The 72089-nt window shown below is 37.6% G+C and overlaps 3 protein-coding genes and 2 pseudogenes across 3 annotated transcripts; 4 read left to right on the top strand and 1 right to left on the bottom strand.

Moving 5' to 3' along the window:
• Positions 1-2562: 2562 nt before the first annotated feature.
• Positions 2563-3501, bottom strand: LOC118912109 (olfactory receptor 52B4-like; annotated as a pseudogene).
• A 9749-nt stretch (positions 3502-13250) lies between these two features.
• Positions 13251-14195, top strand: LOC118912055 (olfactory receptor 52B4-like). The gene has a single exon (XM_036884849.2). The coding sequence runs from the start codon at positions 13251-13253 to the stop codon at positions 14193-14195; it is 945 nt and encodes a 314-aa protein (XP_036740744.2).
• A 23841-nt stretch (positions 14196-38036) lies between these two features.
• On the top strand, positions 38037-43625 carry LOC118912054 (olfactory receptor 52B4-like). The gene is made up of 2 exons (XM_057507271.1): positions 38037-38536; positions 43184-43625. Exons 1-2 carry the CDS (start codon positions 38037-38039, stop codon positions 43623-43625), a joined length of 942 nt encoding a protein of 313 aa, XP_057363254.1.
• A 4991-nt stretch (positions 43626-48616) lies between these two features.
• On the top strand, positions 48617-49137 carry LOC118912140 (RNA polymerase II subunit A C-terminal domain phosphatase SSU72 like protein 3-like; annotated as a pseudogene).
• Positions 49138-55832: 6695 nt separating this feature from the next.
• On the top strand, positions 55833-56777 carry LOC118912053 (olfactory receptor 52B4-like). Its single transcript, XM_036884847.2, has one exon. The coding sequence runs from the start codon at positions 55833-55835 to the stop codon at positions 56775-56777; it is 945 nt and encodes a 314-aa protein (XP_036740742.2).
• The last annotated feature ends 15312 nt before the right edge of the window (positions 56778-72089 follow it).

Raw genomic sequence — 72089 nt, 5'->3', positions numbered from 1 at the left:
TCTTCAATACTAACAAACCCCTTCCTTACCTGGCTTTGGCCCATTGCAGGCCCTATAATAATCATTCTCCTCGCCTGTCTCTTCTTGCCTTGTAAAGTTTATCAAATCCCAAGTTGGTAAAATCTCTAATCAAACTTTCAACCAGCTTTTACTCAGGAACTACCAGCTTTTAGCCACAGAAGATCCCTCACCCTCACGTAACCTCCTCACCACACGCCGAGATGGACCCCTCTCTCCACTGGAAACTGTTCCTGGAAACAATGGCCGCAGATGCCTGGTTCTGGCACCCGTATCCTCTTGGCACCATTAGAATCAACAAGTCCTCGACCTATGGTTACAGGGAACCTTCATTGATTTCCAACCTGAAGAAGTCCACATCTACTCGTCCTTACTGTGGGGAGTCCTATCAACCCTTTCCTCCCGGTCCTCAAGCCCTCACTCCCTTCTCTGCCCCCGTTCAGCAGGAAGCAGTCAGAGAGAAAGCAACGTCCACAACCCCATAGAGGAGAAAGGGGGGAATGAAGGGCCCCCACCCATAAGATGGCGAACTTCCTGCTTCTCTTCCGGGTCCTTGGTTCCTGCCGGCACCACCTGAAGCCCAATCACCCCTCGCCCCCCTAATCCCAGCACCTAGCCAATAGCCACCAGCCCCGTAGAAGTGACACCTCAATCAGCTCATGCCCCTTCCTATATAACCCAGCACCTTTCCCTAATAAAGCGGAATTCTCCGGTGAATTGCTGCTATGTGTCGCTCCCTGCCTTTCAACCAGGACTATATTTTGCCACTTCCATGGTGTATGTACTACCATCATGGCCCATTTCAAACTACTAGCATGATGTCACTGAATATCAAGTTTGAAATATGCATAACTGCACAATCATATTTTCTGCATCTGTATAAATGGCTCCAGCACACAACTGCTCTATTCTCTCTCCAGCTGGGTCTATGGCACTCCAAAAAATTTAAAGGTCAAAATATTTTCAGCCTATTTATGCCCCCTAAGATCTAGCTATGAGCAAGTTTTCCCCCCTTGAAATTTCACCCCACAGCAATAAAGTTTTACTCACTTACTTCAAATGGATTAATCAGATTAGTGGCAGCAGGGCTTACAGAGTGACTGGAGCCAGGGAGCTGAGGTTTTATGATTTGCTTGAAGCCCTCAGGGATGACTGTACTGCAGGGGATGCAGACAGAGCGCTGCCTTTCAGCAACACCCTCTCTCCCAACATCTGGATCACATCATTGTGGCTCCCAACCCCATCCACACATCATTCCTGGACTGTGGGCACATGTGCATTTTTGCAGTTAATAAACTGACAGCATTACTGAACAAAAATTCCTCTTCCCATTTCATGGGAATTTGCATTCATTCTTTCTGTATTTGAAGTTATTTGAAATTAACATATAAATTATTTATAAACACTATGACAAATATATTCCTTCACAGGTAAACAAACTTGAAATTAAATATATGCCATATGCTTAAAGTCATTAAACTTTGGGATTTATAATAGTGATGTTTTGAATATTTTCATGATATACTTAGTGTATTCTTTGTTCTAAAGTGTATGTTGTCTGATATAAGTATTGCAACTCCATGTTTCTATTCAAACTCTATTTTCATGGTCTTTTACCAACATATCAATTTCAGTCTGTGTGTTTCTATAGAAGTGAGTCTCTTGTAGGCAGCATATAGATGGGTCTTGTTTTTTAACCTTTTAAGTTACCCCCTGTCTTTTGAATGGAGCATTTAAGCCATTTTCAATTAAAGTAATTATTGATAGGTAATAATTGCCATTTTGTTAAATGTTTCCCAGTTGTTTATGATGTTCTTCTCTGATAGTTTCTTCCACTCTTGCTGTATTCTCTTATATTTTATGACTTTTTTAGTGTTATGGTTGAGTTCCATTCTCTTTCCTTTTTTTGTACCTAATAAAAGTTTTGGTGTGTGATTACCATAGAGTTCTTACATGACATCCTATGAATATGACAATCTATAATAAACTAATAAATTTTGCTGTTTCTTGTTTCAAGAAAGACAAGTAAAAAATATACATACATATAATTTATGCTAAATTATAAGAAACAGGTGATTTGTATTAATTTGTTGAGAAGCAATAATGTGAATATTCAGAGAGCACTGGAGAGAATGGCAGATGAAATGTTCATAAAGGGAATAACACAGATACAGCTCTTTAAAGCTTAAAACACATTGGAGAAGATGATTTCAAAAACTATCCATGAGGAACTACTGTCTCCAGGTCATATTACTCCAATAGCCAATCTTAGGATAAGCAACTAAAAGAGGCAAACTTCTCTAGTCCTTAACTCTCTGATTAGAAACCTAAGTACAAAAAGACACTGCTATCTAATGACTGGTTAGAGGGTTTGAGAGAAACAAGAACCAAAATTGTCCCGACACCACTGCTTTAGAGACAACACCACCTGGAGTCTTTTAACTGGTTTCTCAGCTGTACATTCTCACATCCTGATGCTAAAGCTCACCTCACACATGGAGAGAATTATTGAGAAATATACAATTTTAGTTTCTATCATTACTTTCATTTTTGCTTTGAAAAGAACACATGAACCACCTGGTTCCAGAGATGTCTGATCTTGATCCCATATCATGGGGTTCAGTATAGGAGGGGTGAGAATGTAGACATTGGTCAGTAGGGCAAGCATATGGGATGATATGTGGTCTCCATACCACTGAGTGAGGACTGAGGAGACCCCAGGCCCATAAAAGAGGCTAATGACACAGACATGGGAGCCACATGTGTTGAGAGCTTTGTGCCGAGCATTGTGGGAAGGAATGCGGAAGACAGCACAGAAAATCAGCACATAAGAAATAAATATTAGCACAACATTTATGATCAAGGTTGGCAATAGGACAAAAAAGCCACACAAGGTACTTACTCATACATTATTACAGGAAACCTGGGCCAGGAAAATGTGCTTACAAGCAGTGCTTGGTAGGATGTTATTTCTGCAGAAAGTCAATCTTTTCAGAAGAAATATTGTGAGAATTATTGTACCATAACTTCTTAGAATAGTCAGTCCAATTTTTCCAGTTTATGTGTAAGGACAGTGGTGTGTCTTAGTGGGTAGCATATGGCAATGTAACAGCAGTCAAACACTATCACCACCAAGAGCCCAGATTCAAAGAAGATAATGGAATGGATGAAGAAGAGCTGAATGATGCAGCGACCCAGGGAGATCTCCCCAGCACGGAACCAGAAGATGGCCAGGGCCTGAGGCACTGTGCACGTGGAGAGGACAATGTCTGCTCCGACCAGCATGCAGAGGAAGAGGTACATGGGCTCATGGAGGCTGCACTTTGTAAGGATGATGCAGATGAGCAGGCTGTCCCCAAGGAGGGCGATGGCATAAGAAATGAGGAAGGGGATGGAAATCCACATGTGCTGGTCCTCAAGGCCAGGAATGCCCAGCAAGCGGAAGACTGTGTGGTTAACACCAGTGTGGTTTAAGAAAGTCATGCCTACAGCAGATGACCTTGGACCTTGCTTCCTGCTTACCTACCAGTTGAGATTTCAGGCTTACCTGGGTCTTTCCCATAGTTGGTGTGTCAGGAGCAGTATAGGGTGATAAAATGAATAAGATGTCATCTGTTTTTTCAGTGGGGTAACAGTTTTATAGAGGAGATGGACATTTGTGTAGTAACTAAAATAATATATTAAGTGAACATATTAGCACTATAAAAAAACTGTGAGAACCTAATAAAATGAGTAATTATTTCTATTTTGCTATAGGATGTCTTTGGATGGAAGTGAATTATGTGGAGAATGGGATGAAGTCATTTGGGAGGTTAAGGATAGATGCTTGTCATACAAATACTTATTGCATTTAAAAGTTTGCAATCCACTGTGGTGGTATGATTGCATTATTAAATGGCAGAAAGATAGAAGCAAAATTATTTGGCTCTGATTAGAAATTAAGCAGCTCGGATGCTATCCTGGAAAGAGACATAGTCAACCACCATGAAGTTTTTAATTTGAGAGCATTAGATATCATCTACTTTTTTAAAACCAGACAAAGTTCCTCATGTTCTCAAACACATACCTTATGCTAATTACCCTCTGGTTGGGTGATTTACTTTTATTTCTCCCCACTAAAATATACCCTACATCAATAACTTACTCAGCTGCTTCATATGCAGTCTTCATAGCCTAGAAGGTGGACGATCAAGGAAGACTGAGCGCTGGGCACCAGCGAACAGAGATTTTATGCATTTGTCTGAAGACTCCATGGGAGGCTACCCACTTCCCCTTGGGAACCCAGACTTAGAGCTGTATTTTCAACAACATGTCCTTATTACATGGGTCAAATAATTATGGTTCTCTATGTCTGGCAACACCACCCCCTTTTCCACAACTTTATCCCGGGACTGGGTGTGCACATATATTTTTTCTAATGAATATTAATGTCATTGCATTAAATATTCCTGGTTCCATATTAATGAGGAATAGGATATCTTAATCCTATTTTAAATCAGCACAAAGTAATTGTCTCTCATTTGTCTAGATTATTTTTAGAACACTTATTCTCTCAATGTTTTTTGTAATTTTGACAATTACAAAACGAAATTTGCCCTTATTTTTATATCATTTTTTTGTAAGCTGAAATCATGAACTTAATTCTTAATATAAGAAAATTTTAAAGTCTTCATTAAAATTTTAATATATTTGATGTATTTATATGATTCAAGGTATAATGAAGAAATAATCTCGATGGTTCTCTCCTTTGGCAACAAATCCACAATTAATGATCAATTATCACACTTCCCTATATCTTCTAGCTGGCAAATTATGTCCACCCTTTAAAATATTCTGTTTGATCTTCATGAACTTAGCCAAAGTTAAGTAGCGTGTACAATTTGTAAAGAAGAGAGTGCTGTGTATGTGTGTATATGTAATGGTACATTGAGATTTGTATTTAAAATGGAGGATTGAACTAACTCAGAAAGACTTCATGTCTATTTAGCTTCCTAATGTATGTATGTAGTATCAAACATATTTATCAAAAATATTTGATAAAATATTATTTTTCCATTAAATACTATTTTAAGATTATTAAAGCACAGAAAAACTAAATAAATATTGCCATAATTCCAATGGAAATTGCATGTAAATTCAGCCATTGTTAACATTTGGCCACCTCTGCCCCCATCATCTTCCCTGCCATCATTCCTAGTCTAAATGTTACTATACCATGGGAGTAAAATATGAAGAGATCATGACCCTTCATTTCTAAATATTTAGCATGTAACTTCTAAGTACAGTTTCTTACATACAGCAGTGCAATGATTAAATTAATGGTATTTAACATTGGCACAATGCTGTAATCTAATTTAACAGTTCTCCCAAAATTCTTTTTCATAGCAATTATCTTTTTTTTTTTTAGTTTAAAACTACATATCCTATTAAGTTGCCATACATTTACTCTCCTTTAATCTGGACCAGTTCTTCAAGCAGCTTTTATTTTCTTTCATGGAATAGCAGTGATAATGACATTTTTACAAAAAAATACAAGACCATGTTTTGTATAATCCTCCTGAATTTGGGTGTATTCCTCATAATTACATTCCAATTATGCATTTTGGGCCAGAATACTACATAAGTGATGCTGGATCCTTCTTGTATCACATCAGAAAGTAACCAATTGAAGTTTGGTCCTGTTATTGGTGATATTAGAGTTAATTAGAAAAAGTGGATACTTTTAGAATATGTTCACACCCAAGTAACCATTAATTTAGAATATATTGGTATATGAATCTTATGGTAACTTCAAACCAAAAATATATCATTGATACACAAAAAAAATACAGAAAAGGAATCAAAGCATAATACTAAAGAAAGTCATCAACGACAAGAGATGATAGAAGCAAAGAAGAAAGGAACAGAGAACTACAGAAAAACAACCAGAAAACAATTAACAAAATGGCAATAAGTACATACCTATCAATAATTACTCTAAATTATTGATTTAGAGTATTAAATTAAGACATGTAAATGGCCTAAATGCTGAAATCAAAACACATAGGGTGATTAAATGGATAAAAAGCAAGATCCATCAATATGCTGCCTACAAGAGACTCACTTTAGACATAAGGATACACACATATTGAAAGTGAAGGCATGAAAAAATATATTCCATGCAAATGGAAGTAAAATAAAAGTTGAGATAGCAGTATTAACATCAGATAAACTAGACTTTAAAATAAAGATTGTAATAAGAGATAAAAAGGGCATTATATAAAGATAAAAGAATCAGTTCAACAAGAGGATGTAAAACCTATAAATGTCTATGTACCCAACATAGTAGCACTTAATATATAGAGCAAAAATTAACAGACCTAAAGGGATAAATAGACAGCAATACTATAATAGTAGGGGACTTTATTCCCCATTTTTTTCAATGGATAGAACATCCAGACAGAAAATCCATAAAGAAACATTGGCCTTAAACAGCATGTTAAATTAGATGGATTTAACAAACAAACATACTTAACATTCTATCCAAAAAAAAAAGCATCAGAACACACATTTAAGTGTACATGGAACATTTTCCAGGCTAAATCATATCTTAGGGCACAAAATAAGTCTTAATCAACCTGAGAAGACTAAAATGATGTCAAGCATTTTTTTTTCTGACTATAATGTCATAAAACTAGAAATCAATTACAAGGAGAAAACTTTAAATCTGTAAATATGTGCAGATTAAGCAGCATGCTACTGAATAACCAATATATCAAAGAAGAAATAAAAAGAAATAAAAAGTACTCTTAGGCAAATACAGAAAAACAACTTAACAAAATGTAAGGGACGCAGTAGGGAAGTCCATAGGGGTAAATGCATGCATCAAGAAACAAACATGATCTGAAGTAAACCAAGTTTATACCTCAAGGAACTATAAAACAAACAAAGCCCAAAGTTAGTAGAAGGATCAGACAGCAAATAAGTGAAATGGAAACTGAAAAGACAACAGATCAATGAAATTAAGAGTTGGGTTTTTGAAAATGATAAAAATGATGAATTACCAATAACAAGAGAGAACTCAGATACACAAAATCCAAAATGAGAGAGATATAACAGATATACAAAGAATCATAAAATAATACTATGAACAATTATACTCCAACAAATTGGACAACCTAGCAGAAATGCATAAATTCCTAGAAACATAAAATCTACCAATATGGAATTATGAATATATAGAAAACATGAACAGACTGATGACTTGTAAGGAGAGTGAATCAATAATCACAAACCTCCCAGGAAACAAAATTCCAGGAACAGACAGCTTCACTGATGAATTCTAAGAAATATTTAAAGAATTAATATCAATCTTGTTCAAACTCTTCCAGAAAATAGAAGTGGAGTAAACACTTCAAAAGTCATTTTATGAAGCCAGCATTACCCTGATTATCTAACTAGAGAAGAACACCACAAGAAAAGAAAATTATGGGCTAATATCCCTGATTAACATAGATGCAAAAATCCTCAAGAAAATATTGGAAAACTGAATTTGAAAATACATTAAAAGGATGATTCACCATGAACAATTGGGATTTATTCCAGGGATAAAAGGAGGGTTTAATATATTAAAATCAATTAATGTGATACACATTAACAAAAGGAAATAAGCCATGTGTCATTTTAAAAGATGCAGAAAAAAACATTTGACAAAATACATCATTTCATGATAAAACATCTCAATAAAGTGGGTATAGGGGGAACATACCTCAACATAATAAAGGCTGTATATGACATACCCATAGCTAACATCATACTAACTGGTGAAGAGCTGGAAGCTTTTCCTGGAAGGTCACGAAAAAGACAAGGATGCTCAGTGTCACCACTTTTATTCAACATAGTACTGGAAGTCCTAGCTACAACAATCAATAAATAAAATCAGATAAAAGGCATCAAAATTAGTAAAGAAAAAGTAAAATCATCACTATGTGCAGATGACATGATAGAAATAAAATTGTCACTGTTTGCAGATGACATGACACTGTATATGGAAAACCCTACAGACTCCAACACAAAACTATTAGAACTAATGAATTAATTCAATAAAGGTACAGGATACAAAAATCATACACAGAATTCTGCTGTTTCTATATATTGAGTGAGGTAGCAGAAAGAGAAATTAAGAAAAGAATTCCATTTACAATGGCATCAAAAAGAATGAAATACCTAGGAATAAATTTAACCAAAGATGGGAAAGATTTGTATTCCAAAAACTGTAAGATAATGGTAAAAGAAATTGGAGATGAAACAAATAATGGAAATAAAGACCATGTTCATGGATTAGAGGAATTAATATTGTTAAAATGTTCATACTACCCAAAGAAATCTACTGATTTAATGCAATCCCTATCAAAATACCCAGTGACATTTTTCACAGAACTAGAACAAAGAATTCTAAAATATATGGGGCCGCAAAAGACTAAATAGCTAAAGCAGTCTTGAGAGAGAAGAACAAAGCTGATGTTATCACACTCCCTGATTTCAAACTATACTACAGAGCTACAGTAATCAATATAGCATGGTACTGGCACAAATATAGATACATAGGCAGGTGAAACAGAATAGAGAGCCCAAAAATAACTCCATGCATGTATGGTCAATTTATCAGTTAAAAAGGAGGCAAGATATACAATGAGGAAAAGATGGGCTCTCCAATAAATGTTGGGGAAACTGGACAGCTGTATTCAAAAGAATAAAACTGGGACACTGTGTATGTGGGATACACATACACAACTTCAAAATGACTAAAGACTTGAACATAAGCCTGGAAACCACAGAACTCATAGAAGAAAACATAAGCAGTAAACTCTGGGGCCTCAGCCTTGCAAATTTCTTTTTAGATGTGTCCCTCCAGCCAGGGGAAGCAAACCAAAAACAAACAAGTGAGAGTACATTAAATGAAAAAGCTTCTGTGCATTGAAGGAAACCATCAACAAAATGAAAGGGCAACCTGCTGAATGAAAGCATTTGCAAATGATACCTAACTAATAAAGGGTTAATATCCAAAATATATAAAGAACTCATACAACTCACCAAAACACCAAATGGTCCAATTTAAAAATGGGCAGAGGATCTGAAGAGACATTTTTCTAAAGAAGACTTATAGTTGGCCACCAGGCATATGAAAAGGTGCTCATCATCATTAAACATCAAGAAATGAAAATCAAAACCTCAGTGAGATATTACTTCATAGTTGTTAAAATGACAATTATAAAAAAGACACGAAGCAACACTTGTTCGTTGTTTGTGAGAATTTGGAGAAAAGGGAATGCTTGTACACTGTTTGTGGAATGTAAATTTGTATAAATCACTGTGGAAAACAGAACAGAGGTTCCTCAAAAAATTCAAAATAGAACTACTCTATAATCCAATGATTCCAATTCTGGGTATTTACCTGAAGAAAACAGAACACTAATTTGAAGAGATGAATGTGTCCTTTACTTGTTCATTGCAGCATTATTTACAACACCCAAGATATGGAAACAATCTAAGTGTCTACCTGTGAATGAAAGGATAAAGAAAATATATACATACAATGGAATATTATTTGGCCATAAAAAAGAATGCTATCTTGCCATTTGCAGCAACATGGATCAACCTTGAGAGCCTACTCTCTAAGTGAAATGAGTCAGAGAAAGATAAATACCTTATGATCTCATTTACACATGGAACAACAACAAAAAATCACCCAAAAAACCCAGGTTGTAGATACAGAGAACAATTTAGTGGTTGTCAGAGGTGTTGGGGGAGGGTGGGTAAAATGGGTGAAGGGGATCAAAAGGTACAAAATTCCAGTTATGAAATGAAGTGTTGGGATATAATTATAGCATTGTTAGTGTTGTTTATAATAATGTATTGCATATTTGAAAGTTGCGAAGAGAATAGCTCTTAAAAGTCCTCATCACACAAAACATTTTTTGTAATTATGAATGGTGTCAAAAGTTAACTATACCTATTTTGTTGATCATTTTCCAATATATACAAATATTGAATCATTATGTTGTACACCTGAAATTATTATTATGAAAAAAAAATTTTAAGTTCAATTTACCTGTATAGTCTTCCCACCCAAATTCTAAAATCTCACTATAATAACAAAAAGAATAAAAGACAAATCTCAACTGAGAGACATGTTAACAAGATATTTAGACAATATTGATTAAAACTGAAGAATATCAAAAACAAGAAAGGTCAGAGATATGGTCATAGCCAAGAGTAGCCTAAAGAGAAATATCTACTAAATGTAACATAGTATCTTAAATAGGATCTTGGAAGAGAAACAGGACATCAGGTAAAATCTAAGGAAGTCTGAATAAAGGATGGATAAGTTAGTTTATAATAACTTATCAATATTGTTTCATTAATCATACCAAACATAATAAAGGTAAGAAAATAGGAGAAACTGTTTTGTTAACAACTGCCTACTATTTAATATTTCTTAACATATGAAATTGTTCTAGAAAGTAAATTTATAAAAAAAATACTTTGTATATTAATATTCAAGTTATATGTTTGGATTGATAATGGTATTAAAAATCCTCCAAGAACTTCTAATAGAATTAGCACAGAACCTCACACCAGGTAGGATGGCCACTTTCCAAAAGACAGAAACAACAAATGCTGGTGAGGATGTGAAGAAAATGGAACTCTCCTACACTGTTAGTGGGAATGTCAATTGGTGAAACTGTCATGGGAAGCAATATGGAGGGTCCTCAAAAAACTAAAAATAGAAATACCATTTGACCCAGTAATTCCACTCCTAGAAATTTGCCCAAAGAAAACAAGATCCCTGATTCAAAAAGACATATGCACCTCTATATTTATTGCTGCATTATTTACAATAGCCAACATATGGAAGCAACCTAAATGCCCATCCGTAGATGAATGAATAAAGAAGATGTGGTACATATACACAATTGAATATTATTCAGCCATAAAAAGGAAAGAAATCCTGTCATTTGCAACAAAATGGATGGATCTAGAGGATATTCTGCTCAGTGAAATAAATCAGGCAGAGAAAGCCAAATACCAAATGATTTCACTCATTTGGTGGAGTATAAAAACTAAGTGAGATAGAAGGAACAAAAAACACAGTAGACTCATAGACACGGAGAAGGGACTAGGGGTTACCACAGGGGGAGGGGGCGTTGCTTGGGGCTGGGGTGGGAGAAGGGGGTTAAGGGGCACTATAATTCTCAATCATAACGAAGTAGGTCACTGGGATGGTAGTAAAGCATGGAGGATACAATTAATGACTTCATAACATCTTACTATGTTGATAGTCACTACAGTAGAAGGGGTGAGGACTTGATAAACATGGGTGAATGCTGAACCACTGTTTTGATATGTGAAACCATCATAAGATTGTATATCAATGATACTTTAAAAAAAGAATTACCATAGATTCCTTTTCATGTAGAATAAATCTTTAAAAACCATGAATCCATATTAACTGTAAGCATTTATATTCTCATTGCAATAAAATAGGCCTGTAACAAGGCTTGCTTGGTGGTAGATGGTTTTTGTATCTGAGCATCTTGAGAGAAGCAAGAGAGAAATGGAGCAGGAAGAAGTGTGGGGGTGGTAAGCAGTCTTACAGCCCCAGCCCATAATAGGAAGAAAGCAGGGCGGGTGGAGAGAGCGCTGTCCCTGGAGTCCTGGTGTAAGTGCTTCCCTCAGGGGGGAACTTGACAGAGGATAAACAGCCCTGGCATGCAACAAGCTGAATTACAGCTCCAGTCTCATGTCTGTTCCTGAAGACACAGTCTAAGTCTGGTGAGTGAATTGGACATGTGGGGCTGGGGTGGTTCCAGGATCACTGTAAGGACGAATTAGTGTTATGTCCTAGATAGGCCAGAGGTGACAGGACTCTTGGAGGTTATTGATATATATGGACAAAGAACGCTAAATACCAGGGAAGCAATTTGATTGGTTACAGAAGTGGAGGATATGGGCTATCTAATGTTACTGAAAGCTAGTAAATAAAGATACACCATCCAAAAACTAACTGGTACCCTAATAATTAGAAGGGACATGGGAGAACAGAAAGATACTGACTTAGGCTGAAGACCTGTCTTGTCATCCCTGAGAATGACTGGGATCTGTGGCAGGTCTCTCACAGCTGGACTGGGAAGGGCTTTGAGGAGCCTGCCAGGCCATCTCAGGCAGATGAGAGAAGATACTACAGGGAGGAGGCATTGAGTGGGGATGTGTAGGGTGAACATGCCTTGGAGCGGAGCCGTTCTAGCAGAAGAACAGCCAAGCAGGCAGATCCCAAGCTCTAAGCTCCCTGGCTTTGGTCTTCAGCTGAAGTGAATAAAACTTCTCTTTGACTCCCCTTCTCCAAACGCATGATGATCATCAGTTTCTGTAATCTCCCATCATCGCAAGCCCTGCCTTATTGAACCATGTCCCTGGCCTCTTCCTTCTCCCAGTGCCTCCAATGTACTATAGAGACAGATGTCTGTTTCAAGGCCCATGACTGGACTCCCCCAGCATGTAACTCCAATGGAAGAGCAATCTTTCTTACCAAAGAGGGGATTGTGACAGGGGCTGATTTCCTCCCCAGTAGTTAAAATACAGGGACACCAAAAAACTGAACCTGGAGTGGAACAAATAATGTATAACTTAGCTATTTAATAGATGTTTTGAGATACCACTTAGGATGGAGGTAACCCTTAGGATGGAGACAAAATATCAAGTTTGATAAGGCCCTTCACCATCAGGAAAATTACCTCTTCTTTCCTCTCTCCAGCACTCCCAATGCATCAGCCACTCTGAGCTAAGAATATTTCAAGAATGCAAACATTTCTTATAGTGATTCCCACTTTTCATTCTTCTTATCTTATGTGAAAATACTCAAGCTCAAGTTCATATATCATCTGTATACTGCCTTCCAGACATACACACTGGTTTGCAGTATATATTCATAACCTTCTGTAGAAGTACATAACAATGGCATGACTTTGATTAGTCGGAATCATGTATATCTTTTACTTGGACTATTACTCACTGAGGAAAGACAACATATCCTTTTCACCTTTGTATGTGTCTTATTATTTGCATGTTCACAGGTATTGGAAGTATAGAATATGGCAGTAGCTCCTGGTACCTTCACAGAGCATATCACAGGAAAATCTGTGTTTTCCTCTGTCTGTGGATAAGTAGTAATGTCTCTGGTGGGTGCCCCAGGCATGACTTCCTTAAACCACACTGGTGTTAGCCACACAGTCTTCCACTTGCTGGGCATCCCTGGCCTTGAGGACAAGCACATGTGGATTTCCATCCCCTTCATCATTTCCTATGTCATCGCCCTCTTTGGGAACAGCCTGCTCATCTGCATCATCCTCACAAAGCGCAGCCTCCGTGAGCCCATGTACCTCTTCCTCTGCATGCTGGCCGGAGCAGACATTGTCCTCTCCACATGCACAGTGCCTCAGGCCCTGGCCATCTTCTGGTTCCGTGCTGGGGAGATCTCCCTGGGTCGCTGCATTGCTCAGGTCTTTGTCCTGACTTCCACATTCATGTCTGAGTCAGGGATCCTGCTGGTGATGGCGTTTGACCGCTACATTGCCATATGCTACCCACTGAGATACACCACTATGCTTACACATGCATTAATTGGGAAAATTGGTTTGACTGTCTTTCTGAGAAGTTACATTACAGTATTTCCCATAATATTTCTTTTGAAAAGACTGACTTTCTGCAGAACTAACATCCTTCCAACAACTGGTTGTGAGCACATTGGCTTGGCCAAGTTTTCCTGTGATGACATACGAGTAAACATCTGGTATGGGTTTTTCCTGCTAATGTTAACAGTGATTTTAGATGTCGTGCTAATTTTTGTTTCATATATGTTTATACTTCATGCTGTCTTCCGCATCCCTTCTCTAGATGCTCGCCACAAAGCCCTCAACACATGTGGCTCCCATGTGTGTGTCATCCTCCTCTTTTATGGGCCTGGGATCTTCTCAGTGCTCACTCAGCGGTTTGGACGCCACATCCCACCCCATATCCATGTCCTGCTGGCCAATGTCTGCACTCTGGCTCCTCCTATGCTGAACCCCATCATTTATGGGATCAAGACCAAACAGATCCAGGACCGGGTTACTCATGTCTTATGTCCAAAAAATATGTGATTTTGGAAATGGATCCCAAACTACAGATTTTCTCCACATTCCTTGCCATATGTGAGTTGAGCTTCAGCAGCCCTAGTAGATGAGGGATAGCTGAGGCTAGATGAATATATCAATGAGCATAATTTTCCAGAGCAAGTCCATAGGGGAGCTTTTTTCAAGGACTCTGATTAATATGAGGTCAATTTCTTTATCAATGAGCTTTTTTGTTGCAGAGTATGAGAAACAAACCACTCTTGGTTTATAACCCTAGATAGACATTTAGACAGAGATGAATTGTAGATAATTGCTGGACTATTCTTCCCTGGTTTGTTCCATGTGAAGTAGTCCTCATTCCTCCTCTGCCTTGGGAGGTTGCAGATTCTTTGCTCTGTCCTCTCTACCACAAATTTTTATTCTTCACAGGCTCTCCTCTAACTGTACACATTCTGTTATTTGTCCTTTGCAAAGGAAGGAACGGAGGGAGGGAAGAAGAGAGGGAAGCAGGTAAAAACCCATGGCCCCTGAATTCCCTGGTAGCCTTTCCTCCACCTCTCTCCCTCCTTCTTCTTCATCCCCATCCTTCTCCTTTTCTGTCTCCAACATGGTAAAACACCTTGAAAGAGTTGTGTATATATTCAGGATTCAATATGTGTCTCTATTTTTTTTAACTCATTCCAGTCAGATACTTTTCCTATGCCATTGTACAGCATGTCACAGCACCCCCCACACTGCTGAATCCACTGGTCAGTACTCAGTGTACATCCCACAGGACACATCGGCTGCATTTAGTATAGTCAAGCATTCTCTCATTCTGGAACCTTCTCACTACCCTACCTTAGACAGTATATTAGAAATAAATATATTCAAAATCATCCATTTTTTAAAACATAGATATATTCACTTCTAATATAATTTTACAGAAGACTTTTATATTTTTTCTAATGTGTATATGAGTGCAGGTAGATAAATAGTTTTAACTTGACCATAATCCACCTACTTTTCTGGAATGCACCTTTCTCACTTAACTAAGAAATATGGCTATATTCCCATGCCAAAAACACACACTCTGCTAGCATATTATTACCTCTTATTGTGTTTGTACAAGATGTGCCAATATATAATTTAGTCAAGCATACTAGTTAAAGAGCATTTATATCATATCATTGTGCTAATTATACTGTTCCTTTCCCAATTGAGTGCAGGCTCAGCATTCTGTATAAATTACTTCCCTAGTGTCCATTATATCATCTGAAGAACAGGCTCTAAATAAAGTTGTGTAAAATACCATTCTTTGTAAATTATAAAAGTATGAATTTTCTCTTTAAAATAGAGTTAATGAAATGCAATAAGATGTTGTATTTATTACTTCTATTCACGTATTTTACCTTTAGTCTTTGCTTTTAAATATATTTTTATATATCTGAAACTATTCGTACCTAAATTACATACACATTCTGTGAATTCTATATTTTTTTAATGTATCTTAAACTACATTTTCCACATAGGTCTACAAGTATTTATTGCATTTTAAACATATTTTTAGCTGGGTGTAAAATATACCAGTTTATCAGAATAACCCTGTTATACCTAACCATTTCATTATTAATAACTGTGGTATAGTTCAAAATTTTCAGTTGTCCAAGAAAGGAATGTTTCTTAAAACATTTCATCATTCCACCTGTTCATTAATTTCAGTCATGCAAGAGGAACACGTCTTTCCCTTTGTTTCTTTTGTGTTCCATAGAAGTTTTTGAAAATCAAACAATTATATTATTTTAATGTAATTAAATCATTTTGCAACTACTTAATTTAGCACTGAATAATTACAGTCATAATTTCAAAAATACCTGTTGATCAAAAAATACAGAATAACAAAGTGGTCATATTAATAACCACTAATCATATCCATTAGCAAAACAGTTTGCCATCACAAATATTTTTGTCATGTAAACATATTTTTAAATATTTCACATGTGTAAGTATATTATGCCTTTCTCTTTTTACTTTATGTTATATAATAATTTTTTTCTTTGGCATTAAGAACATCATAGAAATATTGTTTAATAAGTATGTAGCATACCATTATGTGGTTACTGTATCTTAGTTAACTACTGGAATTTCATGGAATATTTACATCCAACTTATTGCCCACATAGAAAAATTGTGAACATAAGCATTAATAAACATTTCCTGTATTTTGTGTCCTTAAAGGTGTATTAAAGGAAAGATTCTTGAAAAATTTTACATTATGTATATGTGACTGGGTTGTGGCTTAAATTGTGTTTAAATGGTTGAATGTGCATTCACATGTGCAAAAAATTTTTAAATGCACTTTTTATTAGTTCTAGGATAATTCCTGTTTTCCCTAAATTGAATGGAATCCAATGGTAATGTGCAACATTAAGATACCACTTTCAATTATATTTTTGTTTTAAAGATATCACTTAATAGAGTGAAATTTACTTTTTTAGTTTAGATTTCTGTGAGTTTCAATAAGCACTTAACTACTATCACAATAAAGATACAGAACAGTTTCATCTCACTTCTGAACCACACCCAGGTGCCTCTTTTTAGTCAGCTACTCCCAGAACCCTGGTAGCCAAGGCATTTATCTCTTTTCTGCATGTGAATTTCTGTTTCTCTAAAATGTCCTAATAAGGGAATCAAGCAGTATGTACCTTTCTGGGTCTAGATTATCTCACTTAGCACAAAGCATTTGAAATCCATCCATGTTGTATAGGTAGCAGTATCTCATTCCTATTCATTACTAGCAGTATTCCATTGTATGGATGTGACAGGGTTTCCTAGGACATTGGGATTGTTTTTCAAGTTTTGCTGGACAAAAACTATTAAAAGTATCATGCATGTTTGATATACAAAAAACATTAACTGACATTCCTTTTGGCTAAAAATCTAAGAGTAAGATTGCCACCACAGGCAAGATATGTGTTTAACTTTACAAAATATTTAGAGAATATAAACTACTCTCTAAAGTAGCTTTTCCATTATGCATTTCCATTAGCAATGGATTGGATGGGCTGTGATTTCCCCACAGACTCATCAGCACCTGGTACCATGATTTTAAATTATTTTTAGCCTTCTAATAGGTAGTTATTGGTACATTAGTGTAGCTTAATTTACATTTCCCTAATGATTAGTGGCATTGAACATATTTTTAAGTAGTTATATGCCATATGTACATCTTTGGTGAAATATATGTTCAAGTATTTAAACCATTTGTATTATGTTGTTTTTTTTATGGAGTTTGTGAGGCCTTTATTCTGGATCTGATCTGTGACTGGTACATATTTTCTTTCACTCTATGACTTGTGTTTCCATTTTTAAAAAGTGTCATTAAAAGAGGATAAATTCTTAATTTTGATGGCATTTCACTTATTTTTTTCTTTTAAGTGTCATGTTTTTGAAGTGGTAGCTAAGACACTTTTGCATAATTCTACATCAAAACTTTTTCTTTTACATCTTTTAGAAGTTTCATAAGTTTAGCTTTTACATTTAGGTCTGTGATCCATTTTAAGTTAATGTATGGATGGAGTGTGAAATAGGCATTGAGGTTCACTATTTTGCATATGGATATCTAAATGTTCAAGTACTATTTGTTGAAAAGACTGTCCTTTCTCCATTGATTTGCTTTTGTACCTTTGCTAAACAAATTTATCACATGTATGGGTTTGTTTCTGAATGTTCTATTCTGTTCCGTTGATTGATATGCCATGCATTCTCCAATGCTACCCACACATTCATGAAACAAAGTAGTGTTAGCTCTCCAACTTTGTTCTTTAAATTATTTAACTATTATCATTTGTTTGGTTTTCTATATAAATATTTAAATTAGCTTATAAATGTGTACAGAAAATCATGGTGGGATTTTTTTATTGGTATTGTATTGAATATACAGATCAGATGTGGAACAATTTGTATTTTATCATGTTGTGTCTTCCAAATCCACAAACATGATTTATCTCTATATCTGTGTAGGTATTCTTTGGTTTATGTTAACAGTGTTTTGTAGTTTTAAGCACCAGAGACCTTTTCTTTCATTTTTTTTATGTCTACTTTTCATGTTCCAAACCTTCATTCTTTGAGTACAAATAAGTGGAAATTTTAAAATGTGTATTTTCAATTCTTCTTTTCTCATATATAGAAATACCATTGATATTTTCATATTGATCTGTATTCTGTAACATTAACAAATCCAACATTATGCTTTACCAGATTTTGTAGGTTTATTTTGTGTGAGAGGATTTTGTAAGTGAATAAAGATAAGTTTATTTCTTTATTTCCAGTGTGTTTGCCTTTTTGTATTTTACTTTCCTTACTGCATTAAAATCTCCACGATGACATTGAATAGGAGTGGCAAATATTGACATCCTCGGCTTCTTCCTCATAGAGGGAAAGCATTCAGTGTTTCAACATGTAGTGTACTGTTAGCTATGGGATTTTTGTAGAATAATGGTGCTATGAACACTGAAATATACATTTTTGAATGGACATACATTTTCATATCACTTAGGTACATACCTAGGAGTAGAATTGTGGTAAAATATGGATAGTGGATAGGTAACTCTGTCTTTAACTTTTTGAGAAACTCTCAAAATCCAAAGTTGCTGTGCCATTTTACATTCCCACCAACAAAGTTGAAAGTTTCAATGTCTCCACATCCTCAACCCTTATTATTTATCTTTTTATTATACTCATCCTAGTATATGTGAAGTGGTATCTCACTGTATTTTTAATTTTTTATTATTTACTTTAATTAAAAATAGACACATACATAAAAGAATAAAAAGGTTCTATCAGACTTACATAGTCCCCTAACAATTTCATCTCTTTTAGCAATTTCTTTTATTAATGGCCTCCATAACTCTTTTTATTTAAATGGAAGTATAGTTGATATATATTATGTATTGGTTTCAAGCATACATCCATGATTCAGCAGTTACACACATTATTAAATCCTCACCCCAACTAGTGCAGGTACTATCTGTCCCAATAGAAAAGTGTTACAGAACCATTGACTATATTCTCCATGCTGCACTTCCATCCCTGTGACCATCTTATATTATGACTGAGATTTTGTGCCTCTATATCTTCCTCCCTCATGTCCTTCATCCACCTGAACACCCCCACTCCCCCGTGATAACCACCAGTCACTTCTCCATGTCTGTGAGTCTACCGCTATTTTATTCATTTTGCTTTGTTTTGTTTGGTTTTTAGATCCCACAAGTGAAATCATATGGTATTTGCCTCTCTCCACCTGGCTTATTTTACTTAGAATAATGCCTGCTAGGTCCTTCTGCATTGTTGTCAATGACAGGGTATGTTTTTTATGGCTGAATAATATTCCATTGTGTATATGTACCATCTCTTCTTTATCCATTCATCTACTTTTTACTGAATTATCATTTACATACAATCATACTGGTTTCAAGTATATAAGCCATGGTTTAACAGTTACCCATATTAATTCCTTACCCCTACTAGTGTGGTTATTATCTGCCAACATAGATATTATAGAATCACTGGCTATATTCTCCATGATATACTACTTTCTCTGTGATCAACATATTATGATTGAGAATTTTTGTGCCCCTTTACTCCCTCACCCTTCCTATCCATCCACCCCAAGCCTCTCCCCATGGCAATCCTAGTCACCTCTCAGTGTCTTGAGTCTGCTGCTGTTTTTGTTCATTTTGTTTTGTTTTATTTTTATATTCCAAAAATTAGTGAAATTATAGAATATTTCTTGTTCTCTGCCTGGTTTATTTCACTGAGAATAACAACTTCTAGATCCATCCGTGATGTGGCAAATGACAGGATTTCTCTTTTCATGGCTGAATAATATTTCATTGTATATACATACCACTTCTTTATTCATTCATCTACTGATGGACACTTAAGTAGCTTCCATATTTTGGCTATTGTAAATAATGTGGTGATAAACTTGGGGATGCCTATATCTTTTCAAATCTAGGATTTTGTTTTCTTTGTGTAAATTCCTAAAAGTGTAATTACTGTGTTGCATGGTATTTCTAGTCTGAGGAATCTCCATACTCCTTTCCACAGTGGTTGCACCAATTGACATTCTCACCAACAGGGTTCCACTTCTCCACATCCTTGCCAACACTTGTTATTTCTTATCTTTTGGATAATGGTCATTCTAAGTGGTGTGAGGTGATATTACACTGGGTTATGATTTACATTTCCCTGATGATTAGCTATGTGGAGCATCTTTTCATGTGCCCATTGGCCATCTGTGTTTCTTCTTTGGAGAAACGTCTATTCAGAAATGTCTTAATACATTTTTTAATCAGTTTATTTTTTTTTAGTGTTGAGGCATATGAGTTCTTCATATATTTTGGAAATTGACTCCTTGTTGGATGAATTCTTCATGAATGTATTATCCCATACTGTAGTTTGCCTTTTTGTTCTGTTGATGATGTGGTTTGCTGTACAGAAGCTTTTTAGTTTGATGTAGTCCTGTATGTTCATTTTTTATTTTGTTTCCCTTTTCTGAGGAGGTGTGTCCAGGAAAAACTTGATCATAGTTATGTTTAAGAGATTTTTGCCTATGTTTTCTCCCAAGAGTTTTATTGTGTCATATCTTACATTCAGGTCTTTGATCCATTTTAAGCTTACTTTTGGGTATGGAGTTACACAGTAATCCAGTTTCATTCTCTTGCATATAGTTGTCCAGTGTCCCCAACATCAGTATAGAAGAGGCTGTCCTTTCCCTATTGTATATTCATGGGTCCTTTATCATATATTAATTGACTATATATTGTACAGGTTTATGTCTGGGCTCTCTAGCCTGTCCCACTGACCTATGGATCTGTCCTTGTGCTAGTACCATACTTTTCTGATTACTGTAGCTTTGTAGTACAGCTTAAAGTCAGATAACATAATACCCACAGCTTTCTTTCTCAGGATTGCTTTGCCTATTCATGATACCTTATAAATTTTAGGATTTTTTGCATTGAAAAATGCTGTTGGTATTTTAATAGGGATTGCATTGAATTTGAAAATTGCTTTGGGTAGGATGGCCATTTTGACAATATTAATTCTTCCTATCTATGAGTGTGGAATAGATTTCCATTTAGTTGTGTTTTCTTTAATTTCTCTCATGAGTATCTTGCATTTTTCAGAGTATGGGTCTTTCACCTCCTTGGTTAGGTTTATTCCTACATATTTTATTTTTTTGATTCATTTGTGAATGGAATTGTTTCCTGATTTCTCCTTCTGCTAGGTGCTGTTAGTATATAGGAATGCCACAGATTTCTGTATATTAATTTTGTATCCTGCAACTTTTCTGAATCCAGTCATTCTAATAGTTTTTGGTGGGGTCTTTAGTGTTTTCTATGTATAATATCATGTCATCTGTAAATAGTGATGACTCTTCATTACCAGATTGGATGCCTTTCATCTCTTTATCTTGTCTGATTGCCATGACTAGGATTTCCAGTACTACGTTGAATAAAAGTGGTGAGACTAGGCATCCTTGTTTTGTTCCTGATCTTAAAGGAAAAGAAAAGCTTTAAACTCTTTGCCATTAAGTATGATGATAGTTGTGGGTTGGTTATATATGGCTTTCATTATGTTGAGGTACTTGCCCTCTATACCCATTTTGTTGAGAGTTTTTATCATGAATGGATGTTGAATTTTGTCAAATGCTTTTTCAGCATCTATTGAAATGGTCGTATGGTTTTTTATCCTTCCTTTTGTTAATGTGGTGTATGATATTGATTGATTTATGAATACTGTACCATCCTTCCATTCCTGGAATAAACCCACTTGCTTGTGATAGATGATCCTTTTGACGTATTTTTTAATTCAGTTTGCTAATGGTTTGTTGAGAATTTTTGCATCTACGTTCATTAGGGATATTGGTCTGTAGTTTTTTTTTTGTAGTGTCTTTGTTTGGTTTTTGTATTAGAGTGATGCTTGCCTCATAGAATGAGGTGGAAGTATTCCCTCTTCTTCTGATTTTTGGAAAACTTTAAGAAGGATAAGTATTAGCTCTTCTTTAAATGTTTGGTATAATTCACCCATGAAGGGATCTGGTAGTGGAACATTGTTTGTTGGGAGCTTTTTGATTACTAGTCTAATTTTGTTACTGGTAATTGATCTGTTCAAATTTTCTGTTTCTTCCTGGGTCTTAGAATGTGTACTTTTCTAGGACTTGGTCCATTTCTTCTAGGTTGTCCTATTTATTGGTATAGAATTCTCTAATAATTCTTTGTATTTCTGTGGTGTCAGTTATAACTTCTTTTTCATTTCTTATTCTGTTTATATGTGTCCTTTCTCTTTTTTTATTAATAAGGCTTGCTGGGGGTTTGTCTATTTTGTTTATGTTCTCAAAGAACCAGCTCTTGATTTCATTGCTTTTTTCTCTATTGCTTTATTCTTCTCTATTTATGTCTGCTCTGATCTCTATTATGTCCCTCCTTCTTCTAACTTTGGGTTTCATTTCTTCTTCTTTTCCTAGCTCCTTTATTTGTGAGTTTAAACTGTTTATTTTGGATTATTCTTGTTTGTTGAAGCAGGCCTGTATTACTGTGTACTTCCGACTTAGAACTGCTCTTGTGGCATTCTACATATTTTGAACAGTTTTATTTCTGTTTCCATTTCTCTCCATGTATTGCTTGATTTCTTCTGTGATTTGTTCATTGATTCATTGATTATTTAGAAGTATGTTGTGTAGCTCCTATGTGTTTGTGTTTTTTTCTTCATGAATTTGTTTTCTAGTTTCATACTCTTCTGATGTAGAAAGATGTTTGATATGATATCAATCTTTTTAAATTTATTGAGGCTCTTTTTGTGCTCTAATATGTGACTTGGTCTAGAGAATATTCCATGTGCATTTGATAAAAAATGTGTATCCTGTTCCTTTTGGGTGGGATGTTCTGTATATATCTGTTAAGTCGATCTGGTCTAAAGTGTCATTCAACACCTTTGTTTCCTTACTTATTTTCTGTCAGTGTGATCTGTCCATTGATGTAAGTGGATTGTTAAAAGTCTCATAATATGATTGTGTTGCTGTCTATTTTCCCCCTTAGGTCTATTAGTATTTGTTTTATATATTTAGGTACCCTATGTTGGTTGCATAGATGTTTACAATTGTTCAATTCCCTTGTTGGACTTACTCTTTTACCATTATGTAATGTCTTTGTCTCTTATTACTTTGTTTTGTCTATTTTGTCTGATATAAATGCTGTTACTCCTGCCTTTTTCTCCTTATTATTTGCACAAATATTTTTCTGCATTCCTTCACTTTTAGTCTGTGTATGTCTTTAGATCTGAAATGAGTCTCTTGTAGGCAGCACACAAATGGGTCTTGTTTCTTTATCCATTCTGCCACCTTGTGTCTTTTCATTGGTTCATTCAGTCCATTTACATTTAAGATAATTATTACACAAGTATTACTGCCATTTTGTTCATTATTTTATGGTGGTTTTTGTAGTTCCTCTCTGTTTCTTTTTTTCCTCTCTTATTCTTTTCCCTTGTTATTTGATGGTTATGCTTGGGTTTCTTTTTTAAATTTTTTGTGTATCTCTTACATGCATTAGGTTTTTGGTTACCATGAGATTAATAGATAGTTTTCTAAATGTATAACAGTCTATATTAAGTGATTCACTGTTTTTTGAGCACAGTCTAAAAGTTTCCTAAATTTATAACAGCCTATATTAAGTTGTTGTTCACTCTATTTTGAATACAGTCTAAAAGTACTACTTTTTTATTCTTCCTCCTACATTTTATGCATAACATGCCACAATCTCCATCTTTTGTGTATCCCTTTACTGATTTTTCATATAGTTGATTTTACTATTTTTTTATGTAACTTCCTACTTGTTTAGCAAGTAATTGGTCTACTACCTTTACTGTAGGTTTATTTTCACTGAATAAAAATATTTAGGCTCAAGAACTTTTCCATCTACAGAAGTTACTACAAGGCTGATTTAGTGGTGGTGAATTCTTTAAACTTTCATTTAAGTGGGAACCTGTTACACTCTCCTTCCATTCTGATATTCACAGAATATAACCTTTTGAATAGAAGATTTTTGGTTGTCGGTTATTTCAATACATTCAGTATTTCATACCACTCTCTTCTGGCCTATACAGTTTCCACTGAGAAATATGCTCATAAACTTATGGAGTTTCCCCTTGTTTGTAACTGTCTGCCTCTCTCTTGTTGCTTTTCAGATTCTCTTTTTATCCTTAAACTTTTCCCTTTTAATTACAATATGTCTTGGTGTGTTGTCTTCCTGAGGCTCCTTTTGTTAGGTGCTCTTTGTGCTTTCAGGATGTGGGTTTCTATTTCTTTCCCCTGATTACAGATGTTTTCAGTAATTGTTTCTTCAAATAGACTTTCTACGCCTTTCTCCCCTCTCCTTCTTGTATCCCTATTATGTGAATAGTGGTTCATTTGGAGTTGTCACAAAGCTCTCAACATCTTCTCATTTTTAGAGATTCTATTTTTCTCAATTCTTCAGCTTTATTTTCCTGTTTACTAATTTCCATCTCATTGATTGCCTCCTCTACTTGCCACAATTTACTATTCATTACCCCCATTGTACTTTTCACTATAGCTATTGTATTATTCAGCTCTTAGTGGCTCTTTCTCAAATCTTCTCTCTCTTTGTTGATGTTTTCACTGAGATCAGCAATTCTTTTCCCCAGGTGAGTGAGTATCTATATGACTGTTACTTTGAAATCCTTATTAGGAAAATTAGTGATCTTCATTTAATTTAGTCCTCTTTCTTGTGTTTTATTTTGTTCTTTTGTTTGGAACATATTCCTTTGCCTCCTCATTTTTCTAGGTTTCTGTCTTTCTTTCTTTGTATTAGATAGATTGAATTATGCCAAATTATGTTATGCCTCCTGGTCTAAAAAGTAATAGCTTTATGAAGAAGACAGCCTTTTCTGCTCACCAGTGCCTTGTTCCCCTTTTGGTGGGCTGTGGATGGGGCCATCTTTCTGCCTGTCTAGGGCAGTGTCTGAGATCTATCGGCAGAGGGTGACAGTTCACGTCGTTTTGCCCTTTGTTTGTCTGGAGGTGCTTCTGCTGGATCTTTGTGGGTGGGGCTGCCTTCTACCTGCTGGGAAACAATGGCAGCTGCTGCTAGGCCAGTTACAGTGGTTGGGAAGGTTGCACAGGGGAGCACTGCTGCGGGGCTGAGCTGCGGGGCTGAGCTGCCAGTGAGGGAGATGGAGTGTTTGGAGCTGTCTCCTGAAGGCATTCCACCAGCTGAACTAGGGAGTGCTGGGGAAGTATTATCACCTGCCCTTTCGGTTCTAGGAGGAACTCCCTCCCACTCTTACCACTTTGTCACACTTCCTGCTGCTGGCAAATCTTTTAAACTGTGGCCCCTTTGTTAGGGATCAGTGTAGACATTCCTGACCTCCACAGGTGACAGGAGTCTCAGCCTCCCAGAATGTTCCAACTCTCCCTAGTGTCCAGCCCCATAAATCATCAATGCCCAGTGCATTGTGGGCTCGTGTTTCCAGAGCACATATCCAGGGCCAAGTGTGCAGGATTTCTGAACACTTATACCCTCCTTGCTTCATTCCTCTCCCTCCTGTTTGTGGGCTGGTATGGGGAAAGACCTTGTCTCCCGATTCACTGTGGCTCTGCCACTTTACTTTTCTCAAAGTGGTCTTCTCTTCCTCAGCAGGTGTAGACAGCCTGTTTTGCAGTCTTCAGGTCATTTTCAGGGTTGGTTGTATTTGCTGTAGATGCTTCCTTGGGTGTACATGGGAGGTGGTTTCTGCTTTCCCTACCTACTCTTCCATCTATTCCTCATTGTACTTTTTTTTTTTTTTTGTAGATAATTATTTTTTATTGAAGGGTAGTTGACACACAGTATTACATTAGTTTCAGGTGTACAACACAGTGATTCAACATTTATATACATGATAATTCTAGCTACCAGCTATCACCATACAAAGTTGTTACAATATTTTGACTATATTCCTTATGCTATACATTACATCCAGGTTACTTATTTATTTTACAATTGGAAGTGTGTACTTTTTATTTTTTGAGAGGGCATCTCTCATATTTATTGATCAAATGGTTGTTAACAACAATAAAATTCTGTATAGGGGAGTCAATGCTCAATGCACAATCATTAATCCATCCCAAGCCTAATTTTCATCAGTCTTCAATCTTCTGAAGCATAATGAACAATTTCTTACATGGAGAACAAATTCTTACATAGTGAATAAGTTACATGGTGAACAGTACAAGGGCAGTCATCACACGAACTTTCGGTGTTGCTCATGCATTATGAACTATAAACAATCAGTTCAAATATGAATATTAGTTTGATTTTTATACTTGATTTATATGTGGATACCACATTTCTCTCTTTATTATTATCATTTTTAATAAAATGCTGAAGTGGTAGGTAGATGCAAGATAAAGATAGAAAACATAGTTTAGTGTTGTAAGAGAGCAAATGTAGATGATCAGGTGTGTGCCTGTAGACTATGTGTTAATCCAAGCTAGACAAGGGCAATAAAACATCCACTTATGCAGAAGATTTCTCTCAGAACAGGGGGGTGAGGTCCTAAGCCTCACCTATGTTGATCCCCAATTTCTCACCTGATGGCCCCCTGCGACTGTGCCTGTCTTAGGTTGTTCCTCCCTTGAGGAATCTTACCTGTCTCTGGCTAACCAGTCATCTTCAGGGGCCATACAGGTAAATGTAAAGTTGGTAAGTGAGAGAGAAGCAATATTGTTTGAAAAGGTTAGCATTTTACTTCTTTGCATATTTATGCCCTGTGGCTTCTATGCCCAGCATTTGTCTTGAGATATCTTTACCACTTTGAAGAATTATGATACTCGGTAAATTCAATATGAGGCACAAATTCTATTTAAGGGTTGTAATTAGGAAGGAAGAAGAAAAGCTATAGAAGTAGCAGGCGGAAGAAAACATGGGAAGATTAATTATTTCTTTGGCATATCTTCTTGTAGAGTAACTTCAGCATGTAAACGTTTTAAACTACTAATTAAATTGCACACACACATTAACATAATAGGAGTACAGTTACATAACCAAAACAGACCTATAATTACCAGCCATCTCCAGTGAAACCAAAAAAACCAGTTAGGCACCTTAGGCATTTGTGAAAACTTATCTATGATATGGTGGATATTGTCCAACTGAAGTTGAACAGTCTGAGAGAAATCAGACAAATTAAAACAACCCATTCCTGGGGACTGGTCACATCCCATATGTTCTTTTAACAGTAGATAGTCTGTAGTTGTAAGATTTCGGAGTGCTACAATTTGCACTTCTCCTAATTCTTGGTTGAGTTCCAACAGTATAGATCCAGTCAAATTTGTTGTTTTACTGTATGCACAGGCCAGCTTAGATATCTCCTTCTTCATTCCCATGGCAAGTCCAGGAACCGGTGGGATGAGTGCATCTACAGCTGTAGCAGCACGTGGATCTTTGTTGGGTATTTTTGATGATCATCTTCTGGCACGAGTCTTCCAGAGAGTGCAGATGTTGGTAGTTCTTTTTCATATCGTATCTTAGTTCATTTTCGGGGTAGCAAAATTAGGCTTTGATCTTCTGTATAAACACAAACAGACCCTTTGCCTACACTTTTATATGCCCTTTATACCATTGTGTAGTACTCATTGGAGGTCACCACACAGGAGCGGCTTTTTTTTTTATTTGTTATCATTAATCTAGACTTACATGACAAATATTATGTTTACTAGGCTCTCCCCTATACCAGGTCCCCCCTATAAACCCCTTTACAGTCACTGTCCATCAGCATAGCAAAATGTTGTAGAATCACTACTTGTCTTCTCTGTGTTGTACAGCCCTCCCCTTTCTCCCACCCCCCCATGCATGCTAATCTTAATACCCCCCTTCTTCTTCACCCCCCTTATCCCTCCCTACCCACCCATCCTCCCCAGTCCCTTTCCCTTTGGTACCTGTTAGTCCATTCTTGAGTTCTGCGATTCTGCTGCTGTTTTGTTTCTTCAGTTTTTCCTTTGTTCTTATACTCCACAGATGAGTGAAATCATTTGGTATTTCTCTTTCTCTGCTTGGCTTATTTCTCTGAGCATAATACCCTCCAGCTCCACCCATGTTGCTGCAAATGGTAGGATTTGCCCTTTTCTTATGGCTGAGTAGTATTTCATTGTGTATATGTACCACATCTTCTTTACCCATTCATCTATCGATGGACATTTAGGTTGCTACCAATTCTTGGCTATTGTAAATAGTGCTGCAATAAACATAGGGGTGCGTCTGTCTTTCTCAAACTTGATTGCTGCATTCTTAGGGTAAATTCCTAGGACTGGAATTCCTGAATCAAATGGTAAGTCTGTTTTGAGCAATTTGATGTACCTCCATACTGCTTTCCACAATGGTTGAACTAATTTACATTCCCACCAGCAGTGTAGGAGGGTTCCCCTTTCTCCACAGCCTTGCCAACATTTGTTGTTGTTTGTCTTTTGGATGGCAGCCATCCTTACTGGTGTGAGGTGATACCTCATTGTAGTTTTAATTTGCATTTCTCTGATAATTAGCGATGTGGAGCATCTTTTCATGTGTCTGTTGGCCATCTGTATTTCTTTTTTGGAGAACTGTCTGTTCAGTTCCTCTACCCATTTTTTAATTGGGTTATTTGTTTTTTGTTTGTTGAGGCGTATGAGCTCTTTATATATTCTGGATATCAAGCCTTTATCGGATCTGTCATTTTCAAATATATTCTCCCATACTGTAGGGTTCCTTTTTGTTCTATTGATGGTGTCTTTTGCTGTACAGAAGCTTTTCAGCTTAATATAGTCCCACTTGTTCATTTTTGCTGTTGTTTTACCTGCCCAGGGAGATATGTTCAAGAAGAGGTCACTCATGTTTATGTCTAAGAGGTCTTTGCCTATGTTTTCTTCCAAGAGTTTAATGGTTTCATGACTTACATTCAGGTCTTTGATCCATTTTGAGTTTACTTTTGTATATGGGGTTAGACAATGGTCCAGTTTCATTCTCCTACATGTAGCTGTCCAGTGTTGCCAGCACCATCTGTTGAAGAGACTGTCATTTCGCCATTGTATGTCCATGGCTCCTTTATCAAATATTAATTGACCATATATGTCTGGGTTAATGTCTGGATTCTCTAGTCTGTTCCATTGGTCTGTGGCTCTGCTCTTGTGCCAGTACCAAATAGTCTTGATTACTATGGCTTTATAGTAGATCTTGAAGTTGGGGAGTGAGATCCCCCCTACTTTATTCTTCTTTCTCAGGATTGCTTTGGCTATTCGGGGTCTTTGGTGTTTCCATATGAATTTTTGAATTATTTGTTCCAGTTCATTGAAGAATGTTGCTGGTAGTTTCATAGGGATTGCATCAAATCTGTATATTGCTTTGGGCAGGATGGCCATTTTGACGATATTCATTCTTCCTAGCCACGAGCATGGGATGAGTTTCCATCTGTTAGTGTCCCCTTTAATTTCTCTTAAGAGTGACTTGTAGTTTTCAGAATATAAGTCTTTCACTTTTTGGTTATGTTTATTCCTAGGTATTTTATTTTTTTTGATGCAGTTGTGAATGTAATTGTTTTCCTGATTTCTCTTTCTGTTGGTTCATTGTTAGTGTATAGGAAAGCCACAGATTTCTGTGTGTTGATTTTGTATCCTGCAACTTTGCTGTATTCCAATATCAGTTCTAGTAGTTCTGGGGTGGAGTCTTTAGGGTTTTTATGTACAGTATCATGTCATCTGCAAATAGTGACAGTTTAACTTCTTCTTTACCAATCTGGATTCCTTGTATTTTTTTGTTTTGTCTGATTGTCATGGCTAGGACCTCCAGTACTATGTTAAATAACAGTGGGGAGAGTGGGCATCCCTGTCTGGTTCCCGATATCAGAGGAAATGCTTTCAGCTTCTCGCTGTTCAATATAATGTTGGCTGTGGGTTTATCATAAATGGCCTTTATTTTGTTGAGGTACTTGCCCTCTATTCCTATTTTGCTGAGAGTTTTTATCATGAATGGATGTTAAACTTTGTCAAATGCTTTTCCAGCATCTATGGAGATGATCATGTGGTTTCTGTCTCTCTTTTTGTTGATGTGGTGGATGATGTTGATGGACTTTCGAATGTTGTACCATCCTTGCATCCCTGGGTTGAATCCCACTTGGTCAAGGTGTACGATCCTTTTGATGTATTTTTGAATTTGGTTTGCTAATATTTTGTTGAGTATTTTTGCATCTACGTTCATCAGGGATGTTGGTCTGTAGTTTTCTTTTTTGGTGGGGTCTTTGCCTGGTTTTGGTATTAGGGTGATGTTGGCTTCATAGAATGAGTTTGGGAGTATCCCCTCCTCCTCTATTTTTTGGAAAACTTTAAGGAGAATGAGTATTATGTCTTCCCTATATGTCTGATAAAATTCTGAGTTGAATCCATCTGGCCCGGGGGTTTTGTTCTTTGGTAGTCTTTTGATTACCACTTCAATTTCGTTGCTGGTAATTGGTCTGTTTGGATTTTCTGTTTCTTTCTGGGTCAGTCTTGGAAGGTTGTATTTTTCTAGGAAGTTGTCCATTTCTCCTAGGTTTTCCAGCTTGTTAGCATATAGGTTTTCATAGTAGTCTCTAATAATTCTTTGTATTTCTGTGGGGTCCGTCGTGATTTTTCCTTTCTCGTTTCTGATACTGTTGATTTGTGTTGACTCTCTTTTCCTCTCAATAAGTCTGGCTAGAGGCTTATCTATTTTGTTTATTTTCTCGAAGAAACAGTTCTTGGTTTCATTGATTTTTGCTATTGTTTTATCTTCTCAATTTTATTTATTTCTTCTCTGATCTTTATTATATCCCTCCTTCTGCTGACCTTAGGCCTCATTTGTTCTTCTTTTTCCAATTTCGATAATTGTCACATTAGACCATTCATTTGGGATTGTTCTTCCTTTTTTATATATGCCTGGATTGCTATATATTTTCCTCTTAAGACTGCTTTGGCTGTGTCCCACAGTAGTTGGGGCTTTGTGTTGTTGTTGTCGTTTGTTTCCATATATTGCTGGATCTCCATTTTGATTTGGTCATTGATCCATTGCTTATTTAGGAGCGTGTGGTTAAGCCTCCATGTGTTTGTGAGCCTCTTTGCTTTCTTTGTACAGTTTATTTCTAGTTTTATGCCTTTGTGGTCTGAAAAGTTGGTTGGTAGGATTTCAATCTTTTGGAATTTACTGAGGCTCTTTTTGTGGCCTAGTATGTGGTCTATTCTGGAGAATGTTCCATATGCACTTGAGAAGAATGTGTATCCTGTTTCTTTGGGATGTAGAATTCTGTAGATGTCTATTAGGTCCATCTGTTCTAGTATGTTGTTCAGTGCCTCTGTGTCCTTACTTATTTTCTGTCTGGTGGATCTGTTCTTTGGAGTGAGTGGTGTGTTGAAGTCTCTTAGAATGTATGCATTGCATTCTATTTCCTCCTTTAGTTCTGTTAGTATTTGTTTCAGGTATGTTGGTGCTCCTGTATTGGGTGCATATATATTTATAATGGTTATATCCTCTTGTTGGACTGAACCCTTTATCATTATGTAATGTCCTTCTTTGTCTTTTGTTACTTTCTTTATTTTGAAGTCTGTTTTGTCTGATACCAGAATTTCAATACCTGCTTTCTTCTCTCTGTTGTTTGCATGAAATATCTTTTTCCATTGCTTGACTTTAAGTCTGTGCATGTCTTTGGGTTTGAGGTGAGTCTCTTGTAGGCAGCGTATGGATGGATCTTGCTTTTTTATCCATTCTATTTCTCTGTGTCTTTTGATTGGTGCATTCAGTCCATTTACATTTAGGGTGATTATTGAAAGGTATGAATTTATTGCCATTGCAGGCTTTAAGTTTGTGGTTACCAAAGGTTCAGGGTGAGCTTCTTGACTATCTTACTATCTAATTTAACTCGCTTGTTGAGCTATTATAAACACAGTCTGATGATTCTTTATTTCTCTCCTTTCTTATTCCTCCTCCTCCCTTCTTCATATGTTGGGTATTTTGTTCTGTGCTCTTTTTAGGAGTGCTCCCATCTAGAGAAGTCCCTGTAGGATGCCCTATAGAGGTGGTTTGTGGGAGGCAAATTCCCTCAACTTTTGCTTGTCTGGGAATTCTTTAATCCCTCCTTCATATTTTAATGTTATTCTTGCTGGATACAGTAGTCTTGGTTCGAGGCCCTTCTGTTTCATTGCATTAAGTATATCATGCCATTCTCTTCTGGCCTGTAGGGTTTCTGTTGAGAAGTCTGATGATAGCCTGATGGGTTTTCCTTTGTAGGTAACCTTTTTTTTTCTCTCTGGCTGCCTTTAATACTTTGTCCTTGTCTTTGATCTTTGCCATTTTAATTTTTATGTGTCTTGGTGTTGCCCTCCTTCGATCCCTTGTCATGGGAGTTGTGTACCTCTGTAGTCTGAGAGGCCATTTCTTCCCCTAGTTTGGGGAAGTTTTCAGCAATTATTTCTTCAAAGACACTTTCTATCCCTTTTTCTCTCTCTTCCTCTTCTGGTACCTCTATAATGCGTATATTGTTCTGTTGCGATTGGTCACTCAGCTCTCTTAGAATTCTTTCATTCCTGGAGATCCTTTTATCTCTCTCTGCATCAGCTTCTCTGCGTTCCTGTTCTCTGTTTTCTAGACCATTAATGGTCTCTTGCATCTCGTCCATTCTGTTTTGAAGTCCTTCCAGAGCTTGTTTTATTTCAGTATTCTCCTTCCTTAGTTCTTGCCTATTTCTCTGCAAGTCCATCAGTATGGTTATGACTTTTGTTTTGAATTCTTTTTCATATAGACTGGTTAAATCTATCTCCCCAGGTTCCTTCTCAGGGGAAGATGTAGCAGATGCCGAAGCTGTCTGGGTTAGTCTTGTCTGGATCATATTTTTTTGCCTTTTAATGTTGACAGGTGCTATTGACTGTCAGCTGGGAGGGCCAATCTTTTCACTTGCTACTGGCCTTTCTTTACTGGGACAACTGCGACCCCTAGTGGCTTGTGTTGGGTAATTGCGTGTAGACTGGGTCTTTGTGTCTTGCCTGGCTGGTATGGAGGAATCTCCCTTTCTGTGGGCATGGTCTGCCTTAGGCTGCTTCTCTACTTTCGCAGCACCCAGAGGGGTAATGGACGGGGGTGCTGTTTGGCTGTTTACCTCTGTGAGGGGTCTCAGAGCTGTTGCCCAGGGGGTTAGTGTGCCCGGTTTTCCCTGTAATTTCCAGCCACTGGGCTGTGACCTGTGTTGTTTCCACCCAGCTGTTACTTCCCTGTCCCTTTAAGACTTTCAAAAAGCACTCGCTTTTCTTTGTCACAGGGGCATTAGCTTCGGAACCCACTCAGAGGTCTTGCTGCCCTGTTTCCCTAGTTTCCAGCCCTCCACACATGCACTGTGTCTGCACTCTGGTGCGGGTGGCTGGGGCTGGGTGTTTAGCAGTCCTGGGATCCCTCTCCCTCCCGCTGGGAGCTGGGGGGAAGCGTGCTCGGGTCCCGCCGGGCCGGGGGTTGTATCTTACCACTTTCACCAGGCGCTGGGCTCTCGCACGTGTGGATGTAGTGTGGCTGTTTTCCTGTGTCTTCTGATCTCTCTTTTAGGATTAGCTGTATCTGTTGTATTTTCAAAAATATATATGTTTTTGGGAGGAGATTCCCACTGTCCTCCTCATGCCACCATGTTGGCTCTGCCTTCCCTCATTGTACTTTTGATTTGCATTTTCCTAAGGAAGAATAAAATTGAGCATCTTTCCATACTTATTATCTATTTTTTCATCCTCTTTGATGATTATACAAATCCTTTGTCCAGTTTTCAATTGGGTTATTTGTCTTTGAATTCTTCCTGGAGTAACAGCAGACTGGCCCTCAAGTATTATGATAGTAAACCAAAATGTCTGGGAGGTAAGAGCATCTTATGGGAAAGTTTTGTTTTTATCTTTATGACCCCAGTGCATGTACCTCTCATAGTTCTATGTATTGACTGCTCGTTAACTCCCACAGGGAAGTCCGGGTGAAAGTCTGGTCTACTAGAGCAGGATGAGATCCTATTCCTGCCACTGTCCTATCATAGGACCACTCTCTTGCATGCATCCTACCTGATAGATATGATTGGAGTATGCTGGTGTCATTAAAACATGTATCTTATCACCCTTAAGGTTATTTTCTTCTACAGTTCCTGTGGCCTGGACCCACCTCCTGGCTGCAGCTGCCATGTGATGATTTCTCTTAACTCCCTACCTGTTCAGCTACTGAGTGACTGTGGAATGGGTGAGGTTTGGACTTAATCTGCACAGGACTTTGAACCTAGCTGAATCTTATGGCTTGAGGATTATCATTTTATTGCTGTTGTTATGGTATATTATTAGTCTGTTTATAGTGCTCCGGTTTTCTTGCACAGGGGCCATTGCAGAAGATGGGGAGTGAGTAGACTGTGAGGCTAGATTTCTGAGGGGTGGGCTGTGATAAAAGTACAATATTTCCAGAATCTCTCACCTGGCCTTTGTTCATCTCCATATCAATAGGTGTTTCCATGGGTTGGAGAGAAGTAGTCCATCTCCATCTCAATAGGTGATTACATGGGGGAGCAATGGCCCATTTGGACTGGAGAGGTTGTGTTGAGTCCCTTTTTTTGCAGATGAGTCATGGGAGAGTCGGGAGAGCATAAGTGGGCAACTACTTGTAGGCAATAAATGGGCTTCTCTCACTTTGTTTCTCCCTTTGACTGGTTTTGGTTTCAAAGGTAATTTGCCCCTGGCTGGGAAAATATTTTCCCCCTGAGTTACAGACAGGCAAAGAAAATAAAAATGTTTCAGAAATGTCAAGAATCACATGTATTTTACCAATTGTACAGGGACATTTATATTCCCTTAGGAAATAATTAAAACTCATTATTAATGACTGCAAAATATGAGTATAACAAGCACTTCAGGGATGAGTATAGCTTTAACATCATCTTTAGATGAAGAGCAAAACTTTGTGTGTTATCTACATTTTAATTGCATACATTGATATTGTAGAGTGCAAATAACTTTAATGTTAATTAATTTAATTCAATATTTAATACCAGTTTAGGTATTAAAACAGGCCTATATTACAAGGCTGGTTTATCTGGGACAGATTTTCTTGTGTTTAAACATAAATGTGAATACTTGGTGGCAGGGTGCAGATTAGAGCATACAGGAGAAGCAGGAGAGAAGATAGGGAGGAGGGGAAATGGACTTAAGTTTCTGGGATGCAGGCCATTTGGGACGAGGACAAAGCTGGTGGAGAAAGCTTTACCCCTGGGTCCCTGAGACAAGTGCTTCTCTCAACGCCTTTCATGAAAGACAATACACCGCACAACTGTCTGGCTTCCAAAAAGCTGAATTTCATCACCAATCTCATGTCTGTTCCTGAAGACTTCATAAAGGTTAGTGGGTGAATTAGACATCTGGAGTGAAGTAGTTTAAGGATCAAGGTAAGGACTGGGCTGGTGATGTGTCCAGACAGGCCAGATTCTTGGAGGCTATTGATATGTGTACACAAAGAATAATAAAGACCAGAGTCATAAAGCCATTGTTTATAGCAGAAGTGGAAGGTGAGTTCTGGGGAGGGAGGATGAGATTGTATGGGCAGTTGAAGTTAATCAAAAAAATAAAGAGAAGTAATCCATTATATGACAAGTGTCCTAACAATTTGACAGAACATGAGAAAATAGAAATGATACTGACTGAGATTTCAGACTTCTGTTTGAAAATATGAGAAGTTCCCTGAGAATTACTGGGATCTGTGCTGGGCTACCCAAAGCAGGGTGTAGGAAGCAGACCAGGACATCTTGGGCAGGTGAGAGAAGAGACCTGTGTGACAGGAGCATTGAGTGTGGCATTTAGGATGAACTGTGTCAGACGAAAGTCATTCTAACTTGGTCAGGAGACCAACTGAGTGGGCAAATACTCAACCTCTGAAGTCCCCTGATTCTCCCTCTGGCTTCAATTAATAAAATTTCTTCTGCTGCTCCCTTTCCCCAAACATGTGGCCATCACCATCTTCCATAATCTGCCCTCCTCTACAGCCTTGCCTTTGTTGATTGTGTCTCCCATGCCCTTTTCCTTCTTGCTGTCTTTCTCCTTTCCTTTCCTGATCAGTTGTGGAGCACATCTGCCTTACGTCCCTCCAGTGCCATCCCACTTGTTATCCTGCAGAAGGTCAGCCACCGTCTCTGGAGAGAACTTCCATGTGCTCTACGGAATGCAGTGCCCTGACCTAGACCAGTTGACTGGCTTCCTTTGATTGGCGACTCTGATGGCAAAACACTTCCTCAGAGTACTTGGAAGATGGTTGTTGGAGCTGATTTTTCTCTGCAGAAAGGAAAATCAGAGGCTGTAAGGAGGTAACTGGAGTGGAAGAAAAAATGTTAATGAGGATAAATATAACTCAGCTACTGAAGTAGAGCTTTTCTTTTTTTTTTATTTTGGTATCATTAATCTACAATTACATGAAGAACATTATGTTTACTAGGCTCCCCCCTTCACCAAGTCCCCCCCACATACCCCTTCACAGTCACTGTCCACCAGCGTAGTTAAGATGCTGTAAAATCACTACTTGTCTTCTCTGTGTTGCACAGCCCTCCCTATGCTCCCCCCCACATTATACATGGTAATCGTAAGGCCCCCTTTCTTCCCCCCCTCCTTGTCCCTCCCTTCCCACCCCTCCTGCCCAGTCCCTTTCCCTTTGGTAACTCTTAGTCCATTCTTGGGTTCTGTGATTCTGCTGCTGTTTTGTTCCTTCAGTTTTCTTTTGTTCTTATTCTCCACATATGAGTGAAATCATTTGGTACTTGTCTTTCCCCACCTGGGAAGATGTGGTACATATACACAATGGATCTTTTCTTTTTTTATATCTTTTTAAATACCTCTTCAATAGGGGGAATTAACATTTGTCTCCAATTCTTCGACCTGTCTGGCTACAAATTTGGTTTTCTCTCAAATCATAAGCCCTCAGGACTCAGGCAAATTCTCCTTTCCCCCTATATTCCTGGTTTGTAATATGGTGCTTAAAAAATAGTTACTGCTTCCTGAATGACTGAGATAATGAATAAACAAATGTACATCAAGTGAGAAATGATAAAATTTTCACCTGCAGAAAAATCTTCCAAATTTCATGCACTTTCATTACAGCAATATGCCTTATTTTCCCAATTTAGCCATTTCTAAACTTAATTCCCTAAGGTGTGAGCATGAGCAGTGCCTCAATTCAGGCACACAGGTGCGATCAATGTCTTTAAAGTTCTCTTGACTCTCTTAATAAATGAGAAATTGTATGCAGTGAAGTCAGAAAGATTTCAAACTCATTTCCATGACCTGGGCCAAATGTCGATCCAACCACCTGGCCTGCTTTCTTCAGTACTCCCCACGCACAGCCACCTGGAGCTGAACATTGTTTCATAAACATGCTATACTTTTATTTGAATACCCACATTTTCTTCTGCTGCTTCTCTCTCTTTTCATTATTCTCCTTATGATAAACTGCTCATCACAAGGTCAAGAAACATCTTGTTACAGCCTTCCTTCAAGGAACATATATATATGTTACAGATAATGATTTCATTTGTATATTCATAATCCTCTGTTTGTAGGAGAAATACATACAGTAATATGTTTAATTTTATTAGCTGGAGATATATATGTCTTTTAATTAGACTATTACTGGTTGAGGTTGAGAAAATAACCTGTTGACTTTTTAAATTTCTTATCTGCATGTTCAAAGAAAATGGAGAGTGTGAGATATGTCAAAGACTCTTTGTGACTTCACACAGAACATTTTGAGAAAATCTGTATTTTCTCCTCACTGTGAATAGGGGGTGATGTCTCTGGTGGTATCCAAAAGTATGACTACCTTAAACCACACTGGTGTCAGCCACACAGTCTTCTGCTTGCTGGGCATCCCTGGCCTTGAGGACCAGCACATATGGATTTCCAACCCCTTCCTCATTTCCTATGTCATCGCCCTGCTTGGGAACAGCCTGCTCATCTGCATCATCCTCACAAAGCGCAGCCTCCATGAGCCTATGTACCTCTTCCTCTGCGTGCTGGCCGGAGCAGACATTGTCCTCTCCACGTGCACAGTGCCTCAGGCCCTGGCCATCTTCTGGTTCCATGCTGGGGAGATCTCCCTGGGTCGCTGCATTGCCCAGTTCTTCATAATCCACTGCACTTTCATCTATGAGTCAGGGATCTTGCTAGTGATGGCGTTTGACCGCTACATTGCCACATGCTACCCACTGAGGTACACCACTATTCTTATGCATGCACTGATTCAGAAAATAGGTGTGACAGTCTTTCTCAGAAGTTATTGTACAATTTTCCCCATCATATTTCTTTTAAAAAGGTTGACTTTTTGGCCAGATGGATTTACCTCGGAATTTTATCAGACATACAGGGAAGACATAATACCCATTCTCCTTAAAGTTTTCCAAAAAATAGAGGAGGAGGGGATACTCCCAAACTCATTCTATGAAGCTAACATCACCCTAATACCAAAACCAGGCAAAGACCCCACCAAAAAAGAAAACTACAGACCAATATCCCTGATGAACGTAGATGCAAAAATACTCAACAAAATATTAGCAAACCGAATTCAAAAATACATCAAAAGGATCATACACCATGACCAAGTGGGATTCATCCCAGGGATGCAAGGATGGTACAACATTCGAAAGTCCATCAACATCATCCACCACATCAACAAAAAGAAAGACAAAAACCACATGATCATCTCCATAGATGCTGAAAAAGCATTTGACAAAGTTCAACATCCATTCATGTTAAAAACTCTCAGCAAAATGGGAATAGAGGGCAAGTACCTCAACATAATAAAGGCCATCTATGATAAACCCACAGCCAACATTATATTGAACAGCGAGAAGCTGAAAGCATTTCCTCTGAGATCGGGAACTAGACAGGGATGCCCACTCTCTCCACTGTTATTTAACATAGTACTGGAGGTCCTAGCCACGGCAATCAGACAAAATAAAGAAATACAAGGAATCCAGATTGGTAAAGAAGAAGTTAAACTGTCACTATTTGCAGATGACATGATACTGTACATAAAAAACCCTAAAGACTCCACCCCAAAACTACTAGAACTGATATCGGAATACAGCAAAGTTGCAGGATACAAAATCAACACACAGAAATCTGTGGCTTTCCTATATACTAACAATGAACCAACAGAGAGAGAAATCAGGAAAACAACTCCATTCACAATTGCATCAAAAAAAATAAAATACCTAGGAATAAACCTAACCAAAGAAGTGAAAGACTTATACTCTGAAAACTACAAGTCACTCTTAAAAGAAATTAAAGGGGACACTAACAGATGGAAACTCATCCCATGCTCGTGGCTAGGAAGAATTAATATCGTTAAAATGGCCATCCTGCCCAAAGCAATATACAGATTTGATGCAATCCCTATGAAACTACCAGCAACATTCTTCAATGAACTGGAACAAATAATTCAAAAATTCATATGGAAACACCAAAGACCCCGAATAGCCAAAGCAATCCTGAGAAAGAAGAATAAAGTAGGGGGGATCTCACTCCCCAACTTCAAGCTCTACTATAAAGCCATAGTAATCAAGACAATTTGGTACTGGCACAAGAGCAGAGCCACAGACCAATGGAACAGACTAGAGAATCCAGACATTAACCCAGACATATATGGTCAATTAATATTTGATAAAGGAGCCATGGACATACAATGGCGAAATGACAGTCTCTTCAACAGGTGGTGCTGGCAAAACTGGACAGCTACATGTAGGAGAATGAAACTGGACCATTGTCTAACCCCATATACAAAAGTAAACTCAAAATGGATCAAAGACCTGAATGTAAGCCATGAAACCATTAAACTCCTGGAAGAAAACATAGGCGAAAACCTCTTAGACATAAACATGAGTGACCTCTTCTTGAACATATCTCCCCAGGCAAGGAAAACAACAGCAAAAATGAGTAAGTGGGACTATATTAAGCTGAAAAGCTTCTGTACAGCAAAAGACACCATCAATAGAACAAAAAGGAACCCTACAGTATGGGAGAATATATTTGAAAATGACACATCCGATAAAGGCTTGACGTCCAGAATATATAAGGAGCTCTCACGCCTCAACAAACAAAAAACAAATAACCCAATTAAAAAATGGGCAGAGGAACTGAACAGACAGTTCTCCAAAAAAGAAATACAGATGGCCAACAGACACATGAAAAGATGCTCCACATCGCTAATTATCAGAGAAATGCAAATTAAAACTACAATGAGGTATCACCTCACACCAGTAAGGATGGCTGCCATCCAAAAGACAAACAACAACAAATGTTGGCGAGGCTGTGGAGAAAGGGGAACCCTCCTACATTGCTGGTGGGAATGTAAGTTAGTTCAACCATTGTGGAAAGCAGTATGGAGGTACATCAAAATGCTCAAAACAGACTTACCATTTGACCCAGGAATTCCACTCCTAGGAATTTACCCTAAGAATGCAGCAATCAAGTTTGAGAAAGACAGATGCACCCCTATGTTTATTGCAGCACTATTTACAATAGCCAAGAATTGGAAGCAACCTAAATGTCCATCAATAGATGAATGGATAAAGAAGATGTGGTACATATACACAATGGAATACTACTCAGCTATAAGAAAAGGGCAAATCCAATCATTTGCAGCAACATGGATGGAGCTGGAGGGTATTATGCTCAGTGAAACAAGCCAAGCGGAGAAAGAGAAATACCAAATGATTTCACTTATCTGTGGAATATAAGAACAAAGGAAAAACTGAAGGAACAAAACAGCAGCAGAATCACAGAACTCAAGAATGGACTAACAGGTACCAAAGGGAAAGGGACTGGGGAGGATGGGTGGGTAGGGAGGGATAAGGGGGGGAGAAGTAGGGGGGTATTAAGATTAACATGCATGGGGGGGTAGGAGAAAAGGGAGGGCTGTACAACACAGAGAAGGCAAGTAGTGATTCTACAACATTTTGCTATGCTGATGGACAGTGACTGTAAAGGGGTTTATAGGGGAGACCTGGTATAGGGGAGAGCCTAGTAAACATAATATTCTTCATGTAAGTGTAGATTAGTGATAGAAAAAAAAAAAAAAAAAGGGCAGTTCCTGTGTGGTAACCTCCAACGAGTTCTACACAAGGGTATAAAGGGCATATAAAAGTGTAGGCAAAGGGTCTGTTTGTGTTTATACAGAGGATCAAAGCCTAATTGGGCTACCCCGAAAATGAACTAAGATACGATATGAAAAAGAACTTCCAACATCTGCACCCTCTGGAAGACTCATGCCAGAAGATGATCATCAAAAAACCCCAACAAAGATCCACGCACTGCTACAGCTGTAGATGCACTCATCCCACCAGTTCCTGGACCTGCCATGGGAATGAGGAAGGAGATATCTAAGCTGGCCTGTGCATACAGTAAAACAACAAAATTGGACTGGATCTATACTGTTGGAACTCAACCAAGAATTTGGAGAAGTGCAAATTGTAGCGCTCCAAAGTCTTACAACTACAAACTATTTATTGTTAAAAGTACATATGGCATGTGAACAGTCCCCAGGAATGGGTTGTTTTAATTTGTCTGATTTCTCTCAGACTGTTCAAGTTCATTTGGACAATATCCACCATATCATAGATAAGTTTTCACAAATGCCTAAGGTGCCTAACTGGTTTTCTTGGTTTCACTGCAGAGGGCTGGTAATTACAGATATGCTTTGGTTATGTATCTATACTCCTATTATGTTAATGTGTGTGTGCAATTTAAGTAGTAGCTTAAAACCTATACATGCTGAAGTTACTCTACAAGAAGATATATCAAAGAAATAATCAATCTTCCCATGTTTTCTTCCGCCTGCTACTTCTATAGCTTTTCTTCTTCCTTCCTAATTACAACCCTTAAATAGAATTCGTGCCTCATATCAAATTTACCGAGTATCATAATTCTTCCAAGTGGTAAAGATACCTCAATACAAATGCTGGGCATAGAAGCCACAGGGCATAAATATGCAAAGAAGTAAAAAGCTAACTTTTTCAAACAATAAGGCTTCTCTCTCACTTACCAACTTCACATTTCCCTGTATGGCCCCGGAAGATGACTGGTTAGCCAGAGACGGGTAAGATTCCTCAAGGGAGGAACAACCTAAGACAGGCACAGTCGCAGGGGGGCCATCAGGTGAGAAATTGGGGATCAACAGAGGTGAGGCTTAGAACCTCACCCCCCCGTTCTGAGAGAAATCTTCTGCATATGTGGATGTTTCATTGCCCTGGTCTAGCTGGGATTAACACATAGTCTACAGGCACACACCTGATCATCTACATTTGCTCTCTTACAACACTAAACTATGTTTTCTACCTTTATCTTGTATCTACCTACCACTTCAGCATTTTATTAAAAATAATAATAATAAAGAGAGAAATGTGGTATCCACATATAAATCAAGTATAAAAACCAAATCAGTATTCATATTTGAACTGACTGTTTATAGTTCATAATGCATGAGCAAAACCGAAAGTTTCTGTGATGACTGCCCTTGTACTGTTCACTATGTAACTTATTCATTATGTAAGAATTTGTTCTACATGTAAAAACTTGTTTGTTATGCCTCAGAAGATTGGAGACTGACAAAAATTAGGCTTGGGGTGGAATAATGAATGTGCATTGAGCATTGACTCCCCTATACAGAATTTTATTGTCGTTAACAACCATTTGATCAATAAATATGAGAGATGCCCTCACAAAAAAAAAAAAAAAAGGACAGACTTCCAATGGTAAAATAAATTAGTAACCGGGATGTAATGTATAGCATAAGGAATATAGTCAAGATATTGTAACAGCCTGGTAGGGTGATAGCTGGAACCTAGAATTATGTATATAAATGTTCTACCACTGTGTTGTACACTTGAAACTCATGTAATGTAATACTGTGTGTCAACTACCCTTCAATAAAAAATAATTATTATAAAAAAAAAAAAAAAAGGTTGACTTTTTGCCAAAATAATATCATTCCACATACCTTCTGTCAACACATTGGTTTGGCCAAATATGCTTGTAATGACATTCGAGTGAACATCTGGTATGGACTTTTCATCATAATGTCAACAGTGGTCTTAGATGTCCTGCTAATTTTTGTTTCCTATGTAGTGATTCTCCATGCTGTCTTCCACATGCCTTCCCAAGATACTCATCACAAAGCTCTCAACACATGTGGCTCACATGGCATCATCATCCTTTTTTATGGGCCTGCTATCTTCACAATCCTTACTCAGTGGTTTGGAAGCCACATTCCACCTCATATCCATGTCTTGTTGGCTAATGTCTGCATTCTGGTTCCACCGATACTGAATCCCATCGTTTATGGGATCAAGACCAAGCAAATCCAAGAGCAGGTGGCTCACATATTTTTTCCAAAGCAGAAGTAACTTTGGAAGAGAAACAGAGTTTTCAGCATCTCTAGCCATCCATGATGTTTTCTTTAGAAGTGATAGGTGGGAATAGCACTAGTAAGCTGAAACACTAGGAAATAGCTCAGTGAATTCTATTTCTGGAGCAAGTTCACCAGGGAGGTTATAGGACTTGCATCTTCTACTGCCAAAGCAATAGAGAGAGCAGTGCCATGCTTGACTGAGCAAGCTAGTTCCTGCACAGAACCTGTGGCCAGACAATTGAGTTTCCAAAATCGTGTAGCCTCCATGTTATCAACCTGATCTTTGGTAATAGATCAAATGAGAACAGTGCCCTGGTCTTGGAATTTGTTCAGTTATTCCTCACTGAATTTTCACCCTCTGAGACATTCTGTGACATCCCTGGACAACCACTTACAAATCACATACATACAGTGTTTCAGTTATGCAAGATGAATAATTTCTGGTGATCTAGTGGACAAAATAGTAATCATAGTTAATAATACTGTATCTTACATTTGAAATTTGCTGAGAGATTTGATCTTAAGTGTTCTTATCACCTATACACTAATGTTAACTATGAATGTGATGAATAGGTAATTAGCTTACTTGTGATTGTCATTTCATATTTGATATATGTATACAATATCAAAACATCATGATGTACACCTTAAATAAATGCAAGTTTTATTTGTTAATTACACTTTAGTAAATCAGGGGAAAGAAGAACTCACTAAAAATAACCATTAGATTGGTTACTAATTTGGTGTGTATCCTTCCATATTTTTCTCTATGTGTCTTTATGTATCCTTGTGAAGCTACCTGAAAATTACATGAATATATCCATAAATATAGACAGACACTAATGTGATCTGTCTATATTTATAAAAAAAGGATATTAATCAGCAGTTTGTCATGTACCATCACCTAATATGTCCATGACTTACATCACTAACTGTGAGAGGAGCATATGAGTAAGTGTCAGTCCCTGAAAAGGGGATTGTCTGCACAACACTTGTCATGGACACTGGAGGTTGGGTTCCTATTCTTGACCAAAGATAATTCTTCTGGTATGACACTGAGTCTTAGGCAAGGGAAAGCAGCTGTTGGGGAGGGAGAATTTTCCTTTAGCCATCATGGTTCTTCTGGCAGGTCTAAGAATCAAATTGACTTGAGACAGATAAAGAGGGGAAATAACCAAAGTTTAAGTATGTGTACACAGAGGCCCAATCATGAAATTGTGACCCAAAGTAATGACCAAGTCAGGCAGTTTTTATACATTTTAGACAAAGAGACAATAAATCTGTGAGGACTTGAAAGGACAAAGAAAACCTATGTTTGGGATCTTCCCCTAGTAAGGAATCCAGTGAGCATTAGTAAATTAGTAAAAAAATAACAATATTTGATTATGCAGCCTTCTGGGGTTCTAAATTCCATTATCTCCTGTCAATGATGTCTCTTTAATTCCCAGTACAGGGAAAGTAACTTCCACCTAGGAGACTTATTTCCTGATTTCAGTGGGGTAACAGACAAGAATATCCCTCCTGCACTGGCTGGGTCTCCAGTCACTTTAATTCAAAGTCAGTATGCCCCAGTGGCACGTTTTTGGGAGACCTGCCTTGGTCACTACAGGGGAATCTGTGATGCTCTAGAGTGCTGCCTTATTACAGCCAGTTCCTGAGTGGTGAAACTGTTAAGCAAAAATAATAGATGTAAACAGGGTGAAGAGAGAATAAAGCCAGAAAAGCCCACTAAAAGAACTCAAAAAATTAACCAGGTAAAGCCAGAGAGCCAGAAAAGATTCACAGAGTTAATGAGTTAATGAGTTTCAAAGGCCAGCAGTAACTTAGAATGCCCGGATATTTCCAAGATAAAGAAAAATATCGGAGCACAGCCTCTGTCTTCATTGTATCAATTAGATCAGGCCTTGTGAAATATATTTAGGCTGCAAAAAAGCCCAGCTTATTCTTATAATTAAACTGTATGCTGTTTTTTTCCTCTTCTTCCTGCCCCTTAATCAAGTAACTTTGTAACCAGGGCTGATGACAGACCTCGAAGTGTAAATAAACCTAGTTGACAAAGAATGCCAGATCCAGAACAACACAGTCACCTACATAACCCTATACTTAAGATGATTGGTTGTAGGCAATAAATGGATTTCCCCCACTTTATTTCTCCCTTTGACTGATTTCAGTTTCAAAGGTAATTTTCCCAAGGCCTAGAGACAGATCATCAGCTCCAGAGATACAATTAGACTCACATTTTGGAAACTGGCAGTATCATCAAAGTGTCAAAACATTAATGGAAGTCGTTTAATCAATTCCTGCTGACAAGGTTTCTGTTACAGAGATATTCAAGTAATTTAGTTTTATTAATAATCTATTCTGAATTTTTGTTAAAGAGACTTGTGTGCTACTTCATCTGGTCAGGATTTTTTAGACTCTTTTTGTCTTTACTTTTAATCAATTCACTCAACAAATATTTATTGAATGACTATTATGGGCATGACATTATGCTAAGTATAGGTAACATTGTTAAACAAAAACACTCACAATCCCTGCTCTCAGGATACTTCAATCCAGTGGGGAATAAAGATAATAATCAAATTATCACACTAATGAATGCACTTTCATAAGCGCTTTGGGATTTCAATGGAAAAGTGTTTGGAGTCTGGGTGCATGATGAACACAGACTTCCTTGAGGAGCATGACCTTTGGATGTGATCTGATAGCTCAATAGACTATTTACAATGTTTTTATGGATGGAGAACCTTGAAGGGTGACAAAGAAGGACATTACATAATGATAAAGGGGTCAGTCCAACAAGAGGATATAACCATTATAAGTACCTATGCACCCAACATAGGAGCACCTAAATATATAAAACAAATACTAACAGAATTAAAGGAGGAAACAGATTGCAACACCTTCATTTTAGGGGACTTTAACACAGCACTCACATCAATAGATCAACCAGACAGAAAATAAATAAGGAAACAGAGGCTCTGAACACTACTTTAGGTCAAATGGACTTAACAGATATCTGCAGATAATTCCACCCAAAAGCAGCAGGATACACATTCTTCTGAAGTGTACATGGAACATTTTCCAAAATAGGTCACATACTAGGCCACAAAAAGAGCCTCAATAAATTCAAAAAAGATGGAAATTGTATCAAGCAGTTTCTCAGACCACAATGGAATGAAACTAAGAATAAATTACACAAGGAAAACTAAAAGAGCCCACAAATATATAGAGGCTAACAACATGCTTGTAAATAATCCATATATCAATGAACAAATTAAAACAGAAGTTAACCCATACATTGAGACAAATGAAAACAAAAATTCAACAGTCGAAAATCTGTGGGACACTGCAAAAGTGTACTAAGAGGGAAGTACATAGCCATACAAGCTTACCTCAAGAAACAAGAATAATCCCAAATAAACAGTCTAAACTCACAATTAAAGAAACTAGAAAATGAAGAACAAATGAAACCCAAAGTTAGTAGAAGGAAGGACGTAATAAAGAGCAGAGCAGAAATAAATAAAATAGAGAAGAATAAAACAAGAGAAGAAAATCAATGAAACTGGGAGCTGGTTTTCTGAGAAAATACACAAAATACATAAACCCCTAGCCAGACTTATCAAGAAAAAAAAGAGTACACAAACAAAATCAGAAACAAAGAAGGAATAGTCACAATGGATACCACAGAACTACAAAGAATTATTAGAGGACATTATGCAAAGTTATATGCAATTAATTAGACAACCTAGAAGCAATGGACAAATTCCTAAAAAAATAGAACCTTCCAAGACTGATCCAGAAAGAATAAAAAATCTGAATAGACCAATTATCAGTAATAAAATTGAACTGGTAATAAAAAAATTCCCAACCAACAAATGTTCATATCATATGGCTTCACAGCTGAATTCTACCAAACATTTAAAGAGCTAATAAACTTCCTTCTTAAAGTATTGTGAAAAGTAGAAGAGGAGGGAATAATAATGTATTTTAGTATGGAAATATTCAAAGCTGTACTTGAAGGCATAAAAAGTTGGCAGATGCTTCAGTTCCTTGGTGTCCTTCAAAATCATGATTTTAGGAGTATCAAATGCAGAAAATGCTGTATTACAGCTCCTAATGTACTCTGCAGGGATGTTGTACAGAGTGTGATCTGTTTGTATTGGTGAATGATTTTGTGAATATTTGGGCTTACATACACTCTTCCTATGTAACTGCAATTTACACAGTTACATTGCTTGAAAATTCAAATATATATTAAAGTGCAATAATACTTGTAATTATATGTATTATTGAATTAAATGTAATTTCAAACTTTTTAAATAGAATTTCCACCCAATTCATGAACAACACATCACAGAGAAGTGACATGCTTAATAGTTAGGCTAGTTGACTTGGTCATTATCCTTCTCAGACCTCCTTCACCATGTAAACCCACAGCTATACATTTCAAAAATGCTCCCAACAGGGTGGCCAAACCCTTGCTGAGATTTAGTAGTTTGGGTGATTTAATCACCTTGATTAATTCACTGGAGAGGCCAGTGACAAGTTTCCAAGGAGCCTAGTTTTCTTGGCTAGTATCATAGCACCTTATACAAAAGTGAACCCACAGGGCTAACTCTGGATTTCAAAATGCTCCCACTGGTGAATAACACCTTTGCTGAGAATGAGAGTTTTAGGTGACTTAATCACCATGGCTATTTTCATGATTAGATTAGGCCCTCCGGGTGGAGCTGACATCATAATGGAATCAATCAGGAAGTCCTGGAAGTCTCCTCCCACTCCATGAAGGTGCGTGAATATAAGGCCAGTTCTGTTCTGTGACACTTTGCTAGTAGTTGGAAGATCTGTACCAGGTGGTGAGCCCCTTGCCTTCTGAGTCTTTGTATCACTGAAGCCCAGGCATCTCACTGAGTTCCAAGTGGCCGCCGTCATGTCCTCATCCCTGCTCAGCCTGGCAGTGATGCATGAGTAACACGAAGGAGCATGGAAGCCCACCGCATCCTCAGGAAGACAGGGTTATGTGCCCAGTCTTTCCAACTGGATCTTGCCTGAGGCTGCCAGGACTGACACCCGACCTCCCTGTGTTTCACAATTTCTCCATGACATGTAAACAGATGTACAATGACCTTCTCAGGAGAGACAGGGAACACTAGCAGGAATGGAATCCTACACCTCTTGGGGTGAAATGAGAGAATGCAGCCCCGCTCAGAACTATTTCAAGAGTGCAGTGATCCCTTTGACGTCATCTTTACTTGTGAGGAGAGCATCTATGACAAAGTGGTGGAAGACCTGTGTGCCAGAGAACAGGCGACCTCCCCGCCTGTGCATGTGGTCAAGGTGGACATCGAAGGTGCCGTGGGGGATGCCACCCTTGGAGGCTGCCCCACCTGTGAGCTCTGCCAGTGCCTCCAGCTGGTGGACATGAAAGACAGTCTGGAGAGGCTGCTCTTGGCAGTGGAGGAGAAGCAGGAAAGAGCTTTCTTCACACGGCCTGCTTCTACTGAAGATCTTGGTAGGCTTGGACTCCTTCATCAGTGAGAACTTGTGCATGGACTCCTTCATCAGTGAGAACTTGTGCATGGACTCTTACTATTATGTATATCCTGTGAGTAGTGTCTTCAAAGCCCTTTCCTCTAAACGCCATATATATTGTTAACCTTAAAAATAAAACAGTCATCTTACCAGCATAAACAGGTTTATTCAGGTATAGCAGGAACTGCAATCTGGGACCTTCAAGTTACAGCAGAATCATAGACATGTCTAGAAAACAAAGGAGGGGAAAACTCTTTTACAGAGGAAGGGGCCAAGTTAGAACAGCTGTTTCTAAGCACAAAGTCCATCGGATTCAACTGTTAAGTCCCACATATGGTGGTTTCTCATTGGCTGAACTGTGACAGTCTCTCAGTGCCTGGGCTGTAGCTGGGTTCTGGAAAGTGGAATCCTTCTTCTTCCTGTTGGGCAGTAAAGCAGCTAAAACAGTATGTTGTCTGTCTTTTCTGATAGGGAGATTTAGGAGGAGTGAATGAGCATGAGAGTTTTTCCCGCAGGCCTCCTGACACCATGTCAGCGAGGTTTCCCTTAATCACTTTCACATTCACCCTTTTTGGGCAAAATCTTTCTCCAAAAGCATCACTGATCGAGTCAAGGATTTCTCTGCATAGTGGTTTTGTCCCTTAGTGTCGGAAAGGAACTTTGCTGGTTGTTATGTCCTATGTCAGAGGGAAAGGGCATAGCAGTTGGAAACCACTTAGGTCAGGTTTGATTTAGGAGGGAGGACTCTTCAGTCGCTTCCTATCTATAGTTCATGTTTTTCAAGATCATAAAACACTGGAGATCACCTTATATTGGGTACATTACTTTTACAAATGTTTAACAAACAACAACAGATAAAGCTTAAAATAATTATACAAAACAGAAAAAGTAAGTAACATGACAATTTTAAATTCAGAGTGGTCCTAAACCGTAACTCTAGTCTGAAAGTAGCCAGTTGAATATATTTACTGGCACTAATTCTGACGTAAGCTGGGAAAGGTCTCCCTACAGAAGCAAGGCTGGAGTCACATATGCTTCCTGAAAGTCCTTACTTAAAAGCAACCATGAAAGCAGAATAGTGAATGAATACCACAAGAGCACAATGAAAGTCATTTACTGAGCACATCTGGGTAGATTCAGTACAGGGATAAAATGAAGCAAATAGTTGATCAACTTTTTGCAAGAATAGCAAAACTCCAAAAGATGCAGAAAACAGTATTGTTATCTTTCAAGAACTGTTTGAAACCAATTGTGTTATCAATGGTATAGCCTATAAGGCTGCAATTTCAGAGACCATGAATTTGGATAAGAACCTCCGTTTGAGTTCCTGGCCCCAATTCACTAGCAGGGTGTCTGAGAATTCAACTCAATTCCAGCACTACCTGCCCAGAGACAGCACCAGATTCCCCAGGTTAAGGGCCTAGTCCTATAAGAATGCCCTTTATTTCCCTCCCCCCTATCTTCCCCTCCCCAGATGCCAGTTACAAGCCCCAGGCTGTTACCTGTGCTTCTGAATGAACAGCTCTAAATCAGAGGTTCCTAAGATAGCCTCCTAGGTTTGATTAACTTGCTATAATGGCTCACAGAACTCAGGAAAACACATTTACCAGTTTAACAGAGCATCCTGTAAAGGATACAAGTTTATAGCCAGATGAAGAGATACATAGAGCAAAGTCCCAAATAAAGGAGCTTCTGTCTTTGTAGAGCTTAGAGCCTGGCTCGGTGGCACTTGCTTCCTAGCTGGAAGCTCTTTCTGAAAGAGAAGCAGGTTGCAAAAGAGATAGGAAAATGCTTTTTTTCAGGTTTTTGTGAGGGCTTCATTGCACAGTCATGACTGTCTAAGTCATTGGCCACTGGCTGATGAACCTCTTCTCCCCTCTCCCCTCCTAGGGGTTGGGGGTTGGGGTTGAGAGATGCCACCCTCTAATAGATTTATGGTTGGTCACCTGGCAACCAGCACCACCCTTGGGTGGGGTCCAAAGTGTCTCCATTAACAAGACACCCATTTGACCTTCATGGCTCTGAAGCCTTTCCAGGAACTGCTGGTGGAGACCAACTAGACCTGAGAAATCTATTTTAGTCCTCTGAATGGCCAAGTACATTTTTCTTATAACTCATATCACAGAACCAAAGTTCAGATGAAAGAAGACTTTTGTGAATTCTGGACTTTCTATACCTTCAAAGGCTCAAAGGATCCTGATGAAGCTATTTCCAAAAGGCCACAATCCAAAGAAGAGTCTTCCCCTTTCCCCAGGATGTTCTTTGTTCTCCATTCCTGCCACATCAGCAAGTGGGGGAAGGGGCATCAGCCCGCTCCCCACAGTGGGTGTCTATGGCGTCCAGAACAGTAGGTCTGGGACTCAGGACTAATGGCAGTCTTTCTGGCCAAGACATCTGAAGGGTCTGTACACATTTGGCTGATTGAGTCTTGGTAGTGCCACTGATATATTCAACTAATCCTGAGGATTGAGGATGTTAACCACAATGAATGCGAGGTAAGACCAGTTAGCACAGACTGGTCAAAACACCTGACCAGTAAATGAGTTCTCCAATCACAGTAAATTTTGAGAGGGATTCCCTGGTAGGGATAATCTCTTCTAAGATTAGAAATTTTAGCCACAGAAATAGCACTGGGGCCTGTGTGCAGGAAAAGCCTTTGGTCCAGTGAGAAAACATGCAGAGCACTGCTGTGCCATTTTATCCATGATATTGGAAAACTGTGTGAAATCCTTTTGCCAAACTATAAATCTATAAATAGCTCATTGAGAAATTTAAAATGTCCAGAGACCAGATGGGTATGTGGGACAAATGAGCTACTCTTTTGGAGACTTATTAATATTTCCCACCAATATTGATTCATGACCACTATTGTTTTGTCAGAAAACAAATGGTTTAATGAATGTACAGTGTTAAGTAGAGGGAATTTCAGAATTTTCTGGTAGGACCAGATCGTTATTATAGTCAGTGTCAGGGGAAGGATGCTACACTATAAGCTACTTGGTGCCTTATTGTTCAAGCCATAAGAATTGCACAGAGAAAAGCATTCTTTCATACTGAGAATTTCATTAAAACTTTAAAGTGTTCATTGTTCACATGCATCCTCTGAAAATAAGTCCAAGGATATGTCTTTTTGGAGAGTGAAACATATGTCCTATAGTAATTATCAGTGGCACCAAACTCCACGTGATTCACAGGAGAAAAATAGAGAAGGCTATTTGAACATAGTTGAATTAATTTACATGCTGCCTGTTAGAGTAGATTTCAGTTAATATCAGCCCTCTCTCACTCCATGGATGAGGGTAGGATGGAGCAAGGGTGGACCTGGAGGGCCACCTAGTAGGTGATTTGAGGCCTGTAGAAGAGTGTGGCTGTGGACAGGTGGGGTAGAGGACAGATGAGAGCGAGATGCTGGAGTTGAAATGGCAAGACTTGCTGAAGGGGAGAGAGATGGAGGAATTCGGAGTCACTGTCACTTTTGCATCTTTCACCAAAGGTGTCCAGGGCCATATATATCTAGCGGCAGAGCTGGTGGGGGGGGGGCGGTGAGTGCTTCTTTTCTGGTAGATTTGATGTCATGCTACATAAGACTCTCAGCTGATGTTGGGGGGCCTGGGTCATGACTGGAGATGAGTGGGGATAATCTGTTGAATTTATAGTTTCAGGTTATGGGAACACAAACCTGAAATAAGTTTTCTAAAGTAGTTGTTGTGAACTCTTCTGAAGGTGGAGACCTTTTTTCCAACAGGTGTTATTTCTCCCAGAAAATCCATCTGGAAGAAAGTTAGACAAGCTTGTTAATCAAGTTCCTGTGTGTATTGGGCAAGGAGAAGTCCATACCACAGAGGGAGAGGTGCGAGATGCTGTGGATGCTGAAGGGGAGTGATTGCAGCGATAGATCACAGAATCTAACACATCTAAGAGAAGATGAAAGGAAGGAATGATGCTAGATTACATGGGTTTTGCAGAAATTTCCCACCTTGTTTATATAATCAGCCTTGGATTATTTTTCCTGCTTTCACTTCACTCTAGATCCACTGAGAAGAGGATACATAAGCCTCATTCCTTTGGTCTAAGTAAATCATGAGGCCATCGCAGCTGCACAATAAATTGCATTTCATGATGAAGGAATTGGCTTTTGGGTATAGCAGAGGGAAGAATTATTGGCTGTCATTTTTGCAGATGGTCAACCACATATGACACACTATCAAGTTGACAAATAGTCAAAAGCTTGGCAATACACTGTGATGGACAGGTTTTGAAGAAAAGGTACTTTCATACATTGCTGTCAGTAGTGAAAGTGGTTTAACCAATAAGAAGGAGTCTTTCAATATGTAACACAACTGCAAATGCATTTGCCCTTTGACCAAGCTAATCTTCTAGACTTTGACCATAGATCCCATAGATCTATCAGTAGAATTGTCCAAATTTGAAGAGAGAGAAAAAATGAAAAATAATGACACTCTCAAGTACTGGTGCAATGATATCAAAAGGTCTTAAATATATTGTTGGGATTTCAAAATGAAAGAATGAGACAGAAAAATGTTTCCTAAAATATCCTTGCTGAACATTGCAAATGAAACAAAAATAATAACTTTAAAGATTCAAAAACCTCACTGAATTTTGAGGACAATAAAAACAAGGAAAGCTAGGCCTAGGCCCATGCAATCAAACTGAAAATTAAGATAAAGTGAAAAATCTTGAATGTAGCAAAGAAGCCAGGTTCGTGAAATAGAAACACGGCCAAGTGATCAAGGTTCATATGTCTTCCAGTAATTGTTAAGCTTGTACTTTTACAGAGCCCTAAAAAACAGTTAAACATATGATTCATGACTCTGGAACTTGTAAATAACTTTTATGTAATCCTTTTCATGAAGAATAAAACTTTGAAAATAACGAGTCCATATTAATAATGAGGATTTTTATTCCCATTGCAATAAAATAGGCCTGTAGGAAGGGGAGCTAGTTGTAGACAGTTTCTGTATCTGAGCATCTGGAGAGAAGCAAGGGAGAAATGGAGCAGGAAGAAGTGAGGAGGTTGGTAAGCAGTCTTACAGCCCCAGCCTGTTCTGGGAGGAAAGCAGGGCTGGTGGAGAGAGCGCTGTCCCTGGAGTCCTGGTATAAGTGCTTCTCCCTCGGGGGCGCACTTGACAGAGGATAAACACCTCTGGCATGCAACAAGCTGAATTTCATCTCCAATCTCATGTCTGTTCCTGAAGACACAGTCTAAGTCTGGTGAGTGAACTGGATATGGGGTCGGATGGTTCCAGGATCAGGATAATGGCTAGTTAGTGTTATGTACTAGACAGGCCAGAGGTGACAGGACTGTTGAAGTTTAATATATGTGGACAGAGAATGGTAAGGATTATTGGAAGTGGAGGGTGGGGTCTGGGAAGGCAGGTGAGAGTATATAGGCTAGTGGAAGGTACTGAAAGTAAAAACAAGAAGGTATCATCCAATAAATAACAGGCACCCTAATAATTGGACTGGACATGAGAGAACAGGAAGATTGTGATGTAGGCTGCAGACCTGTCTTGGCAGGGAAGAGATGAGTCCTGAGAATGACTGGGATCTGTGGCAGGTCTCTGACAGCCGGACTGGGAAGGGCTTTGAGGAGCCCGCCAGGCCATCTCAGGCAGATGAGAGAAGATACTATGGGGAGGAGGCATTGAGTGGGGATGTGTAGGGTGAACATGCCTTGGAGCGGAGCCGTTCCAGCAGAAGGACAGTCAAGCAGGCAGATCCCCAATCCTTGAGCTCCCTGGCCTTGGTCTTTGGCTGGAATGAATAAAAACTTCTCTTTTGGTCCCTTTCTCCAAACACATGATAATGATCAGTTTCTACAATCTCTCCTCATCCCAAGCCCTGCCTTTGTTGAACTGTGTCTGTGGCCCCTTCCTTCTACCAGAGCCTCCGTGTATTCTAGAGACAGTCGTCTGTCTCAAGGCCCGTGACTGGACTCTCTTGGCAAGCAACTCTAATGGAAGTACAATTTCTCTCATTAAAGAGAGGATGGTAACAGAGGCTGATATCCTCCTCAGAAATTAAAATACAGGGACATCAAGAGAGTGAACCTGGAGTGGAAGAAGTACTGTATAACTTAGCTATTGAATAGATATTTAGAGATACTCCTTAGGATGGGTGTAACCCTTAGGATGGAGAAAAAATAAGTTGTGATCAAGGCCCTTCATCATCAGGAAAAGTCTGCCTCAACAACCTCTCCCATCCCCTCTCCTTCACTCCTGATGCATCAGCCACCTTGGGCTAAGAATGTTTCAAGAATACAAACATTTCTCATAGTGATTCCCACTTTTCATTCTTTTTATCTTATGTGAAAACTACTCAGTCTCAAGTTCAAGTGTCATTTGTATACTACCTTCCAGACACACACACTGATTTGCTTTATATATTCATCACCATCTGTTACTTAACAATGACATCTTTACTTTGATTAGTTGCAAACCTGTGTATCTTTTACTACAGCGTTACTGAGGACAGACAACGATTCCTTTTCAACTTTGTACTTGTCTTGTTATTTGCATGTTCAAGAATGATGGAAATGTAGAATATGGCAATAGCTCCTGGTACCTTCACAATGAAAGTCATAGGAAAATCTGTGTTTTCCTCTGTCGGTGGATAAGAAATGATGTCTTTGGTGGGTGCCCCAGGCATGACTTCCTTAAACCACACTCGTGTTAGCCACACAGCCTTCCACTTGCTGGGCATCCCTGGCCTCGAGGACAAGCACATATGGATTTCTATCCCCTTCCTCATTTCCTATGTCATCACCCTGCTTGGGAACAGCCTGCTCATCTGCATCATCCTCACAAAGCGCATCCTCCATGAGCCCATGTACCTCTTCCTCTGCATGCTGGCAGGAGCAGACATTGTCCTCTCCACGTGCACAGTGCCTCAGGCCCTGGCCATCTTCTGGTTCCATGCTGGGGAGATCTCCCTGGGTCGCTGCATTGCTCAGGTCTTTGTCCTGACTTCCACATTCATGTCTGAGTCAGGGATCTTGCTGGTGATGGCATTTGACCGCTACATTGCCATATGCTACCCACTGAGATACACCACTATGCTTACACATGCACTGATTGGGAAAATTGGTCTGACTGTCTTTCTGAGAAGTTCTGTTATGGTGTTTCCCATAATATTTCTTCTGAAAAGACTGACTTTTTGCAGAAGTAATGCTCTTCCTCACACTGCTTGTGAACACATTGGCTTGGCCAAATTTTCCTGCGATGACATACGAGTGAACATCTGGTATGGGCTTTTTCTCCTAATGTCAACAGTGATTTTAGATGTTGTGCTAATTTTTGTGTCATATATGCTTATCCTCCATGCCATCTTTCGTATCCCTTCCAGAGATGCTCGCCACAAAGCCCTCAACACATGTGGCTCCCATGTGTGTGTCATCCTCCTCTTTTATGGGCCTGGGATCTTCTCAGTGCTCACTCAGCGGTTTGGACGCCACATCCCACCCCATATCCACATCCTGTTGGCCAATGTCTGCACTCTGGCTCCTCCTGTGCTGAACCCCATCATTTATGGGATCAAGACCAAACAGATCCGGGACCAGGTGGCTCTTGTCTTGTTCCCAAAAGACATATGACTTGGCATGGAAGGCAAAATACAGTTTTCTCAACATTTTTTGCCATACATGTGGTGAGCTTTAGCTGTCCTAGCAGTGAGGGACAGCTGAGACTAGATAAATATCTCAGTAAGCATAATTTTCGAGAGCAAGCCCACAGGGGAGCTTGGGGACATTTTTTCAAGGTCTCTGATCAATAATGACAGGTCAATTTATTTGTGGGTCAGTGAGTTTTCTCTTGCAGTGTCTGAGAAATAAAACACCTCCTAGTCTATAACCGTAGATAGACACTTAGAAAGAGATGAATCGTGGATGATTGGACTACTCTTCCCTGGTTTGTTCCGTGAAGTTGTCCTCATTCCCCTTACCTGCCTTGGGAGGCTGCTCTACAGATTCTTCCCTCTGTCCTCTCTACCAGAAGGTTTTATTGTTCACATCCTCACTTCTGTCTGTACACATTCTTTTATTTGTGAAGGAAGGCAGGGAGGGAGGGAATGGGAGAGGGATGCAGGGAAAACCCCGTGGCACCTGCATCTCCTTACGGCCTTGCCTCCGCCTCTCTCCCTCCTTCTTCTTCCTCCCCATCCTTCTCCTTTTCTGTCTCCATCATGGTAAAACACCTTGAAAGAGTTGTGTATACATTCAGCATTCACTATCTGCCTTCCTTTTTCTAAAAGTCTTACTCCAGTCAGAAACCTTTCCTATGCCGTTGTACTGCATGTCACAGCGCCCCCCACACTGCTGAATCCGCTGGTCAGTACGCAGTGTACATCCCACAGGACACATCAGCCGCACTTAGTACAGTTAGTACAGTCAAGCATTCTTTCATTCTGGAACCTTCTCATTACCCCACCATAGACAGCATATTAGAAATCTGTTCAAAAGCAACCAATTTAAAAAACAGATATATTCACTTCTAATATGATTTTACAGAAGACTTTTATGTATTTTCTAATGTATATATGAGCGCAGGTAGATAAATAGTTTTAACTGGACCAGACTCCACCTACTTTTCTGCAATGCACCTTTCTCACTTAGCAAGGTAATGTGGTTACATTTTCATTCCAAAAATAAATGTCTCTGCTGACATTTTATTACCTCTGCATTGTGTATGTACAAAATGTGCAGTTTATAATTTAGTCAAGCAATTACTTTAAAAAAGGCATGTTACTCATTTCTTTGGCCTTATTACTGTTCAATTACCAAATGAGAGCTGGCTGAACATTCTATACATGTTACTTCCCTACCATCCATTACATCTTTTGAAAGATTGGCTCCAAATCAAGGTGTTTAAAATACTTTTTATGCTAATTATAAAATTATAAAATCATCACTTTAAAATAATTAGAGACATTGATATGATTAAAGTAGCTACATTTATTACTTCTGTGTATGATTTGTGTTTTAAATTATTGTTTACATATCTCATACTATATTTCACATAGATTTATAAATATTTATTTCATTTTGAACATATTTTTAGCTGGCTATAAAATATACCAGTTTATGGAAGAGCCATAATTTCCCTAACCATTTTAAAAATTAATTTCTGTAGTATATTTCAAATTTTTCTGTTGTCCAAGTTTTATTTAAACATTTTCTTATTTTGCCTGTTCATTAATTTTAGCAGTACATCACTTCTTAAATATTATGTGAACAAATTACCAATATTTTCTTTTTTTTCTGTTCCTCAAAATTGTTTCCAAATGAAACAAGAATTACATTATAATGCATCATTTAGCTTCTACTTAATTTAGCAATTGAATAATTAGCCATAATTTCTAAAACATCTATTGGATAAAAAATACAAAATAGCAAAGAAGCATTTTAGTGACTGCTAATCATACCCATTATTAAAATAGTTTATAATTACGTTTTTGTCATTGAAGCATATTTTCACATATTTCACATATACAAGTATTTTATGCCTTACTCTTATTTATATAACAAGTATTTTCCTTTGGCATCAAGAACATCACATAGATATTGTTAATAAGTACATGATACACTATTTTGTGGTTACTATATTTTAATTAACTACTGGATTTTTTTTGTATATTTGCATCCAAGTTATTGCCAATATAAAAAAAAATTGTTGTGAACATAGGTGTTAATGAACATTTGCTGTATTTTGTGTCCTTGTGGTAAACTATAGGAAAGATTCTTGAAAAAATTTATTTCATGTATGTGGGACTGGGTTGTGGCCAGGATGAATATGTGTTTTCAACATGCAAAATCTTTTTAAAATGCATTTTTAATAAATTCTAGGATACTTCATGTTTTCTACAAATTGAATGGAATGCAATAGCAATATGACAATGCAAATTTTCAACTACAGCATATCTTTCCATGTTTTAAAGATGCTATTTAGTAGAGTGAAATTCACTTTTTTTAGTTTATATTTCTGTGAATTTCAGTAAACATGTAACCACTGTAACAATAAATATATAGAACAGCTCTACTGTTACAAGAGATAGGCCCTTGGTCTCACTGTGGGATAGAATTCAAGAACAGATGCAAAGAGCAGATGAGCATTAAGAATTTATTGGCATATGAAATTTTAGAGAAAGACAGAAGTCTTTCTACATACTTGAGAGTTGGGGCACAGTCAAACCCAGAGGAGGTCCCCCAAAGGAGACAATAGGGAGCCTTTTTTATATAAAGGGAGATGAATATTTACTAAGTTGGGTTAGGTTTGAAAGGGAACAGGTGGAGCTTTTTGGGCTTGCTCCACCCTCACATTGGGTGGAGGGTTTTTTGACTATTTGGTCCCTGTCGGAACTAAGTAGAGGGAGATGTGAATTTTTACTGTAAATGATTTTGGAGTGAAATTTGGGTCAATTTATCTTCCATGTTGGGACCAGTGGGTTTTGACCAGTCTATTTATCAATATTCTCACTCCACATTCTGTGGGAACACACAAGCTGTGGGAACAGCTTGCATGGAATGCAAGCAAACATCTGACCAAAGTCTCTGACCCTTTCCCTGCTCATGTCTGGCTATCTACCTACCCTAACACCGTCACATTCCCAAAACACACTCAGGTACGTCTTCCTAGTCACCTACTCCTACAAACCCTGGTAGTCAAGCCACTTACCTCTTTTGTATGCTTGTATTTTTGTCTTTCTAAAATGTCCTAATAATGTAATCAAACAATATGCAGCTTTTTGAGTCTGGATTATCTCACTTAGCATAATGCATTAGAGATTCATCCATGTTGTGCAAGTAGCAGTAGCTCATTCCTGTTCATTACTAGCAGTATTCCACTGTATGGATGTACTAGAGTCAATTATTTCTTTCTCTAACTAAAGGACATGACATTGGCATCATTTTTCAGGTTTTGCTGGATACAAAAACTCTTAAAAGTATTATGCATATTTGATATACATAAAACATAAACTGATATTTCTTTTGACTAAAAATCTAACAGTAACATTGCCATGTTACAGGATAAACGTATGTTTAACTTCATAAAATACTTCCCATTCTCCAGTATCTGAACCATTATGCACTTCCACTAGCAATGTATGAGCTGCAGTTGCCCCAGAGGCTCATCAGCACCTGGTAGTATAACTAAAAACTGTTTTTAGCAATCTAACAGGTGGTTAGTGATACATCCTTTAGCTTAATTTACATTTCCCCAATGATTAGTGGTATTGAGCATATTTTCCAGTACTTACTTGCCATATGTACATTTTCTTTGATGAAATGTTTGATCAAGTATTTTGACTATTTTTCTTATGTTGTTTGTTTTCTTGTTATTGAGTTTTGTGATTCATTTATTCTGGTTATCAGCACTTTACCTCTTATATGTGATTTGAACATACTTTTTCCTACCCTATGACTTGTTTTTCCACTTTTTTAACAGTGTCTTTGAGAGAGCATAAATTCATAATTTTGATGACATTTCATTTATTAATTTTTTTTTGTAAATCATGCTTTTGGTATTGAATGCCAAGACACCTTTGCCTACTTCTAGATCACAAAAATTTTCTACTATGTCTTCTTTTAGAACTTTTATATGTTTAACTTTTACATTTATGTCTGTGATGTATTTCGAGTTAATTTGTGCATGGAGTGTGAAGTATGGATTGAGGTTCACTATATTGCATATGGATATCTAAATATTCAAGTACTGTTTGTTGGAAAGATTGAGCTTTCTCTGTTGATTTACCTTTGCAACTTTGGTAAATTAATGTATCACTTGTGTGGGTTTGTTTCTGAACTCTCTATTTTGGTTCATTGATTCATATGTCTGATTTTTCTAATAATATACATTCATGGAACAAGATAATATTAGTTTTCCAATTTTGTTTTCTTTAAAATCATTTTAGCTATTATTATTTGTTTTCACATATAAATTTTAAAATTACCTTAGTAATATATCCAAAAAATGCTGGGATCACATCACATAAGGAAGAAGAACTGATATTCTATCAATACTGTGTCTTCCAAATCCATGAACATGATATAATTGCATTTGTTTAGGTATTCTTTGATTGATGTGAAGTGTTTTATAGTTTTAAACAGAAGAGACTTTTCTACCTCATACCTGTTTAGTTTTTCATATATATTTTATATTTCAGTACTTTGTGTGCAATTGTAAGTGGAAATTTTTCAAAATGTGTATTTCCGATTGTTCTTTGTTCATATATAGTAACACAACTGATATTTGCATATTGACCTTGTAGCTCACAACTTTAACAGCTTCTAAGGTAAATTTTAATATATTTTTGTAGTTTGGAGGGAAGGACTTCTACATAGACAATTACGTTGTAAGTAAATAAAGATAGGTTTATCTCTTTATTTGCAGTGTGTTTGCCATTTCTTTTTCTTTTCTTACCTTATTTCACTGTCTAAAATCTCCAATATGATATTGAATAGGAGAGGCAAGCATTGACATCCTTACCTTCTTACAGATCCTAGAGAAAAAGCATTCAGCATTTTAGCATTTAGTATGATGTTAGATATGTGGGATATATTTGTAGAATAATGCTGCTATGAACATTCAAATATACATTTTTGAATAGCCACATTTTTCACTTACCTTGGTTATATACCTAGAAGTGGAATTGCTAGGTCATATGGTAACTAAATAGTTAACTTTCTGAAGAGCTGTCAAAGTCCGAAGTTGCTCTGTCATTTTACATTCCCATCAACAAAGTAAGAGGGTTCCAATGTCTCCACACACTCAACACTTCTTTTTGTTTATCTTTTTATTATACTCATCCTAGTGTGTCTGAAGTGGTATCTCATCCTGTATTTTTGATTTGCATTTTTCTAAGGACTAGTAAAATTGAGCATCTTTTCATACTAATTGGCTTTTTGGATATTTTTTGGAGTAATAATTCTTCACAATCCTTTGCTCAGTTTTTAACTGGGTTATTTGTGTTGATGAATTGTAAGAGTTTTTAATATATTCTGGAAACTAGACCCTTAACAAATTTATAATCTGAAAATGTTTTTTCCTATTCAGTGGGGTTTTGTCTTCATTTTCTTGATCATGTGCTTTCAAGCATGAAAGTTTTGATTTTAATGAAGTTCAATTTAATCTGTTTTTATTGTTGCTTGTGCTTTGGGTGTCATATCTAAGAAATCATTGCCTAATCCACAGATTTACAACTGTGTTTTCTTTTAAGATTTTCATAGTTATAGCTCTTATATTTATTCTTTGATCCACTTTGAGTTATCGCTTGTAAATGATCTGAGTTAGGAATTCATCTTTAGCATGTGACTATCCAGTTTTTCTTAGCACCGTATGTTGAAAAGACTCTTGTCTCATAGGGGTTGCATTGAATCAGTTGATGGTTTTAGGTAGTGTGAACATTTTAATAGTATTAATTATTGGCATCCATGAACATGAGATATCTTTCCATCTGTGTCTTCAATTTCTCTCATTACAATCTTCTAGTTTTCAGTGTATAGGTCTTTCACTTCTTTGGTTAAATTCATTCTTACGTATTTTATTCTTTTTGATGGTATTGCAAATGGGAATTTTTTCTTCATTTCATTATTAGATAGTCCCTTGCAACTGCTTTGTGTATGTTGAGTTTGTACTCTACTTTTATGGGTTGTTTCTTGATTAGTTCTAATAGTTTTTGCAGAGTATTTAAGATTTTCTATATATAAGATAATATTGTCTGTACAAAGACAATTTTACTTCTTTACTTCGGATTTGTACGCCTTTTGTTACTTTATCTTGCCTAACTGCTCTGGATAGAATGTCAGTACTATGTTAAGTAAAAGTGGGTGAGAGTGCACATCCTCATCTTGTTTCTGATCTTAAAGGATATAAAAAATATTATGATAGTAGCAAAATTACATACCTATTAATATTTACTTTAAATGAAATGAAATCTGTAGAGTGGCTGAATGGATAAAAAGAAACAAGACCCATTTATATGTTTCCTATAATAGGCTCACTTTAGATTTAATGACACCCAGACAGAAAGTAAAGCATTGGAAAAAGATGTTTCATGCAAATAGTAACAACAACAAAAGCTGGGGCAGCTAATATCAGACAAAAATAGACTCTGAAACAAAGGATGTGAAAAGAGACAGAGAAGGGCACTACATAATGATAAAGGGGCCAATTCAAAATGAAAACCTAACAATTATAAATAGCTAGGCACCCCACAAAGGAGTGCATATACCTAATATTAATAATAAAGCAAATATTAAAAGACCAAAAGGGAGAAATAGATAGCAACACATTAATAGTAGAGGACTTTATTACTCACTATCACCAGTGGATAGATCATGCAGACAGAAAATCAGTAAGGAAGCACTGGCCTTAAACAACCCATTAGACCACATGGCCTTAAAAAACATCTACAGAACATTCCATCCACAAGCAGCAGAATACACATTCTTCTCAAGTGCACATGGAACATTCTCCAGGATAGATCATATCTTAGGCCACAAAACAAGTCTTCATCAATTTAAGATTTAAATTGTATCAACCATCTTTTCTAATTAAAATGGTATGAAACTAGAAATCAATTATAAGAATAAAACTGAAAAGTCCACAATACATGGAGATTAAACAACATGATACTGAATAACCAATGAGTCAAAGAAGAAATCAAAAGATAAATAAAAATAATCTTTAGATAAATGAAAACAAAAATATAACAAAATGTAGGGGATGCAGCAGACTCAATCTAAGAGGGAAGTTCATGGAGATAAATGCCTACAGCAAGAAACAATAAAAATCTCAAATACACAAACTAACTTTATATTTCAAGGAACTAGAAGAAGAATAAATGAGCCCAAAGTTAGTATAAGGAAAGAAATAGGGATCAGAGTATAAATAAATGAAATGGACACTAAAAAAGCAAAAGATGAAAGAAATTTAGAGTTTTTTTTTAAAAAAAGATACCAAGATCAAACAAAGACTCAAATATGTAAAAGTCAAAATGAAAGAGGTGTTACAACTGATACCAGAAATAGCAAAAATCATAAAAGATGAATATAAACAATTATACTCCAACAAATTGGACAACCTAGAAGAAATGGATGAATTCCTAGAAACATTCAACATGGACTCATGAAGAAATAGAAAATCTGAACAGACTGATGACTCATAAGAAGATTGGATCAGTAATCAAAAACTTCTCACCAAAAAAAGTTTAGTATCAGAAAGCTTCATTGGTGAATTCTATGAAACATTTAAAGAAGAATTAATACCATCTTCTTCAAACTCTTCCAAAAAATAGAAGAGTAAGCACTCCGAAACTCACTTTACAAAGCCAACATTACTCTGATACCAAAACTAGAAAGGACATGATAAGAAATGAAATTACAGGCTAATATCTCTGATGAATAGATGCAAAATCCTCAACAAAATGTGTTGAAACCATATTGAGAAGAACATTAAAAGGATCATTCACCATGATGGAGTGGTGATCTTGATCAAGTAGAGATTCCTATTCTAGGGATGCAAGGATGGTTGACTGTTCACAAATTAATGTGGTATGCCACATTAACAAAATGAAGAATTAAAATCATGTGGTCATCTCAATATTTGCAGGAAAAGCATTTGATAAATTTTAACAACCATTTGTGACAAAAACTTTCAGCAAGTGGGTATAGAGGGAACATACTTCAATTAAATTAAGTCCATATATGACAAGCCCACAGATAAAATCATATTCAGTGGTGGAAAACTGAAAGCTTTTCATCTAACATCAGAAACAAGACAAGGATGTCCACTCTTGCAGCACTTCTATTCAATGTAGTATAATAAGTCCTGGCAGAGCTATTAGGCAAGAATAGAGAAATAAAAAGCATCTAAATTGGAAAGCAAGAAGTAAAATCACACCATCTGCAGATGACATGATATCACACATACAAACCCCTAAAGACTCCAGCCATAAACTGTTAGAACTAATAAAACAATTCCTAAGTTGCAGGATAAAAACTTAATATGTAAAAATCTGCTGCATATTTATGCATTAATAACAAACTATCAGAAAGAGAAATTAAGAAAACAATCCCATTTACAATTGAGTCAAAAAGAATAAAATACTTAGGAATATATTTAGTCAAAGAGGTAGAAGACCTGTACCCTGAAAACTCTAAAACATTGATGAAAGAAATTGAGAAGACACAAGTAAATGGAAAGATATGCCATTATGATGTATTGGAAGAAGTAGTATTTTAAAAAGACCATCCTACCCAATGCAATCCCTATAAAAACTCCAAAGCCATTTTTTAGAGAAGTAGAAAAAGCAACCCTAAAATGTGTATGGAACCACAAAATACCCTAGGTAACCAAAAAAATCTTGAGAAAGAACAGGGTTAAAGGTATCACATTTTCTGATTTCAAACTATATTATTACAAAGCCGTAGTAATCAAACAGTATGGTATTAGAATGAACACACACACATAGATCAAAGAAGCCAAGCATATACAAAAGGGGAAAGGGCAGTGTCTTCCATACACGGTTTTGAGAAAATCAAACAGCCACATGCAAAAGAATGAAACTGGACCACTATCTTACACTGTACACAAAAATCAACTCAAAATGGATTAAAGACCTGAATTAAAGACCAGAACATAAACTCCTAGAAGAAAATATAGATGATAAACTCCTTGACATTGGTCTTGGTGATGGTTTTTAAATTTAATACCAAAAGCAAAGGTAACCAAACCAGAAATAAAAAAGTGGACTACATCAAATTAAAAAGCTTCTATACAAAAAAGGAAATCACCAAAAAAATAGGCAACCTATCAAATGGGAGGAAAATTACAAGTCATATATCTCATATGGGGTTAATATCCAAAATATATAAATAACTCATACAACACAATAGCAAACAAAAACAAACACAAAAGACCAAAACCAAACAATCTGATTAAACAATGGGCAAAAGATCTGAATAGACATTTTTCCAAAAGAAGACATATAGATAGCTAACAGGTGCTCAAAATGTGCTCAAATGAAAATGAAAATCAAAACCAATTTGAGATATCTCACAACTGTTAGAACTATTATTACTATCAAAAAAAACAAGAAATAACAAGTGTTTGTGAGGATACAGAAAATGTGCACTTGAGAGTATTATCCTATCCTAGGAAATGAATCAGAGGAAGACAAATACTTATGATCTCATTTATATGTAGAAGTAATAAAAAAGAACCCAAAAACCAAGTCATAGATACAGTGAACAGATTGCTGGTTACCTGGGTTGTGGGTTGAGGGTAGATGAAATGGGTGAAGGGGGTCAAAAGGTACAGACTTTCAGTTATAAAATAAGTGAGTCAAGGGATATAATTATAGCATTGTGACTATTGTTAATAATACTGTATTCCATATTTGCTAAGTGGAGTAGATTTTAAAATTTCCAATAGAATAGATTTTAAAAATCCACATCACAAGAAAAATTTTTTTAACTATGATGTTATTGGAAGTTAACTAGACATTGTTATGGTGTTTATATTGCAATATACACAAATATTGTTATGTTGTACACCTGGAATTAATACTATGAAATTAAAAAAAACAGACAATTTAACTCTGTAGTTTTCTTCCACAAATCCCCAAACTTTAGCACAATAACAAAAAGAACATCAAACAAATCCTAATTGAGGGACATCTTAAAAAATATTGACCAATAATGATAAAAACATCAAGGTTATCAAAAACAAGGAAAGACTGAGAGATGGTCACAGCCAAAAGAGAAATGTCTATTAAATGTAATGAGGTATCTTCAGTGTGATCCTGCAATAGAAAAAGGATATCAGGTAAAATTAAGGAAGTCTGCATAAGGTATGGATGTTAGTTAATAAAAATAATAGATCAATATTGATTCATTAATCATGGAATGGAATCCTACACTTCTTGGGGTGAAATGAGAGAATGCAGCCCCACCCAGAACTATTTCAAGAGTGCAGGTATCAAACTAAGGTAAGATGTTAATAATTGGGGAAAAGGTCTATTGCAATTGTGTACTATGCAACTTTTCTTTAAATGTAAAACTATTCTAAAATTTATAAAATTTATAAACAATACATTTTATATGTTTGATTTTCAAGTTATATGTTTGGATTGATAATGGAATTAATAATCCTTACAAAATTCATAGTAGAACTACCATAGTGATTCCTATTTCTGGGTATATATACAGAAGAATTGAAATCAGGATCTCTAAGAGATATTTTCCCATATTTCCTTTATATGAATTTTATAGGAAGTTGGATATTTCAACTCATTTCTTATTACTGCTTTTACTTTCAGCTGAGATATTCTGATGGAGCAACTTGATCTAATATAATATTATAGAGTATAGTAGACCCCTTTGTCAAAACATTCCTAGTGCTCCCGATTTTGAGCAAATCAACAATAGCAATTTCCAAATTCATAGAGTAACAAGTTTAAATTCATAGTTGCCAAATGTGAACTAACTTCAGACAAAATCTCAAGCCCTGGGATTTGATCATTTTCTAAAAATTTATGTTAATAATTATTTATCGATTCTCAGGATTGTGCTGAACATTTCAGTTACATACAGGGTTGGGCACTATCAGTAAATAGCACCACAGCTTAATATTATGAGAAACTACAGGAATAACTTAATTATTTCAAAACCCTCCCCACTGGGTGTGTGACCATTTGTGAGAATTGTTGTAGTTTTTTTTTTTTTCTTTCAAGGTTTATTAATCACCATGACTGTTGCCATGATTACATGGCACCGTCTGGGTGGAGCTGACATCATAATGGAATTAATCAGGAAGTCCTGGAAGTCTCCTCCCACTCCGTGAAGGTGCGTGAATATAAGGCCAGTTCTGTTCTGTGACACTTTGCTAGTAGTTGGAAGATCTGTACCAGGTGGTGAGCCCCTTGCCTTCTGAGTCTTTGTATCACTGAAGCCCAGGCATCTCACTGAGTCCCAAGGGGCCGCCGTCATGTCCTCATCCCTGCTCAGCCTGGCGGTGATGCATGAGTAACATGAAGGAGCATGGAAGCCCACCGCGTCCTCAGGAAGACAAGGTTCTGGGTCCGGTCTTTCCAACTGGATCTTGCCTGAAGGTGCCAGGACTGACACCCGACCTCCCCGTGTTTCACAATTTCTCCACAACATGTAAACAGATGTACAATGACCTTCTCAGGAGAGACAGGGAACACTAGCAAGAATGGAATCCTACACCTCTTGGGGTGAAATGAGAGAATGCAGCTCCACCCAGAACTATTTCAAGAGTGCAGTGATCCCTTTGTTGTCATCTTTACCTGTGAGGACAGCATCTATGACAAAGTGGTGGTGCCCTCATTGTCCTGTAAAGAAGTTACCACCACGACTCCATTTTGCAGATAGGCAAACCAAAGCTTATAATGGAGGGCCTGACAATTGGTTTGTAGAAGGTATTCAACAAGTAAAGGACACTCTACAAGCCATCACTTTAAAACAATTTCCTTTTGCTCACTGTGGGTCATGGTATATTAATTATACTCTTTTTGTCTTCAATGAGAAAGGATTATATTGAATTTTTTGAACTTAGAAATGCCTTTACTTTTAGCAGTATCCCTTTACTAATGCTGACTTCAGTAACTGGGAATGCGGGGTAAATAACGGCCTGTATATTATTACCAAAAGTAATTATGTGTTCAATTAATAGCTCAGTTAATGAAATTAAATAATCAGTTTAATAAAATGAAATAATCTATTTCAATAAAAGGGGTATTCTTTTTTTCTGGTTGGGGAATCGATTTCACACTCTAAGCCACTTGGTGTCTCTATTGTTCAAGCCACAGGAATTACACCAAGAAAAGCATTCTTTCATATTGAGAAGTTCATTAAAAGTGTTCATTGTTTTAAACATGGGATCCTCAGAAAATTCGTCCAAGGGTGTGTCCTCTTGGAGGGTGAAACATCCGCCATGATAACGATTACCAGTGGCACCAAACCACATGTGGTTCACAGGAGAAAAATAGAGCAAGCTAGTTGGACATAGTTGAATTAATTTAGATGCTACCTGTTATAGATTTCAGTTAATAACAGTCCTCTCTTGCTCCATGGATGAGGGCAGGAGGAGCAAGGGTGGACCTGGAGGGCCACCTAGTAGGTGATTTGAAGAGAGGACCGGAGCCCGGTGGAGAGTGTGGCTGTGGACAGGTGGGGTAGAGGACAGATGAGAGCAAGATGCTGGAGTTGAAATGGCAAGACTTGCTGAAGGGGAGAGAGATGGAGGAATTCGGAGTCACTGTCACTTTTGCGTCTTTCACCAAAGGTGTCCAGGGCCACATACATGCATGCGGCAGAGCTGGTGGGGGGGCGGTGAGTGCTTCTTTCCTGGTAGATTCGATGTTCTGTCAGATAAGACTCTCAGCTCATGGTGGGGGGTCGGGGTCATGACTGGAGATGGGTGGGGATAATCTGTTAAATTTATAGTTTCAAATTATGTTAACACAAACTTGAAATAGTTTTTTTAAGGTAGTCTGAAGAAAGTTAGATAAGCTTGTTAATCAAGTTCCTGTGTGTCTTCGGCAAGGAGAAAGGAAGTACCACAGAGGAAGAGAGGTGCTAGATGCTGTGGATGCTGAAAGGGAGTGAGTGATTACAGTGATAGATCACAAAATCTAACATGTCTAAGAAAAGATGAAAAGAAGGAATGGTATTAGATTAAGTGGGTTGTGCAAAAATGGTGAGCTAAGAGCCCTTATAGTTAAAAAAAACAAACGAGTCAGAGGTTGGAACTTTAAATTTGGTGCATGTGCTGTTTCAGATTGTGATCTAGTGGCAGAGTTCTGGATATTACTAAAGAAGTTGGAGTGTCTGGTAGGATGTAGACAAAGGCAGCTGGGGAAGTGGTCAGAACACTGAACGCTGTGTGTTTGGGATGGGTAATCTCTGGTTGGTGGAGTTGTCTGTTAAGAATGATGGCGGTATTTGGATATAAGGAACGGTCAACTGGGAAATGAAAATCCTGGTCAGGTTAAATAAAGTTTTATTCAGGATTTGTTAGGACTGCAACCCAGGAGACCCAGATTCAAGATGCAGTTGATTTGTGTTCTGCCAGACTACAAAATGGAGGAAGTATATACATAAAGGCAAAAACTACAAAGTTAAGGAAAAACCACATAAATTAATTGTCAAAAATTATGACTGGTGCTGGTGAGAAGTAAGGGGGCTTGTTACCTGGAGATCGGTAGGGGGAAATATTAGGACTCTGAAGTTACAGTTTGCAGCTGGTATTTTGAAAACTATAAAGTTGCAGTCAGCAGAATTTGGTCATTTCAGTCCTGAGCGATTGTGGTTTAGAACAGTTTAAAGTTCAGTGTCACATTGGAGTGAGGACGTGTTGGCCCTGTTTCAGTATGTCCTCACAGCTCCATTTGATTGTCTGATGGGTGTGACTCCATTTTGATTTTTTTTTTTAAGTCAAAAATATGTTCACATTTCTGTCTTTTGATCAAAAGCTGTCCAGTGAACAGAATTGGTGATCAACTTTTTTTTCTTTTATTTTGAGGAAGGTTCCATTTTGTTGCTAGGGTTGTTCTGTTTCCTGCCTGGGATCCGTCTAGTCCCTCAGTGGGAGGAAATTGTTTAGTATATGATGCCTTCTTTGGAGCTGGGTCAGATAAGGCTGAATGTGAGTTTGGACAAGGTCATGTAGGTATGTCAGTGATTGCCCTTTCAAAATGGGAAGCGTGTGTTTGAGGGTCTGACACTTGCAGATTAAGGTTGTGGCACATTGTATCAATAGTGCTGAGGGTGTGAGTTAGCATTACTAGACTAGTTCCAGGTTGGATACATTTGGAAGTAATGATCAGGAACAATTTTACCAGTACAAATATGTGAATAACAGTGAAAACATTAGAAAGAACAGTTAGATCTGAGTGCATTAGATTTCCAAGTCCAGTAGGAAACAAGCTAAAAACACTGGAACAATTTAAGAAACATATCTTGAGTGTGATGCAATAATAAGAAACAATATTAGTAGTTAAAACAACAAAGAACAAATTTAGATGATAATTATTAACAAAATTATAAGCCTGATCATATGTATAATGAGCACTGATGGGAGTCAGCTGAAAATATCAAAGAATATCACAATTTTTTCCTTTTTTAATCACACCATCCCTATGCTTTACATGCTGTATCCTAAACTAAACCTATAAATACAAATTAAGACCAAAAAATTGTGAATTGATGTTTACCATAATATGGTTTGGCTTAATGCAAAGGTGTTTAGAAAAGTAAGTTCCACATACATGATACAAAACTTGAGTTAATGTAAAGTATTTCAAAATGGCACAATTTGGTGTGGCCGGTCCTTGACCCCTAAACTTCTCTCCTTTGAAATTTCCCATGTCATGTTAAGAGCTGGTAGATTGTTTTGTCTGGTTGAACCAGTCTATTAGTCCTTAACAGGCCAGTTCAGTTAAACTCATTTTAGAAGGTGGACATGTAGTGGTGTTCCCAGAGCTGGGCCTGTGGTTCAGGTAATCAGGTTTTAAATGAGAGGCATTTCTATGGAAACAAAAACAGTGCTTAATGATTGGAACAAATTATGAACCAGTTCTGAAGGTAGCCAGTAGAGATTTCTAGATGTCAGGCTTGAAGCATCTTTGGATAGATGGCAGGAAGTGGCAGTATGACAGATTTTCCTGCTTGGTAGTTTGAGTGTCTGCAGTGATCTTTCTGAGTGGCCCACAGAGTAACAGGCAGGCATGAAGGTTATCTGTGTCTTCAGGACATAGCATGAGCTGTCATGATTTTCAGGAGCCCTTATCAAGACATTCATGTCCAACTTCAGGCAAAAATGAGCAGTTTTAGTTCTCAAATGATTTCAAGTCAAAATAGTAGGAGAAAAATAGAAGTGTTAGTTTG

This window comes from Manis pentadactyla, chromosome 9, assembly GCF_030020395.1.
Source record: "Manis pentadactyla isolate mManPen7 chromosome 9, mManPen7.hap1, whole genome shotgun sequence".
NCBI classification, from domain to species: domain Eukaryota; kingdom Metazoa; phylum Chordata; class Mammalia; order Pholidota; family Manidae; genus Manis; species Manis pentadactyla.
The sequence above is the reverse complement of the archived record's forward strand: the minus strand, read 5'-3'. Positions and strand labels throughout refer to the sequence as shown.

Coding starts and splice junctions, on each gene's coding strand:
- LOC118912055 (XM_036884849.2), top strand. CDS start 13,251: ATGACTTCCTTAAACCACACTGGTGTTAGCCACACAGTCTTCCACTTG.
- LOC118912054 (XM_057507271.1), top strand. CDS start 38,037: ATGACTACCTTAAACCACACTGGTGTCAGCCACACAGTCTTCTGCTTG. Junction 38,537..43,183: donor ATCATATTTCTTTTAAAAAG/GTTGACTTTTTG, acceptor AAAAAAAAAAAG/GTTGACTTTTTGCCAAAATA.
- LOC118912053 (XM_036884847.2), top strand. CDS start 55,833: ATGACTTCCTTAAACCACACTCGTGTTAGCCACACAGCCTTCCACTTG.